Genomic DNA, 63,997 nt, shown 5'->3' on the forward strand with positions numbered 1-63,997 from the left:
TTTACATGTTTCACCCCAAAACAAATGTAACTTTTGTTACAAATTTGGGCATATAGCTTATCATTGTCTATTTAAGAAATATAGTCTATATAAATTGATTTGGGTTCCTGAAGAAATCATAAAGAATTCTATGCAAAATGATAAGTTAAGCCGATCGATTTTTGAGGCACCTAAGGTCAAATAAGTACCTAAAAATCATCCTTTTCTTTAGAAACGTTTACCATCACAAGCTAGGAGCAAGAGATGGTACCTTGATAGTGGATGCTCAAGGCGTATGACTAGAGATCTATCTCAATTCTCTAAGCTCACTAGTATAGACAAAGGATATGTCACCTTCAAAGACAACAACAAGGGTAATATCATTGGCAAAGGAATTATAGGTAACAAATCTAACTTCTTTATTAAAGATGTGTTGTTGGTTGATAGCTTAAAGCATAACCTTTTGAGCATTAGTCAATTGTGTGATAAAGATTATATCGTTAGATTTGAATATAATACTTGCATTATTAAAAAATCACACAAAAACACATCTATGATTACCTAAAAATAAAATAATATATACACTATCGACATTGATGATCTTTATAATGAAATATGCTTTTCGATTTTGAATGACAATACTTGGCTTTGGCATAGGAGATTAGGTCATGCTAGCATGAAACTAATCTCTTAAATCTCATCTAAAGAACTTATAAGAGGAATTCCTCGTATAAAATTCATTAAAAACAATGTATGTGATGCATGTCAACTAGGAAAACAAATAAAAGGTAGTTTCAAACCAAAGACCCAAAGAAGCACCTCTAGACCATTGCAATTGATCCATATAGACTTGTTTGGACCAATTGCTACATCAAGCCTAGGAGGTAGCAAATGTTGAATCTCATATTTTGATGATAAAATTACTTGATATGTGTTTATGATTTAATCTGCATTTTTAGTGATGCAGGATGCTTCGATCAGGATGAGATAATTAAAGCAGAAAAACTATGTTGGCCCGGAGGAACATGTCAAAAGATTGGACGTCAGGCTGGTGGATCGGTTGACGTATCGACGGAAGGCTTCGGACCGTAGATTCGGGCATCGGGCCAAGAAGAGCGGGTATTGCGCCAAGGATATAAGAGTTGCAGAGTCAACTGGTCGATTGAGTAATAGGCCACAAGAGAGGATGATGCGCCGAAGAATCGGACGAAGCATCGAGGGACCAATGACATGTCGGACAACCTGATTAATTGCTTATGAGTAATTGTCTAGATCAAAGTTTTGCTTTACTTGTGCAGGATTAACTATGATAGCTTGAAGATATAAAGCAAGTCTATCGGAGTCAAGTTTGATGGGTGTTTGAGAGTTCGAAGATTCATTGGAAGTGTTGTCGGAACCAACTAAGAAGAAATCGGGGACTTGCCAAAGTTTTCGGAAGTCCGCCGGAGAGATCGTCGGAGGTTCACGGAGATCACCGAGAAGGTTCGACTACTTGCCAAAGACTCATTAAACTCGCTACAAGACTGGGAGCCTACTGGGAGTCCACCGGAAGAAATCCGAGGGTGTATCAGAAGTCCGCCGGAAGTTCGTCAAAAAGCTTGCCGGAAAGAAACTCGACGTTGCCGGTTAAAAACTTGCTTAGGACTATATCTTAATTTCATAATTTATATGTAATTAGGGTTAAGATTAAGGGTTAATCCTATAACCCGGTTAGGGGCCAATTGGGCCCAAGTTCGGACTGGTTTGGGCCAAGTTTGGAGCCCAACCAGTGAGCTGAAATAGTCTAGGCGGTGCCACCGCTCAGTCAGCCCAATCAGTGAGCTAAAATAGTCTAGGCGATGGCACCGCCCAAAACTCGAGAGTTCCGGTGGTGGCACCGCCAGCAAACTACTGGATTAGGTAGTGGCATCGCCCAGCACCCGAGAGGTCCAACAGTGGCATCGCCAGCACACCCCCCCCTTAGTGCCGCTCCAATCCTAACAGCAAATACGTCTTTGTCATCGTGGATAACTATAGTAGATACACTTGGACTTATTTTTTAGCACACAAAAGTGATTGCTTTAGGCATTTTTCTAAGTTTTGTAAACTTATTCAAAATGAAAAAGATTTTATGATTTCATCAATTCGAAGTGATCACGGTAGTGAATTTTAAAATCATGATTTTCAAGAATTTTATAAATCTAATGAATACAACCATAATTTCGTTACTCCAAGAAATCCTCAACAAAATAGATTTGTAGAAAGAAAAAATAGAAACTTACAAGAAATGACTAGAACCATGTTAAACGAACATAACATACCCAAATATTTTTAGGCCGAAGCCGTAAATACGGCATGCTATGTCATGAATAGGGTTCTAGTAAGACCATTGCTTTCAAAAACTCTTTATGAGTTATAGAACAACAAAAAACCCAACGTTTCATATTTTAAAGTCTTCGGATGCAAATGTTTTATTTTGAATGAAAAAGATACCGTATGGAAGTTTGATGCAAAATCTGATGAAGGAATTTTTTTGATTATTCTTCTATTTCTAAGGCTTTTCGTATCTTTAACAAAAGATCTTTGGTTATAGAAGAGTCTATTCATATGGTTTTTAATGAAGTTTCTAAAACTAAGAAAAATGATTTTGATGATGATCTTAACTTTGACGCTTTAAAATTAAATGAAACCCCTTCTCCATCTAACAACCTCGATGCATCTTCTTTCGAAATATCATTACCCAAGGAATGGATGTATGTAGATGCTCGTCCTAAGGAGCTAATCGTAGGAGACACATCAAAAGGGGTTCAAACTCATTCTTCCCTTAAGAATTTTTGTGTAAACGTCGCTTTTCTCTCCTAAATTGAACCTAAATGTATTGACGAGGCCTTAGAAAGATGATTCATGGCTTATCACAATGCAAGAAGAGTTGAATCAATTTGAGAGAAATAAGGTGTGAAAGCTTATTCCGAGGCCAAATGACCATTTAGTTATTGGTACTAAATGGGTCTTTAGAAACAAGTAAGATGAATTTGGTATCGTGGTTAGAAACAAGGCTAGATTAGTGACCAAGGGTTTTAACTAAGAAGAATGTATCGATTATGAAGAAACCTTCGCTCTTGTGGCACGATTAGAAGTCATAAGGATGTTCCTTGCCTATGCTAGTAGTAATAATTTTAAGTTATTTCAAATGGATGTTAAAAGTGCTTTTCTTAATGGCTTTATTTCCGAAGAAGTTTATGTTGAACAACCTCCCAGATTTGAGAATGATAAGTTCCCCAATCATGTGTGTAAATTGACTAAAGCTCTCTATGGTTTAAAACAAACCCCAAAGGTTTGGTATTAGAAACTTAGCTCTTTTCTTATTCAAAATAATTTCTTTAAAGGCAAGGTCGACACTACATTGTTTATCAAAAATTTTGAAAATAATTTTTTTATTGTTTAAATTTATGTTGATGACATTATTTTTGACTTTACAAATGAATTCTTATATGAATCGTTTGCCAAAAGCATAAGTCTAGAGTTTGAAATGAGCCTAATAGGGGAACTAACCTTCTTTTTAGACTTACAAATCAAACAACTTAAGGATGATATTTTTATTAGTCAAACAAAATATGTATTAGACTTGCTAAAACAGTTTAATATAGATAGTTCAAAGGCTATCAATACTCCTATGAGCCCTTCCACTAAGCTGGACATTGACGAAAGTGGAGAAAGCTTTGATCAAAAAGCCTATAGGAGTATGATAGGTAGTTTGCTATACTTCACCGCAACTAAACCGGATATCATGTTTAGTATAGGACTTTGTGCTAAATTTTAATATAATCCCAAGCAATCTCATTTAAAAGCTGTCAAAAGGATTTTTAGATACCTAAAAGGAATCCTAAATTATGATTATGGTATCCAAAATCTAAAAATTTTGAATTGCTTGGTTATACCAATGTTGATTTTGTTGGGTGCCGAATAGATAGAAAAAGCACATCCAGAATGTGTCAATTTTTAGGACATGCACTTGTCTCTTGGTCCTCCAAGAAATAAAACTCTGTTACACTATTCACAACCGAAGTCGAATACATTACAACTAGTGCATGTTGTGCACAAGTTGCATAGATGAAAAATATATTAGAATATTATAAAATTTATCTTAAGAATATTTCTATAAAATGTGACAATACATGTGCAATATGTTTAACAAAAAATCATATTCAACACTCTAGAACTAAACACATTGACATTAAACATCACTTTATACGAGATCTTATTAATAATCATTATGTAATATTAGAGTTTAATGATACGAAACATCAATCGACCGATATATTTACAAAACCCTTAAATGAAGAACAATTTGATTTCAATATAAGGAAATTAGGGATGTTAAATTATCCGAATACATAAGTTTGTTGTATTTCTTTTCCGGACTTGGTGCCTTCTCTTAATGTATTTCATGAATGGAGCTTTCATGAATTTATTTTGGTTTTATCTTCCTTGATATCAAATTTATTTCATATCCTTGCTCCATCACTTAATGATGTTTGACATATGGAATTTATTGACAAATGTCATCTCTTATGGATTTTACTCTTATAAATCTTTAAATGAGAAATGGATTTGATTTATAAAGGCTTATTCATGGAATTTCCTTTATCCTTGATATGGTACTTCTTTCCCATGAATTCTTCTTTATTCTTCTCATGAAAGATGAATTTTATGAATTCCAATGGATATCTTGATCCTTGAAAGATGAATTTTCGTGTGAGATGATTACTTGCAAGAACGACGATTTGATTTCAAATGATATTTTGATTCAAATCATTTCATAAATTAGGTTCTTAATGGATTCCTTCCTTACCTTCCCTTCCTTGCTCTTCTTCACATAAAGTTTTTTATAACAAAGGGGGAGAAGTTGATGGAATCTATCTCTTTAGTATTGAGAACTTTTGAACGTTACCATGCAATGATGCAATATTGATTGGATAAATTAGTGTGAAACTTATATGAATTTTTAACACACTTGAATTATTGAATTATTCTCCTTTTTATTGATGACAAAGGGTGAGAAATAATATCAAAAAGTAGTAAATTGATGATAAATTTGCATTATAAATGTATGCAATGTATGTTATCGTAAATGCTTATCATAAACACTTATATGCTTTGTGAATGCTTGATAAATACCTTTCATTATGATAAGATATCTTGAGCTTAGTTTGCTATTTTACAATTGATATCTTGCTATGGAATGATGAATTGCTATCTTTGTCATCTTGCTATATTTCATATTTGAAATTCTTATCATACTTACAAATGATGAATGTCTATGATTAGACTTGAAAATGTATGTCATGCCTTGACATCATTTTCATTGATAAATACGTAGCATCGTATTATGAGAATATTAAATCATGATAGGAATCATAATATGCATGTTGATAAGTTTAAATGAACTTAACTTATCGGTTTGATACTTGAATTCAAAGGCCTTGAATTCAAGAATGTCTTTTTTTATGTATGGCATATAGATAGGGGGAGTTAAGGTTAACTCCGTCATCAATTGATTGTCATCATAAAAAAGGGAGAGATTGTTGAATCTCATATTTTGATGATGAAATCAATTATAAATTGTTTGATCTAATCTATATGTTGAGAAAAACGTGTAGGATTAACTATGATAGTAGTAAGACATAAAGCATGTGTTATGCAGAAGTCGAGATCGAGATCTCGTTGGGAGTTCAAGAGTTCGTCGGAAGTCCGGATGTTTGTCGGAAGTTCTACCGGAACTAACCGAGAGGTCCAAGAGCTTGCCAAAGAAGCTCATCGAAACTCGCTAGGAAGATCATCATAAAGTCTAGGAGCTTTGCCAAGAGTTCGTCGGAAGTTCACCGGAAGACCAATTGACATACCAGAACAAGAATGCTTTGTCAATTATCTTAATTATTATAGTTAGTCCGTAAATTGATTTAAGATTGGGAGGTAATCCCACTAATTTAACTAGGGGCAATTGGGCCCTTAATAGGGTTGAATTGGGTCGAATTGAATAGCTCATTCAGCCCCTAAATGTTGAATCTCGTATTTTGATGATGAAACTACTTGATATATGTTTATGATTTAATCTGCATTTTGAGTGACGCAGGATGCCTCGATCAGGATGAGACAATTAAAGCAGGAAAATCATGTTGTGCCGGAGGAACATGTTAGAAGATTGGACGTCGGGCCGGTGGATCGGTCGACGTATCGACAGAAGGCTTCGAGCCGTGGACTCGGGCATCGGGCCAAGAAGAGCGGGTATTGTGCCAAGGATATCGGAGTTGCGGAGCCAACTAGCCGATTGGGCAATAGGCCGCAGGAAAGGATGATGCGCCGAAGAATCGGACGAAGCGTCGAGGGACCAATGACATGCCGGACAACTTGGTTAATTGCTTAGGATTAATTGTCTCGATCAAAGTTTTGTTTTAAGTGTGCAGAATTAACTACGATGAAAGTAAGACATGCAGTAGGAGTTGCGCCGGAGTCAAGACAATGATCACGTTGGGAGTTCGAGTGTTCGACGGAAGTTCGGACAGTCGTCGAAGGTTCTGCGGGAACAAATCCGAGAAGTCCATAAGCTTGCCAAAGAAGCTCGTCGGAACTCGCCAAGTGGATCATCGCAAGTCCAGGAGTTTAACAGAAGTCCGCAGGAGCATCACCGAGGGTTCATCGGATGATCGACGGAAGTTCGCCGGAAGAAGCGATTGACGCACCGGAGCAAGTTGCAGTAAACGTCTTAGAAAATATTGTAGTTAGCACAATGATTAAGTTGGAAATGGGAGGTGATCCCATTAACTTAATCTTGGCGCAATTGGGCCCCTAAAAAACCCAAATTGGGCCGAATGGATCAACCCATTCGGACCTTGATTGCTGTAGGCGGTGCAACCGCCCCAGTCAGGAGGTGCAACCGCCTGATCCCAGAATTCCGGGAATTGACAGTTTTGAGCTCCAAATTTGAACTGGGTTGGGGCCTATAAATACCCCACCCATTCAGAACTGAAAGAGAACAACTTACACTCGAAATCTTGATCTTTTTCTGTGATTCTTAGAGCTCAAAATTGTTGTAAAGGCCAAAAGTTCTCCTCCCTCTGTTCTTCAAAGTTTTGAGTTGTAAAGAGAGGAGAGAAAATTTCTGTAAGGGTTGTCTCCTAAGCCCGTCAAAAGGAGTGAAACTGTAAAAGGGTGGTTGGCCTTCGCCTATTGAAGGAAGGCCTCTAGTTGACGTCGGTGACCTCGTCGGCGGAGGAAGCCAAAAGTGGAGTAGGTCAAGATTGACCGAACCACTCTAAATCTCGGTTTGCATTTATTTTGAGCATTTTATCTTTACTGCAAACCTCCTAAATAGCTACTGTCTTCTACGCTTTTACGAACGAGTTTCTAAGTTCAAAGTTTTCCGAATCTGCGTTTAGACGTAAATCAACTTTTTCGTACGATCATTACATTTCAGTTTACGTTTACGTTTTGATTTCAATCATAACTGCAAACTGCCTTCTGCGCATTTATAAAACGTATCTCAAAGTTCAGTATCCTCAAAATTGGCATTTAGACGTAAACCGGTTTTATCGTACGAACGTCGCATTTCAGTTTGCGCTTGCATTCTGATTTTCATCATAAACTGCAAACTGCTTTCGTAGATTTACTTTAACGTCATCTCACTTAATCTTAAGTTAAAGTAATCTTAGAATCAGCTTTTACATCGAAATCAATTTTATCAAATGAACGCAGCTTTTGATTTTAATAGTGAAAGATTTCCGCTGCACTAATTCACCCCCCCCCCCCCCCCCCCCTCTTAGTGCTCTTGATCCTAACAATTGGTATCAGAGCCCGGTATTTCTCATTTCGGATTTACACCCGAGAGAAATGGCTCTTCAAGTGAGCTTATCGGTTGTTCATCCACCGTTGTTTAACGGATTGGACTACACTTATTGGAAAACTCGAATGAGAGTTTTCTTGATTTCTATGAATCTGGATTTATGGAATATCATTGAAAACGGTTTTCAACTTCCCTCTAAACCGATGAACAAATGGTCGGATTTGGAGAAGAAGTATTTTTCTTTAAACGCAAAGGCTATGAATGCCTTATTTTACGCTTTGGACAAAAATGAGTTCAATCGGATTTCTACGTGCGAAACGACTTTTGACATTTGGCGAACACTTGAAATCACGCACGAGGGAACTAGTAGAGTCAAAGACTCGAAAGTTAACCTTTTATTGCATGATTTTGAGCTTTTTCGAATGTAACCAAGCTAGACTATAGGCGACATGTACACCCATTTCACGGATGTCGTCAATAGTTTAAGAGCTCTTGGAAAATGTTTTTCGGATTTTGAACTCGTAAACAAGATTTTGCGTTCTCTTTCTAAGAAGTGGGATTCAAAAGTAACTGCAATACAAGAAGCTAAAAACCTAAACAACTTACCACTTGAAGAACTAATTGGTTCGTTGATGACATATGAAATGGTGCACAATGCACATGATGAACATGTTGAACACAATCACCTTCCAAAGAACAGGAAGGATTTGGAACTCCGGACAAATGAATGCCACTTGAGCGATAACTCAAGTGATGAGGACAATGATGAACTTGAACTTCGAACACTAAATCTTAATAAGTTTATTAAACAAAAATCTAAAATAGACAATGAACTTGAACGAAGGAAGAGGCCAAAGAAGAGGAAGGCAACCAAGGATAAATCAAGAACTTCCAAAGGTGAAACGACGAATTGGGCTTTAACGGGCTTCGACTACAAGGTAAATAACTCAACTCTCTTGAATTATTTCGAAATTACATGATGCTCTTCATAATACATTTTCTTTTTAATATAGAATTAATTTTCTTGAAAATTACATGTTAAAAAAAAATGATGAAAATGCAAAATTTATGATCATGCTAGTAGTTTTGAAAATAATCATGAAAAATACATATTTTATGATAAACAAACAAAATGATTTTGATTGAAAATATGAAATCATGCTTGATGATATAATGATGTTTTGATACCATGATTTTATTCTATGCATGAGATTTTAAAAATCATGTTTATTGGTTTTATAATTATGGATGATGAATCTTGCGATTTTCGATTTTCACGGTAATGAAAGTGCCTTATTGACCTTTGTCATAATAAAACTTGCACTTTCGATTTTAAAACATGCTACATGTTTGGCATAGATGAAATAAAATCATATGAACTAAAACAACTAAAAAGAGAAAAGTATATTTCTTGAAAATTTATTTTTCTCTACCGTATTGACTTTTTCACTAAGAGATCAATAAAATTATCTATGCCATTTTGAATCTCTTGAAAGTAATGTTGAGATTTTGATGATGTGTTCTTATTGAAATTTATTGAAATGAATCGTGATTTCTTGGAATTATAACTTGAGAATTCTTTTTATAAATCAAAATAACTTACTGTGATTCTTTCTTTTTGCTATTTGAGTTATCTGAAAAGAATCATAATATGTCTCTTAATATTCATAATTTGTCTACATGATTCGTAAATCTCATTACCAACTCTTCTTGATATTCCTTATGTGATGATATGAATACATGAAATATTCATTAATTTATTTTGATGTATACAAATGAAAAGTTATGATCATGCATGGTAAGATATAATTTGACAAAATTGATACCATCATGATATGAAGCATTTATGATTTGCAATGATGCATGCAATACTTGAGCTTTTTAATTATGATGTGATGTATTACATACGATGTAAATCATGATTTAAAATGCTATGAGTTGTTACTAAAATGATGTATGTTGATTTAATGTCATGAATACTCTAAATGATGAATGTTTGGTATCATGATCAAAATATTGATAAATAGTTAAAAATTTAAGTATCATGTATGATATGCTCATAATATTGATTGATTTATTCAGTATCATACACGAATGAAATAGGTTTTTGAAATTGTGCATGTTCGAATTTGAAAATATAATGATGCACAAATAAGATTGAAACATTCCCTTGTCATGATTTAGAAATTAATGTAAAGGGTCTTCCCTTCTCTTTCCTAATGACATAGGGGGAGAAAGAGTTGCTAATGTGCATATCTCAAAGAGAAAATTGCTAGCTTTCGTGTCTTAAAATGTTGAAAATTTTTTGCTAGCTTGTATATTTTAAACTTACTATCGTACTATCATGATGATGAGCATGTCTTATCTTCATAATTGTATTTGAAAAACTATGGCAAAAATATGTCCGAATGATTGAACTTGTTAAAATTAATTTTCGGACTTTCTTGATTGAATGATCAAATCACTCGACTGCCATGATGAATTTACACAATTACATGCCCTAATAACAGGTTGAAAATTATGTGCTTTGGATACAAAAATTTCCATGATAATAAGCATATTTTGTCCTCATGATTGTATTTGAAAATCAATAGCACAGCCTTGTCCGAATGCATGAAAGTGTTAATTTCATTTTCAGATTCTCTTAATTATTGGCATCCTAACAATTGGATTTTCGAATTATCCTCTTCCAGACTTAATAAGCATATGTCATATCAAGTTTAATTCATATCATTAATTTTTGACATATGGAATCAATCAGCAAATACATCTCTTATACACTTATCATGTGAACAATATTTTGTTTTGAGAAATAGATTTGATGAAATGATTCCTGCTTATAAATTCCTTCTTGAAAAAGGAAGTCATTTTACGTACAAGGATTTGATACATATCTTGATATTTGTAAAAAATGAAGCGTGCTTTAATATCTTATCGATTTTAACTTTATTCGAGTAAGCTCAGAAATAGCTTTCCTCCGTCATGCAAAAAGAAAATAACAAATAAAATGGAAGAAGTTTTCAAAGCTATCTCCATGTCATGTTTTCCTTGAAATGTTTGAATATTTGGTATCTTATCACTTTTTGTTGAAAAATGACATGAACCTGCTTATGGCATCGCACTTATATTTAAAATTTACTTATATCGTTCTCCTTTTTGTTGACGACAAAGGGGGAGAAATATATGAATTGATGCTATGAACACTGATGCTATGATTGCCAAATTTGCATTATGCCATGTCTACATCATGTGTTAAGATGTCAAGAACTTGTATCGTAATTTTACGCGTTGATATCTTACCATGTGATGAAATGCTACAATTGATAAACACTTGAAATGTTTGCGTTATGATATCAAAAGCTTACATCGCAATTTTACATGTTGATATTTGATAATAGCAAACTTGCATGATGATAAAACTTGATATTATGTTTTTCATGCAATGAGTTTAACTAATATCACAAACGCTTGATTGTGGTACTCCTTTTTGTTGATGACAAAGGGGGAGAAGTATGATGTTATGCATAAGTTTATGCATAAGTTCATGATGACGTGTTGCAAGTATTCATGATGAATATTGCAATGACTTGAATTCAGTTTGAATTCAAGGTTTTATCAATATGGCATATTGATAGGGGGAGTTTGTTTAAACTCCGGGAGTTAAGTTTAACTCCGTCATCAAGTGGTTGTCATCATCAAAAAAGGGGAGATTGTTGAATCTCGTATTTTGATGATGAAACTACTTGATATATGTTTATGATTTAATCTGCGTTTTGAGTGACGCAAGATGCCTCGATCAGGATGAGACAATTAAAGCAGGAAAATCAATTTGTGCTGGAGGAACATGTCAGAAGATTGGACGTCGTGCCGGTGGATCGGTCGACGTATCGACAGAAGGCTTCGGGCCGTGGACTCGGGCATCGGGCCAAGAAGAGCGGGTATTGTGCCAAGGATATCGGAGTTGCGGAGCCAACTGGCCGATTGGGCAATAGGCCGCAGGAAAGGACGATGCGCCGAAGAATCGGACGAAGCGTCGAGGGACCAATGACATGCCGGACAACTTGGTTAATTGCTTAGGATTAATTGTCTCGATCAAAGTTTTGTTTTAAGTGTGCAGGATTAACTACAATGAAAGTAAGACATGCAATAGGAGTTGCGCCGGAGTCAAGACAATGATCACATTGGGAGTTCGAGAGTTCGCCGGAAGTTCGGACAGTCGTCGGAGGTTCTGTGGGAACAAATACGAGAAGTCCATAAGCTTGCCAAAGAAGCTCGTCGGAACTCGCCAAGTGGATCGTCGCAAGTCCAGGAGTTTGTCGGAAGTCCGCAGGAGCATCACCGAGGGTTCATCGGATGATCGACGGAAGTTCGCCGGAAGCTCGCCGGAAGAAGCGATTGACGCACAGGAGCAAGTTGTAGTAAACGTCTTAGAAAATATCGTAGTTAGCATAATGATTAAGTTGGAAATGGGAGGTGAACCCATTAACTTAATCTTGGGGCAATTGGGCTCCTAAAAAACCCAAATTGGGCCGAATGGATCAACCCATTCGGACCTTGATTGCTGTAGGCGGTGCAATCGCCCCAGTCAGGAGGTGCAACCGCCTGATCCCGGAATTCCGAGAATTGACAGTTTTGAGCTCCAAATTTGAACTAGGTTGGGGCCTATAAATACCCCACCCATTCAGAACTGAAAGAGAACAACGTACACTCGAAATCTTGATCTTTTTATGTGATTCTTAGAGCTCAAAATTGTTGTAAAGGCCAAAAGTTCTCCTCCCTCTGTTCTTCAAAGTTTTGAGTTGTAAAGAGAGGAGAGAAAATTTCTGTAAGGGTTGTCTCCTAAGCCCGTCAAAAGGAGTGAAACTGTAAAAGGATGGTTGGCCTTCGCCTATTGAAGGAAGGCCTCTAGTTGACGTCGGTGACCTCATCGGTGGAGGAAGCCAAAAGTGGAGTAGGTCAAGATTGACCGAACCACTCTAAATCTCAGTTTGCATTTACTTTGATCATTTTATCTTTACTGCAAACCTCCTAAATAGCTACTGTCTTCTACGCTTTTACGAACGAGTTTCTAAGTTCAGAGCTTTCCGAATCTGCGTTTAGACGTAAATCGGCTTTTTCGTACGATCATTACATTTCAGTTTACGTTTATGTTTTGATTTCAATCATAACTGCAAACTACCTTCTGCGCATTTATAAAACGTATCTCAAAGTTCAGTATCCTCAAAATTGGCATTTAGACGTAAACCGGTTTTATCGTACGAACGTCGCATTTCAGTTTGCGCTTGCATTCTAATTTTCATCATAAACTGCAAACTGCCTTCGTAGATTTACTTTAACGTCATCTTGCTTAATCTTAAGTTAAAGTAATCTTAGAATCGGCTTTTACATCGAAATCATTTTTATCAAACGAACGCAGCTTTCGATTTTAATAGTGAAAGATTTCCGCTGCACTAATTCACCCCCCCCCCCCCCTCTTAGTGCTCTTGATCCTAACACTAAAAACATGGCTGGCGATGGCACCACTTGGGAGACCCTGTCTCCCAGGTGGTCGGGCGATGGTACTGCCTAGATTGAGTGGTGGTTCTATTGGCAATCAATGCTGCCAACGATGGTACCGCCCTTGTCAAGCGGTGGTACCGCCAGAGCTCGGTCTCCGAGCTCTGTCAGGCGGTGGTACTACCCATTAATGGCGGTGGTACCCCCAGCATCCCGAAATCCAAGGATTAGAATTTTTTGGCTCTAACTTTTGAAGCTATTGGGGCCTATAAATAACCCACCATTTGGTAACAAAGTGCTATTATATGTGTGAAAAATTCTAAGTGTTTGGGGTGTGAAAAGCATTGTAAAAGTGAGAAGAGTTCTCCTCCTTCCTCTCTTAGCCTTGTAATCATCCAAGAAAGAGGAGTGAGACTTGTAAGGGTTGTCTCATAAACCCGGCAAATGGAGAAAGAGCTGTAAAAGATAGTTGGTCTTCGTCTATTGAAGAAAGGCCTCCTTTAGTGGACGCCGATGATCTCGACGGAGGAGGAATCCAAAGTGGACATATGTCTCATTGATCAAACCACTCTAAATTCTAGTTTACTTTTCCTTTTGTGTAATTTACTTTACTGCAAACCTCCTTGAGCTTCTTCCTATATTCTTACGAAAGTTTTAAGTTTAACATCTTTAAGAGACACGTTGTAGCTAAAACATGACTATGGATACATTAAGGCGAAGAGATGCAATATCTACAAAGCCTTCGAGGAGAGCATTGAAGAAGGAATAAATAAGTGAGGAGTATATCACAAACTCTTCGTAGCAAAGGTGTTCAATGTAATGTTCATGTTTTAAGTTTCATTCATCCCTTAGGCAACATGTAAGAGATTGACAATAAGCTTGGTAAACCTATTTTGATTGAGTTTTCTGATTATTTTTTTCTTTAAAGTACAACTTGTATATGGTCATCATATAGTGACAAAATTATTCAAAACAGTCTTTAGCTCACAAACTTCAAAGCTTTTGTGTAGAAACTTTTGCACTCAATGGACTAACTTGGATCCTTTATCATGTGATCTTTCAGAGATTTTATAAAGTTCGGCTGTGCCTATTAATTGTTTGATAAAATATCTTCTTATAAAATTTCGAGTTTACGCTTCAGTAAAGCAACATCAATAGTTTACTTGCACGTGCACATGTTTTCTAATATGTTTTCTCTCAAGAAATGTCATTGGGGACCTTAAGAGTTATAAAGAGACAATACATGGCTTAAATAAAACCAACTAGATATATTACATAAGATCTAATTGCATCCTAACATACTCTCAAGGAATTCAAGTGTTCTTTATTATGCCTAACAACTTTATTAACAATGATGTTTGTCGGCCATTTGCTTCGACTGATTCATTTTTCTCCTTATAATCATCTAACATGGTGAGATTGTAAGTTTTGACTAATCTTTAATAAGCAGGCATTGTTAGGGATGTCACATAGCTCAAACGATTACAACATAATATGCTAAAATACATCGAATGTGAAGCATATGGACAAAAGTTGAGCTTCCCAACTCGAGTAATTGTTCCGTTAAGCCTCTCGTGATCCCCACTCTAAACATCACCATAGTCCATGAGAAGAGGAAACCACCACATGAACTGTTAGATGATGACGATGAATGCATGCTTGCTAGTCCTCGAGCTCAACAAGCTGAGCCGCTCTTCTCTCGGCTGCCTTCTTCCGCACAAATATCCCCCATCGCATGGCCGCCTTGATCTTAAGCCACCCGACCACCGCCCTACCCGATGGACGGCTCCGTTCGTCATCGTCATCGTTGAAGTTGGAGCACAGCGAAGGCACGTACGGTGGGAAGCCATATCCATCCTCATGCAGACTCGTGGAAGCTCCAACAACACTTAAGTTGCGGAGTAAGTGCTGCATGTCCTCATTCTCCAGCATCTCGTGGCTTCTCAACCGGATCTCCTCCTCCGAGAGGAAGTCATCCTGTTGGCATGACCAGTCTTCGTATGGTTGGAATTCTATGCTCGGTTGATGTAGCGGTGGAGCGAGTGCAAGACCTGCACGATCGTCTCTTCTGAAATGGGACTGGTGAGAGGAGCTACTTGACTGGTTTTGGAAAGCAAAGGAAGTGCTTTGGATCGGCATTTGGGCATTTGAATCTGCATCTTGTGGAAGGTTAGAGTACCGAGTAGCTCGACTCCCATTATATCCTAAAGAAAAGAAAAGAGCAGTTGAGATACTAACTATTTGGAATCGGCTACATAAATCTGGATATACAAATAAAATGCCTGCTATAATTATATATCCAATAATGTTGAAATTACTTCAAACTAGTGCTCTTAAGCCAACTCCTAATTAATTATCTAAAACAAATAGTACTTGGAGAAATATAATGATTTCTCACCTTCGGCGGTATCAGCAAATGCTACTGGATGGTGCTGTAAGGGAACTGAAGACTGAGGGTGAAACTGAGAGATTTGCTGGTCATGCGAAGAAGGATGATTCAATGATGAAACAAATGGGGATTCTTGTTGCAAGGAAGCGGTTGCTTTCTTGCTTTTTGTGAAGTCCAAGAGGGTGTGACCGTCGTATGCTATGGCATGCATCCAATTGTCGTATGCCTTTTTGACCAATGTATCTGCAAAAACCTGCAATGGATGAAGGGAACACAATCATCTTCTCAACCTATATTGATCATTGGAGTTTCTACTAATGTACTGGGTATCCAGGTGCTGTGCACTTCTAGTAGGATCAAATGGAAGTAGCAGCTCAATTTATAGAATTCACATCCAACAGGTTATAGATCTGAAAATTTTGCTCTCTCTCTCTCTCCAGTTTTCACAAATCAAGTTTGTAATTTCCATACCTTAGTTGTAAGTGTAGACATGGATTCATTAGCTTGGAACAATGGAGATTTTAGAAATGCAGCTTTTCCCAACTTTATCTTCACTTGTTAATAACAAAGTTTGCTTTGGAATGGATGGAGGAGAACATGCAACTAATAAGATGTCAAGGCCAATGATGTCAATTCTATTTCAGCCTATCAACTTTTGTAGTTTTAACTCCTTTGTTGTCACAAACAGATTTTGCTTCAGTTTCACAAGAAAATTGTCAGGATTAGTAGCCTAATATCCTCCTTCATGATAATAACTACCAATGAATAACTGGATTACCGCGTGCCATGGTACGAAACAGCGAAAAAGAGTATAATAATAGAAATACTACTCACCTTCTGACTGTCATTAAGTCCTCCTGCTGAATAGAACTGCCCTCCAGCGATTAAGCCACAGAACTCAGAGATGTTGTTGAAAATAGCACCAACATCCCTCGCTTCATCTGAGTAGTATACATAGTACTTTCCACTTAAGACACAAGTCTTCGAATGCTCCACAAGGATATCCCACATCTTATTTGACATACCAGTTCCCAGGATCTAGAAGCACACAATGAATGAATGAGACAAAAGAATGAATAAAAAATTCTATCGGAAAACAATACATCAAAACTTACATTACGCAATCTTTGGGGATCTCTGACAACAAGCCTGAGGAAATCTTCGACTGTGTTAATTCCGTTGCTATTCAACCTCTTGTGGAATGATCCATCCTTGCCAATCTTTTCCAATCTCCAAACTTCATCCTTCAAGGCAGGTGGATAATGTTTCTTGTACACTAAAAAAAGATTGGAGGAGAAAAAATTATATATGAAATTGCGAGGGGAAAAAGACCAAATAATTAAAAATGTTAAGAAGACCTACATTCTCCTCTATGATCCTTAACCACGAAAGCTTCTGTCTTTGCTTCACGTATACGAATACCCTCACAATAGCCTGAGGCAATCTTCAAACCAAGTCTAAATTTTCTGCTTCGGATCCAACTAGAATTATCAGTAAAATTAAGCTCTCCGAGGCTACCAACACCATCTTTCAAAGAAACCTGTACGTCCCCTGTCAAAAGTGGTCTCTTTCCTTCACGCTCTTTAACTACATGGCTCTCAAAATCTTCTTCCGTCCAATTCTCATCATCTTCATCATTAAAATCACCCTCTAGAACTAAAACATCTAGCTTTGCAGATGCCACAGGTCCTGAGCTTACCACATGACCAGAATTTGCATCAAGTAATACAACATGAATTGCAGCTCCCTGTTCCCCTTCTACTTTTCCACCTGTAAAAAGAGGAAGCGATAGCCTCGTCCTGAAGTGCAACTGTAGGTTTCTTCCATCAGGTCCTTCTATTTGTTTTGGTGAACACCTGCATGATGCATAACCAGAAATACTTATTTCTAAAATATTAAATATGCTTATTTCAGAAAAAATTTACTGAATATACTGTTAGCTCATGTTATCATCATTTTTCTATCTCCTGTAGTATAAGCTACAACTAAGTAGACTAATTCCCATTGGTTGACAACATTAAACTAAAAGAAGAATGACACAGCTCATAATGGTTCACAAAGAATAGCAAATATAATAAAGAACTTACATAAGCTAGTTGTGTGATCCTGCAACATTATTTTTTAAAGATGCTGATTCCATACAAATAAAATATGATGCGCACACACAAATGAAAACACAATACATATATCAGTTTTGTATAGATATATAGTATCTGTAAATAAGATTCCATGTGCTTGTGTTGCTAAATCACCATGGAACTGGTATAGCAAATCCACCTAGGATTTCATATATTCTGATGAGCATTTCATCCTTTTGGCCTTTGGATCTTCCTCAATAGTAACAAAACAAATGTTATTGGGGCAGTTCCTGACATAATACTCTTACATGACACTCATATAAAACCTTTTTCTCTATGCTTTCCGGAGTCTGGCAGATTCTGGACTAGAAATTGTGGTCAAATTAGAGCTAACAACTCAAGTGGCAATCAATCATATTTTTTATCACTATTAAAAGTTCATAAATACTAATTCTCCAAGAAATAGAAGTTGAAGGCATAAGAGAGTTCTGTAGATAACTTGTACTTGAAATCTTAAAATAGGAAGAGAAAAAGTAAAGAAAATCTAACATTGTATCACAATTGTTGGTTTTTTAGTTCAAAAACAGCAGCAGGATGAAAATTGTTTTCAATTACCAAAGGTTCCATTTTATACTGTAGAGGATGACACAACAATAGCCAATTCTAGGAGCAAACAGCATTCATGTACATGATGGACAGTCTTCTACTCTCAGAAGCAACAGTGAGATGAGAGAACTAGTTGGAATTTGCAAAGGTTTAATCTGTAGTGTAGTCGATGATGTAACAATTTTATACCTTCCACCAATCCTGGCAGGACCCAACTTTGCTAAGGCTCGTTCCACTTCTTCACTGACCTATGTAAGCACAAAACAGAATAAGATTAGCAGTCAAAAAATGTACCTGTGTAAATGAATAAAACTGCAGAATTTGAGTCCCACAAAGAGAGAAGGTTCAAAAGATTCATGTTCCCTTAAATGCAGTTAATTAGTAATAACTACAAATTTACAATATAAAAGATAAAGCAATAGACAATAGGCAAAAGTAACATGATAAATTTTACATTTTCACAGGACATGTGCAAGCTGGATTCATATCTCACTCAGAAATTAAATTAATCATTTGGAATGCAAGTGAAAGAATACAAATAAAGAACATGAAATGTCTACGGTTCATAGATGAAACAAAAGAACCAAACAAGAAAACTAGTGGGCATACAGGAAGGCTGATGCTACAGATATGGTAAGGGCCGATGCTACATGACAATTTCCCAAATCAACCTTCATCCAAAGCAAAATAGCCCAGGACTGAAATTGCATTTCTAATTCATCCAAGAAATATATCAATCGAATGACATGTCATAAAAAGTTAAAAAATAGACAAAGGCAGCAAACTAGCATGGCCCATCTCATAGAAGACCATGAACTGAAATACGTATGCCACATTCTTTTCTGAGAAAAAAAAATAAAGACAAGTACTTAACTCCAGAAAGCTTAGCAAGTTTAATATCAACCAGATCCATAATTCCAAACCTCATTTCAGAGTTCACATGGGATACTAATATCACCTAATGGTATCATAGACAATGGAAAGAGAAAAGATAATGAAACGTAAGCATCATCACGCAGAAATCCCAGTAACTACAGCCCAGGAAAAGCTGTTGTGGTAGCTTAATATTTGCAATCATAAAATGCCCCACATATGCATGATTTCAAGAAAATCTGCTATGAAATAAGACATTTGTCTTACAACTCTACGAAGGATGGGCTCCAATGACGAACAGATTTTCTGCAGACTGTCCACTTTCAATGCCTCAACGATCACACTGCAAAGAATATTTACTCTGATTAGATATTTACTCATGCTAATCATAAGTAGGCACACATGCATTTATGAATATCTAATCTAAAGGAACTGGAATAAGTGAAACATAATTATCAAATAGTTGATGCCTCTAACTACTAATGTTTGCATAGGACATGTCTATGCAATGACACATGTCAAAGGGTAAAACCAGGTAAAATAAAAATCAAACGAATCTTCTTAAAAGGTCAGTGACAAGATTGAATCTGTTTCTTTTTCTTTCAGTGTTCTTAATCCTCAAGACTTCTCATTTGTCCAGGCATTTGTTTTTCTTATATTGGTTTACATATGAACAGGCATGCACACGCACGCGCGCACACACAGAGGGAGCAAAGTCATCCTGTCTTGTTTGTTAGAACAGGAATCAGAACATCATCTATTAAGGATATTTCAAGCTTCAGCCCCTTGCACCTGCTGTCAAGCTCAAGAGTTTTGCCCCTGTACAGAATTGGAGCTATTCGGGCATGACTAGCAGCAAATGATAAATAACTGGAACTTAACACATGAAATTATCTCTGTTCCAACTACAATGAGGAATAACTGAGAAAATACACACAAAACAATAGGGTAGTCTTCGGGAGAAGGGAAGAACTGTATCAGAAGGCAAGAATCTATAGAATAAAAACCTTTCCACCAAAATGACCCTACAAATCTATTCCAATAAGATGGAAAACGAACAGACCAAGCTAAGTCTTGCTTTATTTGTCATACGGCAATACCAGAAATCAGAATAGTTTAAAGAGGTAAGCTTTTCTAAGTTTCTATCTTTTAGTCCAAATTTCTTGGTTGCTTACCTCGCGAGGGCCGGAACCTTAGACCGCTTGGGCTCGGGTTGCAAGCCGTCCCTGTCCCTTGCTTCCAACCCCCGCTTCTCCCTCGGCAGCGTCCCCTGCCGCTCATACCTCCCGGGCCGCTGCATTCCGCGATCCAAATCCCAGATATCTCTCTATGGGCTGTGCAACAAATCCCAGAACCAAAATCCGATGATTCCGGAACAACATACAAGTCATGAAGAGCTACATGAAGTTACCATCTTCGGCACTGAAAACAAAAGACTGTTTGTCTTTCCGGACAAAACCTATCCAAAAATGGCGAAAGAGAACACTTGGTCGAAACCATGAAGAATCTAAAACCGCTGTAATGAGAGCTACAACAAACCTTCTCTCTCTCTCGTCGAGGTATCGCACGTAGTGGCAGCAGAAAGACAGAGAGAGAGAGAGAGAGAGACACACACACACACACACACACACAAATTTGTCGAAATGGTGTTATCGCTGAGAGAGAGAGCGAGAGACACACAAATCTGTCGAAAGAGAGAGAGAGAGACACACACACACACACACACACAAATTTGTCGAAATGGTGTTATCGCTGAGAGAGAGAGCGAGAGACACACAAATCTGTCGAAATGGTGTTATCGCTCGTGCCTTTTACCTTCTCTGTGTGCTCGCCCTTTTTTTATGACGGCTAAATAATAGAGTTCGGTGCCACCATACCAAGCAATATATACACCAGAGACGTTCCCTTAGGGACGCGTGCAACTACGTCCACTGCGTAGCATTGCTGTTTGCTGTGATAGATGAGGAGGGCCGGCAGCGCACTTAAAAAAGATTCGATATAGTGGAACCCTTTCCTTGAGATACCTGCCAGGACAATGGCAGCAGAAGTGGCCCCACCATTGCTCCTTCCAATGGTCATCCCGGTAGCAGTTGCGTTCGTATGCACGGCATCTTGCACCGTGCATAACTGTCGGTTCCCGCGCGTGTGGTTTCCGAGCGACTTCCAGGCTTCTTCTCGGAAAGAGGTGAGAGTTCTGTGAGGTAAAGTTACGGTTGGGTCCCACGCGTGGAGTTTCCAGGCGGGTTCCAGGCTTCTTCTAGGAAAGGGTAGAGCTGTGAGTTAAACGGAACTGGTAAATTGTGGCTCCTCCCCCTCATCCTTGCGCTCTTGCACTTCGTGTCGGCATGGCCTTTCTTTCTGGCGACTTATAAAGAAAGCTCACCACCAAGTTATGCCTGACGCAAAGCTTAAAGGCTCGGTTCATTTTACGCACAGAAGCAAACAAAGAATCCTGCAAAGTTGACTTTTTTTGTTTGGAATCGCCTGCACGTATCTATGTTTTAATCAATGACGAGAGTGGATTGCGTGATGCAGCTGACGCTTCGCTGCTCGAACAGCCTCCACGCCTTGTGTTGACTTAAAAGGACTAATGGATATAGATCAGATAGAAAACTAATTGAACATGGATTGTAAAACAAATTAACTCAAGTTTATATACTAAACAAAAACAGATGGTAAAACAAACTAAAATTGTAATAGATTATAGGAACAAACTAACGTCGCAAGAAAATATTGAAGCTGGGAGGATTAACAAATCAAACATTGTAATAAACTAAAACAAATTAATATTGCGAGAAACAAAATATTAGGAGGTAAAATCAATTGCATATAGATTGTAAAAAATATATATTAATGCATATTTACAAAAAAGAAAAATTCTAGAAGAAATCTAACAGATGCACATAATTTATAAAATAAATCAACCCATACAATTGCATATGGATTACAAAATGAAGTGACACAAGTTTGCACATGGATTAAACAAATCAATATTGTTATGGAACTAAATCAAATTAATTGCAAGAAATAAAGATCACTAGGAGGGATAAAGCATGTGGTTTTCTACATATGCTTTTTATATATCTTAATGATGATAAAAAATTCATATCCTAAATAGTTAGGGTTTAGGATTCTGTTATTGTTGTTATTGTAACAGAGAAAAAGCAAAACAAATCTACATATAGATAGTAGAATAACCATTATAAGAAAAAAAAAAAAAAAAAAGTAAAATGATGCTACAAGGAGAACAATTAATTGGACATAGATTATATTAAAAAAATCGTACCAATTGTATATAAATTATAAAATAAATAGTCAAAAGTTTTCATATAGATTATGACACAAGTCAATATTGTAATAAAGTTTAATTCAAACTAATTGCAAGAACAAAGAACACTAGGTTGGATCAACATATAGATTGTCGAATAGCCTTTACAAAAAAAAAAAAACTAACTAACTAACTAAAGCTAAAAGGGGAATAACCAATTGGACATGGACTATGAAAACAAATAAATTCATACTAATGTACATATTAATAATAAAATAAATTGACACAAGTTTGCATACAGATTATAAAACAAATCAACATTGCCCAAACATTATTGTAATAATTAATTAAAACAAATATTGTAGTAAAAAATAAATTAACACTAAGATAAACTAAAAAATTAATATTATTACATTAAAATAACGCTAGAAGGAGGGCTTGAACCTCCGACCTTGTGGTTAACAGCCACACGCTCTAACCAACTGAGCTATTCCAGCTATTGATATTTATAAAATCTTTTATTTATATCAAATATTTTTCATCAAGTTTCGAAGTACAAATCATTTTTATGAATAATTGGGTTTTTATGTATATGAAAGACTAATATTCTATTAGTCTATGGTTCAGAAAAATTGACTATCTGATGCATTATTGTAAATTTTCATTGACACAATGTGATGATACTATATCCTAAGATTAGAAGTGCTATCGTCGTTTATAAGATTTGGGCTTAGAAATACACGATAACACTAGTGAGATATTGATTCCTAAGTGAAAAAATGGTTAGTATACCTAAAAAGACATTCGGATCTTAGCATAGTTAACAAACCAAAGGAACGATAGGTGCACTATGGGTGCAGTAAGTGAAATCAAACTCAGAATACTGAAATAGGAAGGATCGATGGGATTAAATTTGGAGGTTACCTTTGGTTTCCGAAGAAAAGATGAAAAAGAGGAGGAACGCGACTACTCCACCTCGTACCAAGAGGAAAGTCGCAACCTTGCGGATAAGGATCGAAGAAAGAACACAAGAAGTAAATAGCAAGAAATTGAAACAGGAAGTCGGATGTGGTTAAAGGATATGATCGGTTTTGAGGATTACCTTCGAAAGGAGGAATCCGATGGAGCGGGGATACTTCTTCGCATTTACCCTCCCATGTATTGTGAAGTGGGAGAAGCTGATGGGAAATGGAACTGGCCGTGCTACCAGAATATTCCTCGTTAGAGCGGGTAGGAAATTATGATGAGGTGTATATACTCTAATGATCTGGGCGGGAATTATATCTGTGGTTCAGCATTTGGAATTCTTGAACTTGACGGTGAAGATTTTGAGATAGAACACACGGACGGTGCAGATGGTTGGATATTTCACATATGCTTGGACTCCTAGAGTATTCAAACCAAGCACACATGAGCTCAACGATTAAAGACGAATTGAAATAAATAGGTTCTTCCGAAGATATTCTAACCTAATCTCAAGTTCTGAGACAGGATGCACAAAAAAGCAAAACCTCGAATAAGATATTAGTTCAGCACAGTTAGTCCAGATGGGTAGCTTATACATTTTGTGCCAAAGCATCCGGTGATTTGCATTGGAAAGATCTTTACCCATTATCCTGAGTTTTAACGTTCTACTCATGCCAAAAAATAACAGCTGAAAGATTGTATTCTGGTAAGAATATAATGGCTAACATATGATCATGTTACATAGAAAACCATACGGGTTTCAGATTTCATGAACACTATAAGAAATAAGGCGATGGAAGGTGTTCTACTCTTCATTGGAAAGTGGCCGAAGAAGCTGTTCTACAAGAATATCAAAATTTAATTACATGTACAGATGAAACAAGACAAGGTTTACTGAACAAACCCATTTGGTTTAGCCCCATTCTTTTTGGAATGCTTATGTTCTTCAGCATCATAATGAGCGAATGCAGCATCCAAAGCCTGAAAGTTATGGAATCATCCAGAGAGAACAGTAGGCTTCAGTTTCTAACCAAAATGCAGAAAACCATATTGGATGGCAGTTAAATGAGAATTTGATATTAAAGAGAGCTATCATACCACTAGCTTACATCTCAGACAAAATTGCTCATAACACAAGATTTTGACATCAATATGTACAAAAATCAAACTGCTTAAGGACTAAACTATGGTGACTTTATCATCATTCACATGTTTGTTCACCTAAATAACTACACTATCATAGTTCCAAGTGCCTCAAATTTCATCCTAGATCGGCTTAACATATTCCCAGAATGTGTTTTGAATTATGAAATAAAACTTCTATTAGTGCCTGAGATAATGAGATTAATTTCATTGACCAAATGACCTAGACTTTGCAGTTGATCTTAAACTATCAGACAATCTGCCACAACTGTGCAATGATGCATATGATTGTCAAAATAATTAATCTATCAGACAAGGCTTTTCTTTGGAAGTTATTCCAGGCAAATATAAGAGATAAATGACTGATACAAACAGAGAAAAGATCAGGACACGTCACTTATAAAAGCTAAAGGTATGCCATACTTCTACCATGGCACCACGTCAGGCTATCATTGCAGAGAGATTCCTATCAGAGAAAATAATTGATTGTAGAAATTCAAGAGAGTTCTATTGAAGAAAATAAAAAACTCTTTTGAATTAAGCTGTGTCAAATAACTAAACGAGTTCCAGCAATTACACACACTCATGACATGACACAAAATGCTTGCACTTGGATACCTGTAGCATGGGCTGAACAAGGAGAGAGATCTGATGCCGGAAATCTGATTGCACATCCTTAATAGCCTGAAAAGCAAAATGCAGATATTCGTAACGATTTACTGTTACATGCATAGTGCTTTATACGAGACAGTACCACTCTACTCATGGTGCACAGAAAAGGGGCATTGGCTGATGACTCAGCACCCCTTCAAAACCCGGTTTTTTCTTATCATGTTGAACAAGTTCATTCCTTGAACAAGATGATTAACTTAACATAAAGGACCAAACATTAGGATTTGGTCACTAAAAGGTTTAGAAGTTTATGGAAATCCTTTAGCCTCAACCCTCACCACCGAATCTTTGGATACATCATCAGAAACATACCGTCGTCCAAAAAGTCAACCAGAGGAATAACACACTCGCACTGGAAGGATTCCCTTCCCCTTTTCCTTCTCCCTCTTCTTTTCATCTTATTTTATTTTCTTTTCCTTTTCGTTGGTACACTCACATCCGAGTGTTCTGTACCGTGACATGTTCCACCGAACAGGTGGTCCACACAAATGGCATGCTTGAATATATTAACTATTTGGAATTTCTCATGCTACAAGCAACATATTCTATGCCAATTAGCAGATATAATACACAAATGGCTTCTCTGGATAGAAAGATATTTGAAATTTCTCAACCTGCAAATATAAGCACATACCTTGAGCTTCTGATAGATATCTGTCATAGCACTCTTCAACCTGAGGACCTGTATCAAATATATGGTCATGGCCGAGAAAAATGTAAAGAAAATCAACGAATGAAGCAGGACATCAAAAAAGCAAAGTCATCATAACTAGACATCGCTATTCCTTTTGTGCATCTTAAAATATGTATCTAATACCTTACTAGAACACTTCTACAACTTCATCTAAAATCTGTTCATGCCAAAGGGAAGACCTACTACAGGTCCTTGCACCTGCCAAATCGCATTGCATCATAAATTTCACTGCTGGCCTCTTTATGGACCATGTTGCCAAATGGCAATACAGATTTCATTTCTAGGTTACCGGTATTAAGGTGATGCCCAGTCAATCAACATATTCAAAATTAAAAAGTATCAAGACAGTTGACAATCATAAGACTTAAATTGTTAGTTAAAATATCAATCCATTAACAACTTCAAGATACAAATAAGTGTCAACATAACTTTTAACAGAATAACTAAACGACAACCCTCATTTAGAGAGGATACTTCTGTTCTATCTATGCAATGCCAGATTTTCATAACTTGATCGAACTAACACTACTTGTAAACTCTGGCAAAGCAAAGTCTCAAAAAGTGTATCCTCCAAAACAGACAAGTGCCTAGGTTAGTTTTGCCAACATAAGCCACCAAGACAATATGACAACAAATTGAGAAGTCAAATAAAATTATAAGATGATAGGATGATTGAAAAGACCATGCTAAGAATACCAGCAATGATTATAACAGCCAAATATCACAGTTTGCAAGAGATATCAAGATGTGACAACTAATTTGCATAGAGCATATGATTATAATAGATTAAGAGAAGCAAAAAGACTTTGAAACAACAGAGTATAGTTTAGTTTCACTCTGAACAATTATCATGTAATTCTTATAACATTTCGACTAAGTGTCAACATAAATCTTCATATAAAATTATTTATGTATTGATTCTTTACAGTGATCATAAGAGTTAAACCTCATATTGCTTCGACAACACCATTATCACCTGTATTGCACACGCCAATTGTCATAAACTGCAGGTGTTCTATCCTTTGATAATGCTACTCTAGAGCTGAATGCAAGACATTTGCCCATGATGACATTACAAAAACATCTACCTAAACAATATCATGGTACAACATTTATGGATATATCATTTTTCTAAAATTTCTCACTAGTTCAAAATGTTAGACATTTGCTGTAAAGACTGGAACAATGGCAACTGAAATTAGTTTTGGGGACTTTAGTGTCAAGTTTGTGAACCTTCGTAGCATAAAATGAGGAATATTACCTTATTATATAGGTAACTAGTTGTAATTGGATATGATGACCAAAAATGACGAAGTAACTCCTGAATTGATGTCCAATGCTGAAACCAAAAAAGAAGTCTTAGAAGTCTCATCTAATATAAACAACAGGAGAAAGCCAGTTAAATCTTCAGATTTGACGCAGCCAGTTTGCAGCATAGAAAGTAATGCAATTTGTCCTACAGGATAAATGGCTGGCGCACCAGTACAATGCATGATGTATCAAGCTATAAAGAAACTTCCATTTGCTATCAGTCTTACAAAAGATGCTTATGTATATACCGAAGTTCCAAATCTCAAACTAATGCAAGCTGCTTAGGTATAAGGGAAACTCACAAGCATAATTTCATCTTTGGTCCTTTTAGGTAATCTATCAAGAACGCTCTCCTGAGGATTCTTCCCAAGATGATATCTGGTGCTTGAAATCTGTTGCGTAAGCCCACTCAGAACCTAGCTCATACCAGTTAATGAGTTAGGTTTTCCTGCTCCATACAATAATGATGATTTATGTACATGTAAATTGAATGATGCAAATTAAACCATTTCTTTTACAAAAAGAAACAATAATGTTAAATAGACATCGTGATCAGGAGAGTCATTCCATTGAACTCAAACTTCTGTAGAAACGTTCATCAGTGATACATGAACTAAAGTGGTCTTTAACTTGAGAATGCTATTTTGGCCAGAAGCAGTGAATCTGCTATGCATCAGAAATACAGGCATGCTTCGAACATGGGAAAATTTAATTTCTGTTAATAAGTAGATAAGAACCTCTCTTGCATGAGTAGTCAGATTTGGTTCATTGCATGATCCAAAAGATGCACTACAGATCCATAAAACATTCCAGATGATTCATGTATACAAAAGTCTGGTTCTATTCAATTTGGCTCATGAAAACTACTATATATAATAAATGCTCCCTTGGAAGCTAGAATGGAATAGTGTTTCTTATTAAAAGAATTCAGTCATTGCCAAGTTGGACACAGGGATTTGTAATTTCCACAATATCAGAACTCATATTATAGTAAAAGAATATAAACATGAACTTTGTCGTGCTCTATGCAATTTTCCTCAGTTTGTTGGATCTATGTTTTATTTCATACTTCTTTGTTTAATGGGAACATGCAACAACATACTGAAACAATACAAGTTATTATTAACATAACTCGTCTTAGTCTCCTGACATTTGTACTCTGACCACACAAGCCCAAGGTGAAGTGCAACTTTTTGAGGGCTGCAACACCAAATCTGAAGCACTGGTAAGTGCTAGCGAAGTATCAGTAATCTATCAGACCAGTATGGTACCAACGTGAAGGATGGCGCACTGATGTATAACATCCAAAAATAAATATTAACAAAGTAATGCCGACTAGTATCAAACCATATGGTCCAGAAATCCCTTATCAGACTGGTAAACACTGGCTGGTATGGTACACACCAACCAGCTTATGAAACTTTTGAGCATCAGTAATATTGGGAATATTGCTTGCTTTTTGAAATTACTCAATTTGGTTGACACAAATCAAACAGAGTAATTAGTCAAACACAATATTTTTAATAGCTCTAGATTGTGGGTAATCCGAACAAGATCAAGTACATAGAGAATCACTTTAGTTTCTGGCAGATTCCTTGAACACTACTAGTTGACTTTAATTTGAGCATCATAAATGGAAGAAAAAATTATCACCATATTTATAGACTACAAAGGAACATGTGTTAAAACTGCAAGTTAGATATTTAAATTTGGCATATGGACAAATTATATACCATTGCACAGCCTAATCCTCAAAGTGGAGTTAGCTTAGGTCCTCTTAATCATAATAATGCTATGGAAGTAGAAGAATCTAATAATACTAAAACAACCTTCTTAAAGCAACTAGCTGCTACTCATTAAATATAAGGTGTAAGCAGCAATGTACCATATAAAGTTGAAAATGTTGTTAAGATCAATTTGAATTGGCGCTAGACTTCTATAAAGAGAACCAAGAGAATTTTCCATATGGAGTAATCTTTAAAAATTAAACAAAATATCATATTTGTGCTTCAAAATTATTCATTATGTGGGTGGTCATACAATTCTTTGACTACTTGCATTCTTTAATTTGATCAAATTGTCTCTCACTTTTTCTGTCAGCACAGACTTTATCATATTAAGAGATCAACACTGCTAGTATCAATTTGGATATTATATACTTAGAATAAGATGAGGCATCTAATATAATAACCATATATCCTGTGTTATTTGCTGTGATCAAATTTTCTCCCACAACAGCTTTATAAAAGACACCTAAGTGCATAAGGGTCTCATAACTTGAAGAGAGTCTCCATAAAGAATATCTCTAGGGAGGGTTACTATACATAGCCACACACACCAAGCGAAGAGTTTCCGTAACTTGAACCCTAGTTACCTAAATTAAGGAGCAAGTTTACCATCACAATAAGGCCCCAGCCCTCCATAACAACCTTTATCATGTTAATAAATCAGCATTGCAAGTACCAATATCCATGGTTATACAGTTAGTATATGGTGATGTAACTTATACCTTAACCGTGCATGACAATATATAAAATTATAAATAGTTAAATATACACACTATCACTAGAAATAAGAAATCTACACAAAATTAATCTCCAAAATAATTCAAGCAATGCGCATAATCAGTAAATATTTCTTTCTTGTAGTTATTAGAATAACTAGAAACCCAAATCCTATGACAGTAATTGGAACCATCCAAATCCTGTGCATATTGATACACATTCCACAAGAAAACAAAATAAGACCTTTTTCTTACCAAGAGATAATTGTTTTCAGTTCAACCAATTCTTACCTCTATCTATCTTTTGATTTATTCTCATTCATATTTCAGCTTGCCAGATTAGATCAGGTTTTGAAGTCATGTATTAAGTTGAAATCACATCTTCAAGTCCAAGTTTACTTATAGATAGAAGTGGGAGTCCTAAAGACATTGTAAAATCATGTTAGGAGGGCTACGTGATTTTAGATAGAATTTTGTGGAATTCTGAGATTTACATATCATTGTAATTGTCCATATACATGGTATACTGTAAATCTACGTATTGGGGTTGGTTATTTCATTATTGCAAAAGATTTATTGTAATTTAGAAGTAAGTGTTCTTTTGTATTGCTCACTCTTTCATTCTTGGGAGGTCAATTCTCCACAAGCTGAAGAATACCCTAAATCATATGGTATCAAAGAATAACATATAGAAAACAAAAGAGATTAAATAACTCAAATTTGAACTTGTAATTGTTCCAATCTCTAAGCAAAACTATAGTCTTTTGTGACAATGACACAAAAATCCTTGGGAAATAAAAATAGAAAGTAGATCAAAAAATCTTAACAAAAAAGTTTGCCACAAGCCTTGGTGTTTTTAGTTCATAATCAACACAGGTAATAAAAAGCAACATCTGAAGAGCAAAGCCTCCACAGTCACTTTGAGCATGTGAAGATAATATGATATTCTAATTTCTGAAAACACTCAAGAATACAGGGGAAAACAGAGCGACAAAAGTCTTTCAGAAGTAACTTAAGATAATAAGCAAGCAATCACTCTCAGTGTAAAGAAATTTACCTTACAAGCAACTTCAGATTGAACAATTGGATTATGCAACCCTTGAGCTTTCACCTCAGAGATCTGATGCATTAGATAACTATAAGCCTCCTCAGAATTTAGGCTGTAATCGATTGTTTTGGAACCAGCACCAGTGCCGCCTAAAGCTTTAAGCGCATTGACTTGTTGAGAATCAAAATACTCCCGTGGATCCTAATACAAGAAAGATTATTACCTGCCATAACGAGATTTCATTTATTCACACAAGCAATAGACACCTTGATGCAAAGTGGTGCATATGGAAGGCTATGAGGAGCCTGAAGATCTTCAATCTCGGTCATACGTGAAACTCTTTCTTGTCGTTCTAGATTAGAATTCTCATCTAAAGTATCAGCAGATGACTCTGTTTGAAGCAATCATCAAACCAACATGAAAGTATGCTTAGTTTATTTGATTCAAGTATATGGATAAGTCATATTGGTGTGTAAACTATGTACAGAGAACATTGTTCTAACCTTGTTTGGACCTAGCAAGTGCTTCAGCTACAGCTCGCGTATCTCCCAATTCAATATCTGCATCCACAAAACCAGACATTGGAATTTTGATTATTACACCTAGAAGGGCCATATCCTCAATCAGCTAAGAAATGGTATCATGGGTATTCATAGTCTAGTAACCAAGGTTCTAACTACTAGTCATCCCATACCTTTTTACTTGATAACTTCAGTTAAGAAAAGGACCAAGATGTTGAATCAGGGGGTCTCACCAATACTACAATCATATCAACTTCCAGTACTTAAGGGCGAAAACAGCCAGCAATTGACTCATCCCACTTATTGAAACAGCTTTTTTTTTCCAATCACAGTTCATGACTCATGCAACGAAGACTGACCTCTGCTACTCACATTCTCGGTTTGGCAGTGCCATTGGGGTACAAAAGGGAGATCCAATGACACATACTCATCAAACATCACAGGCACAACAGTGAGTTTTTATATTTATAGTATATCATTTTTTATTTTCATTTATATTCATTTTCTGGGAGAAGTTATGCTGGTTTGCCATGAATGACCTAAATGACCAGAGAAATTAGTGACCGAAAAAAAAACCAAAACATGTACATTAGGTGACAAGAGAACTATAGACAAGAAAAAAACAAGAAATGTCAGGAAATGAGGGCATAAGTGAAACCTCAATTTTGTTAATGTTTCTCAACTCGAGCATTTAATGTAACTACAGTCACTGCAGCATTGTCACTATAGGAGTCTCATCCTACCTGAACATGATCAGTTTAGGTACCCTAATTCTAGCTAAGAAGTTCAGTATTACGCATGTACAGTACAGTACCAAGAGAAAATCCTTCTGATAGATGTAATATCAAAATATCATGAGACGATACTGCACCCTGAGTTAATAGAATAACCACAGGTGTAGACAGCGATCAGATCATCGGAAAGAGAAGCTCATAATTAAAATTATTTTAATAAATGCTAACAAGGCCTACTTCAGATATGTTCTCATGAGCTAAAGAAAATAGTTAGGGTGACAATATAGGCTTCACAGATTGCACCTACCTAGTGCCCTCCCTTCAAGAACAACAGCCGCATGACGATTAACATCTTGTGCAAGAGTCCTCCGAGCTAAATCATTCTCCGAATCTGCAGTCTCTTTGCTACCATCACGAAGAATTCCATGATCCTGAAAATTAACAAGAAAACTAAAATTCGGCAACCAAATAATTGATTTTATGTACTCGTACTTCTGAGAGGTACATCTAATTTCAGGGCATTAGTGTATAATTCTTATTTATCAAGTTTAACAATAATCTAGGGAACCATCAAATAGAATATAAAAAACAAGATTGATAAAGAATTTGGCCATGTTTCATTTTAACAAGAATTTAAATATTTTCTTCAAAAACGTTACTTTCCTAAAATGGAAAATGCAACATAACAGCACAAGGGAAACTTGTTCATAGAGTCATACAAAGATGGATAGGCAAAAATTATGTACGAAATGAGAACAAGCATAGTATCAACAAATGGAGAGTGCTTTCATAGATACAACATAAGCATATGGTCAGCTATATAATGGGGTAGCAATACTTGACATGACCTCCTAATTCCAACCTGAACATGAAACAAAATTAGTGGGTTAAGGTTATTCTTCTATGGGCCCCTGGCAAAAATGTGTTCGCATGGGAACCATAAAGAGTTGAAAACAATACCCTCTGCTACAAACATGTGCGCAACACATTAATTGTTCTTATCAAATGCCTGATGTTACGTATTGTTACTATAGAATAATAAGCTAAAAGTACATATAATATTATAAATTATTCTTAGTGTGAAGCAAGTGTAAAAAGCTACATGTTATTCAGTGGCCAAGTCACAATGAAAGTTTTTAAAGAAAAGGCACCACAACTGCAAAAAATACAAAACAAGAGAAGATATTGCAAATGAATTTTCTCAAGAATAATTGGGCATAGGATGAATTTAGCAAAGGGACCAAATTATGAGGGATGTCTACGTACAGGAAGATGGATGTAGTCATCACCTAAATCAGCTTCCATGTCCAAGGTTGGATCAACCCGTCTGATCTGCATCACAATCAAATGATTACTCCTAGAAGTAATCTACTAATAATCTATCGTTATTAACAAACTTATGCAGCTAGGAATCTGTCAGAGAAAACAAAATAATGGGGCTTGTGTCTAAAAGCAATCCAGCAAGCACCTTACGCCGAGCTTCATCAGCCAATATGTCATCATGCTTCAGAAAGACAGCAAGTTCTTCATCTTCAGCTGCCTCTGCTGCAGCGGCTACAGAATTTTTTGTCCTGTGGAGATATTCAGCTCTACAGTATTTTGTCCAGAAATCCTTTTCTGTCATCTGGAAATCCAGGAAAAAGAATTTAATGTTGAGAAAAAAGAAATTAAGTCAAAAAAACTGCTCATGCTTGCAATAAAAATTGACTTATGTGTTATTACATTAGTTGTAAAAAAGGATGTTAACAGTAAATAAAGCCTGACAAAACATATTGTCACCTTGCTTGGAACAAAATTCAAAAATGCCCGATGAACAGCAGGTTTTTCAGCGAAAATCTGTAAAATATACACAAACCAGAGTGAAATTGTCTAACAAGACAATGAAAAACTGATAGTCAAATTAAAATTACAGCTAAACTTTGTAATTTGTAAGATTGCTTCCATCACTCCTTCATCCACTCAATATCCTTTCCTATCACCCTTCCATTCTACAAAATATTAACAGTTCTAGATGCTCACTTCAGATGACTAGACATTGTCAGCAAGACCAAGTAACATCCTAAACATGCTTCTCCCTCTCTTTTTTTCTCTCTCTCTCTGTATTAAATTACTGAATTACATTCAGAAACTGCACATACCTGGTGAATAATCTCCGGCGTAAGGCTAAACGTGACCTTATTGGTCTGCCAAGATGTATGAACAAGGAAAAAATTAAAGGGTTTACATGTTTCAGCAGACAATATTCAAAAGGAAATGAGAACTCATAGGAGTTCTAAGAATAAAGCATAATTTTTAGCATTGACTATTAGCAGTTAATTAAGGACAGTAACAAATAAAAATATAACAGGTAAAACACAAGGTCCATGTTGTACCCGACCATCAGTTGATGGCCTTATATCTGCAAGCATAGCACTTTTAAACCCTGTCCGTTGCTTTAATGTTCTATCAGAATCATCATCTAGTAGATTCTGCATCCAAAACATGCCAACAAAAATTTTCATATCAGATGCAGAGATACAAAAAAAATCAGATGAACTCTTTAAAACTTCCATTATGGTTGATCAATTTATCCACCTTTCTTGTAGCCCAAAACTCAGATTCCGTCAGCACATTGCCAATGACGAGCTCCTTGTGCAGCTTTTGCAATTCACTGTAGAATGCACTCATTAGTCTACTATGAAGTCTGAACTAGGTGATATACATAAAGGAAGGAGAGAGGTGAAGAGAGAGGACTCCAACACCAGCAACCTATTAGTTCAATACCCATCCTTAACTATAGGAAGGTAGAACAGGTTGCTAAATAAGTACTGGTGATTGTGCTCAAGTCCCATTATTTTGCGAGCTACATACACTAATAACAGAAGGTCAAAATGACCAATCCCAAAAAGGAGAAATAACTAGTATCTATTAGAAGTTGGAGGAGACAATATAAAAGAGGATATAAAATTGTGTATATTGTTGATAAAATGACAGAGATGCAAGGCATCAGATTATTGTTACCTATCTTCCCGCAACAACTTCATTCTGTGTTCCATCTCTATAGTGCTAAGTTGTTCAAGTGATACAGCAGATTTCTCAGAGGCCGGTTCATCATTTTGCTTGGACACCAAAGCCTGGAACTTCCCTAGAACTTTCCCTGTTAAGGAGCAAGCAGTTATTTATGACACAGGTAAATTGAATAAAACCAACCAACAGAAATTTCCATGGATCCCACTGGTCAATACATTATAGATGCTCAGGTTTAGAGGTAGACGCATATATACATCACACTTGGACAAAGCTAGTTAATTGATCTCACTAGTCAATACAAGAAAAAGCCATTAGTCAAGCTATTTGAAGTAAGCTACATGGATATTTCCCCCACCTAACTCCACAGTTGGCTCCATATTTTACTATTGAATGCTCCAGGCATATCATGACATTGCTCATTGCTTCAGCCTACTACTTTCTTTCCTGCAGCAACTATACTTTTAACTGGCCCTCTCTTAACCAGGCAAGAATTTTTCAACATGTTTAACATATAATATTTTACTAATATTCAACAAAATGATGCTTCCTTCAAGTCCAAAGCAAGTACCAAAGCAATGTTATGGTACAAGTACCAAGGCAATTTTATTAACAATCTAATATCTTTCTACTATTAATATTGGCTTACAAGTACCAAAGCAGTTTTATGGTAATTCTTGATCATCTGCTTTCCTATATGTATAAAAGTATGCCAATTTAAGATATACAAGCATACATTGCATCTCAAACATGGACAAATGAAATATCTGAATTTATATGTCTGCAAAATCGAACAAGTGCATTGCCCAAACATCCAAAATGTTCATAAAGGCCTTGAATCCTTCCAATGTTATCGTATGATTGAAGTAACAGTTAAGTGGCAAAAATCCAATCCTCCACTAGAATTTCAACATACAACAATCTACAACATCTAAATTTGGCTTTGTTGTACCAGAACAGCAGACCATTCAAAAAGCAAGAGCATTATGTAGCCTATATAATCAGACTAAACTTTCTAATAACAAAGCCCATTCTGTCAATTGACTGCATGGGCATTGAGTCCCAATTGTTTGTTGTCTAATTTTATAGAATAAAGATCCTGTACTACCATTTAAATGAAATGACTGAGTCTTCAATCTTGATTTGATACTGTACATTTTAGTTCATATGGTCAAGTCATCCATATGCAGAGGAATGAATTCCAAATAACAAGATGACCATTCACTGGAAGGGGTAAAACCAAACTGCAAAATTTGGCCAAACTCGTTTATCTCACCTCTTCAGAAACATCCCTTGTTTCTAAAATTTGACATCATCATCATTCCTATTTGTAACCTGTAAATATCTTTCTTCCATCCTTCTCTGAAATCTCAGCCCTTCTTCTGATGACTAACTGGGTATACAAACATAACACAAGCTGTTCATATAAGGCGATACTCTATCAAGTTCCACTAAAAATCTCTAGAATACAACCCATAAAATCTTGACATGTTAATTAGAAATTAAAACGAAGCAATGGAACAACTTAATTACTTATACAAGGAAACATTATACAAAACAATTGTTGAAAAAACTGATGAACCTTAAAATGTGTCAAGATGGAGATTGGAATTTACCTACAAAATCTCGACAATCATTACGTTCAGTAAAATTATTAAACTCAAAAATGTAACCTCCCCCCTGAAACAAAATATAACCAAGTTAGTTTAAGCTTTCTGCTATTGAAATAAAATGTGAATCATAAGAAGCAATACAAATACACCATTTTAAAGTTTAAAGATGGTATATTGCTTGCATGATAAAATCAAAATTCCAGAAATTCTTATTCTGCCCAGATGAAGTATAATTTTGAATAACTGATTAAATGATAGTTAAAAATGAGTAATAACAACACCTTTTCAGAATCTTGTGTAAGATTTAATAATGCTTGCTTTGAACCATCTTTACTGAATTTATGACCTGAATATCACACAAGAAACCAAATTAGGACATATAATGCATGATACAGAGCCAAAATAAGAAACATGCCTTTGTCAATACTATATAACCAAGATTCTTAAACATAGCCTAAGAGCTTTACCAATTTACAGTTTACACAAGTCCAATTTGGCTACAGAATCATATGAAATCCTCAACCAAATAGAATATCAAAATGCTTGAAATAGCAAGTGTTCTGTGATCAGCCATCTTATCACTGAACTCTTTCTTGGAAGCTAAAATCACCTTTAGCTCTGTGACAAAATTATTAACATTCAAACAGAAAAAGCTGCAAAACCATTGCATGACATTGGGACTATGCTGATTATTACATTGGTCATTATGTAGAATGATAGATCTTCTTAACTACTCAGAAAACCATGGAGATCTTTTATAGCCTAACTTTCAGAAGTATAAAACATTTCAAACTCTTGATGTGTCTTTGACTCGTCTAAAGAAGATGAAACTTCAACAACCATAAGCTTTGTGTAGTTACACAATAATGTAAGAAATTCGTATTTAGCGGATACATAGGGAATTTTTTAAATGTTAACCTTCTGCGAATGTAGCAATCTCCTGTCTATAAAAAGAATCAGGTTTAAAATTGACAAATTACAAATGATAGTCTCAGCAAGAACCAACATCTATAACCAGCAAAGGATTGACCATCTTAACATATCTTTTTTTATTTTCAATCCCATTACAAGGTACATGTTATTTCCAATAAAGACTAGCATAACAATATAAGTTCTACTCCTAGTTTTGGACAAAATGAAACAAAGAAACATAGAAAATGTTGGGTTTTGATAAATAAAAATCAATCGACGCAATAAAAGGATAATCATGGTCTCTAAGAGCACACCTAACAACTGCAACATTATACAAAGAGTTGCTTCAAATGTTGTTTTTTTTTCTTAGAAGCTGCATTCGATACCATCCGTGAGTTTCACACTTTGGCCAGTCTTAAAGAAAGGTCCTTTGTTTTTATTTTATATTATTTATGGATGTATTTTCATTCATATATTTATTTAATATTTCAATGTTTTTTTCTTCTGTGTCCTAATTTTGTTATAGATAGCTTTAGGAGAGTCCTTAAACCACTAGAAATCATGCTTTGAGAGTTGTAGACATATTTTAAAATAGGATAAGATTCCAAAACCTCCACATTTAGAAATTATTCTCCCATAAGTTATATTAGTTTATTACAAGATTCTGAATACCATACCGTACCGATGTACCGATCAGTTATCGGCAAGGTTCGCCGTATCGTATCGTACCGACGTTTCGACCCGGGTTCGATATGGTACGGTACCGGTGTACCGGGCGATACATCAGGGCATACCGAGCGGTACACCCTGGTGTACCGAATAATTTTATATTTTTTTATACTGTAGCACTGTAGCACTATAGCACTATAACGGTACCGGACGGTCCGCGTATCGGTAACCTGTCGGACCGGTACGTACCACCCGGTACGGGCGGTACGCTTCGGTATGGCAGACCTTGGTTGTCGATATGGTACATACCGACATATGATACACTAAGATGTACATATGTACTACTTGTACCGGTCATCTATCGGACCGGTACGTACCACCCATACCAAGAGGTATGGTATGGTATTGCAAACCATGGTTTATTATATACATAAATATGACAAGGCTATATCATGAGATCATTTATCTTTCTTTTATTGCAACAAAATATACTAGAATAGTTACATTAATAATCTTCTGTCTTATTTATCATGACCGGCCTTTTTAACTCCTCAATATTTTTGTAAGTTAAACTAACATCTAGAAAGTTACTCATAAGTCAGACCCCAACACCTAAGAGTATCATAAGACTCAAAAACCCCTTCTTCCCTTATTTCCACAACATGGCAAGTAATTGTTCCAGCAAGTAATGCAAAAAAAGCTCCACCACAAGAACCTCAACTTGAACCTTAAAAGTTAAGGACTACCAGGCAGTCAACACTTTGTAATGGAAAATTTAATACCCATGATTGTTTTTTTCCAGAATTAACCTCAAAAGACTCTCCAGATTGTTTTGTCCTCTATGATTGTAGTAAATATTTTGAATAATACCCATAGAAAATTTAATGATGTGTGTCTTTCCCAATCCCGTCCCTAGGTTATACACAAGAATCATAAGCCAAGTTTATATGCCTAGACACTCTTTTTACAAATAAATACAGATTACAATAACAAGTCAAGTAATATCAAAAGTTCTATCATGACATCATGATTCACTGCAAAGGAAACAACATAGTATGAATGCCACCACCACTAGGCTCCAAAATATTGACTAGATCTTGAAGATTGTACCCTTATGACAATGTTCTCGTTATTTTCATACAACTCCTTATTGTGATAGAGGTTTAATTTGACTCCTCGTAGTTTGTTTACCTTGCTTAAATCAATATGAACAATATTTATGCAGCAACATATCTGGAATCTAAAAGATATGAAAACATATGGATGCGATGGCTCCTTTGATTGTAAGCTAGGACAAGATTATCCATATCATTGCATGCTCAGCTGTAGATTCATGTTCATTGAAAAGCACAGTTATATTAGTAAACCTTGGCTAAATGTCGACCTTTAACTTCATTGCACCATCCTGCTACTGCATTGGATAAATTAATAGATAATGATTTATTATGTTATTTGATAATAAACCTGGTACAATATTTTTCTGCACTATAAAATGAACAATTGCCTATTGGAAAAACCACTAACTGACTAAAAGAAGAACTTTTAGTTGCAACTATAATGATTATCTTAGTTGGTACTTGTTAACTACTAGTATAATAATCCGAAAAGCGAAACTGATGAAATCTTATTTCACAGTAATGGATTAGCATTAAGGTCATTGAATAATTCTTTCCACTATGATATCAAAAAGCAATCTTTTCAAAAAAGACAAAGAGAGGAAAAGTAGCCAGTACCTTTAATGTTTCTAAAGTCCACTCTAAGCTTCATCGCTGATCTAGGATCATGAGGAGTAAAAGTAAATACATCCTCCATCTGCATATCATTGAACAAGATTGATGATCAGCATTACCATTAAGGATAACTATTTCCTTTAAAAAAGCAATAACTGATTTTCTTAGATGGAATATAACTTGCATTCCCCAATAAGCTCGTGACTCTTCTTTAGTAAGATACATAGTTGTCTGACATAAGCAAAAACCTATCTGATAAATTATTGCTCAATATAATTGTGAAAATTAGTTCGTAATAGACAAATAGTGCGTAGATATAAACACTCAAGACAATAACAATCGTGGATCAGGCCCGCGAAAATGCCAATTCATCATTACAAGGGACAACTTGTTCTTCGCTAGGGTTAAGAATCACAAGAGATCTTCAGACACAAGGATCAAATTTTCATCCAAGAATGCGACACTAGTGAAAAAAAGGAGCAGCACATGGATAGGGCGCGTGCGCATCAAGAACCGAATGGAGAGAGCGAAGCAAATTACCATATTAAGCACGCCTGGAATCCCGGGCTCTTTCACCGTCGTCTTATACTTGGCCACCTTGCTGATCGCCGCCATTTCCCCGGAGAGAAATCGGGGCCTCGGTAACCAATCAGCGGCGGCGGACGAGGAAGTGCGAGGGGCGGTGCGATCGAAACGGGCGGCGGAGATTAGGGCAAAGGGCTGCGCCCCGCGCGATTGCGGCGTCCCTGATCGATCGAGAGAAGCCGAAGCGGATATGTAGGGTTTCGACCAGAGATTGGTGGGTGGATTTCCCGATTGAGGGAAGGGAATCTGTAGAGAGAGAGAGAGAGAGGGAGGGAGGAGCAGAGGAGATGGTCGCTCCGGTCTCACTGGCGAATAAATGGAATGTAGTCTGCTTAAATAGGCGTGCGGCCGATCGAAGGTTCCGAGTAGGGCGAAGGGTCTGCTGACCCGGTTCGAGGTCTCTCCGGTTCATTCTCGGCTCTCGATGGGTTTAACGATCATGTTACTCGAGCATGGTTATTCTACGTCCAGATCAATCATGACGACGCGGCTTTCTACTTGATTAAGATAATAAATACAGGGGAGATCTAACTTACTATTAAGACATAATATTAACTGCCCATATCAGAAATTCGATGACAATTTTAGTTTACATCCGTTGGTGTCGAGGGCGGATTAGATACGATGAATAATTCTAAAAATATATAACAATGACATATTCGATGAGAATGCCTCAATATCCATGGTGCAGATAATTCTCTTTAAATTATTACATATGGAATCTTTTTCATATGCTACGGTGTTAATCCATGAGAGTGCTTCGGGTATTACTCAAACGCGAGATATCACATGAACCGTTATTGTTGATATTATCATCGTGTCGATATTGTTGGTCATTTGTCTAATATATCCGGTATGTATTAGGAAAATATTATTGACATCTTGGTATGATTTTTCTAACTTGATCATTTTGATACTTAAGTTAATAATCAAACGTCTTGGAACATGAGTTTAAGTATTTAAGTAGTTCAAAAGGAGTTGGTCTCCCATTCTCTGTTTAGGATATATTTTTTTTATACTTTTTTATACTTTTGAATTAGCGGAAGAAAGTTTATAGTAACCTTTGATTACCTTTCTTGTCACGAAGGGAGAGAAAAAATTTATATTTATCTTATTATAATGAATGAGATGGAAGCTTTTGCAAGAGGGATTTGAAGCATGTCATTTGGTTTTTTCCATTGTTGGAGTGTTCGGGATCTCATCTACGGGTCGGGTTTTCCCAATTTAAGTGTCTTGGGTACGTTGGGCTCATGCCTCCATTATTGCGATTTTTCTTTGATATCGGTCGGGTTTTCTAGCTCACCCACCTTGAACACATTTAACCTATACATTTGCCATAACAGATTTATCTCGACACTGATCGAGTTTTCTAACTTATACATCTTAAGCACATTTGGCTAGTGTCTCAACCATAGTAGATTTATCTTAACCGTAGTAGATTTATCTTGATGTCGGTCGGATTTCCCGACTCACATGCCTCGAGCACATTTGGCTTATACTTTCACCGTGACGGATTTATCTCGACGCTAATCGGGTTTTTCGACTCACACACCTTAAGCACATTTGGCCTGTATCTCCATCATAATAGATTTATCTCGACGTCGATCGAGTTTCATGACTCACACACCTCAGGTACATTTAGCCTATGCCTTTATCATGACAAATTTATCTTCGTGTCAATCGAGTTTTTCAACTTATATACCTTAGGCACATTTAGCTTATGCTTTCACCATAGTAGATTTTGCAAGGAAATCAAGGGGTGACATCATATGCGCAGTGGAAGAACAAAAAATAAAAATCCCCAAATTTCTCAAAAATGTGCCCGTCGTCGTGCGAAGATTGGTGCGCAAAATCCATGAAAATAAAAACCACATGTGAGATAGTTGTGTTACCTAGGGAGATCGTATATTCTTGATTCTCTGTAGATCCGTAGGAGAGGATGAAGGAGGTCAAGCACCCTCCTCTCTAGCAGTGATCCACACAGTAGGGTTGCGACGATGCTCCTCGAATCGTTATCCAAATCTCCATACCTGTTATCTAAGGAGGAGAAGGAGAGAGGATAATAGAAGGTGGCAACTAAGAAGCCTCTAGCCTATGAGCTTTTGGTTCCTTCTTATTTATAGAGGTCCCTTCTCAACTTAACCCTAATTGATCCTACCTTATTGGGTACTAGATCTTTATCCAACTACCCAAGCCACTTAGATTAGTGGATTTCAATCCAATAATCTCTCATTGGCTCTTATTGGTTCTCATCCATAGGATCTAATAATTTAGGGCCTTATTGGATATCCAATAATACGGAGGTTCCAACGGATATCTTATATTCGAACATCTACTCGTTGCAATGCCTACCATATATGTGTGACCCTCTAGGCCCAATACCGAGCTGGTCATGAGTCATACTTGTCAAAACTCCTTCTGGCTCAATTAATTATTATCTTCATAATAATTCACTCGACTCATCGACTACGAACATACTAGACCACTACGTCGTAACTTTTAGACAATATAGGGGAATCTAATCCTTTAGATCTATTTGTCCTCAGTTATCATGTACCTATAGTTCCTCATCAATCTAATATATCAAAGACTATATACCGGGCATGGTGCTATCAGACTCATACGATTCTACTCAAGTCTCACTCTAATCGGATTCTCCCGAAGAACTCTTTCTATCTCAATCCGAATGACCCTGACCAGGGATTTGTTTGAGCAAGAACACATGAAATATTCTTTTTATAATACCAAGAGCGGATGATTCTCTATCGACACTCAATAGCCCTCGTAAGATTGATTGCTATTTTTCAATGACTGTTGTGCTAGATATGAAATTTTCAAACCTATAAGTCTGGTATCAAAGAGTGGAGTACTCATATAGGACATCGTTGGTATCTCAAGTCTAAGGACTAGGTACACCACTTAGATAACGGAATCACTATTTGACAATGAGGTATTATTAACCATCCAACATTCTGTGAGCAGATCAATCAGTGAACTCATTATCCAATGAGCACCTACACTGTAGCCCTAGTGTCCCCACATTAGCAGCTATGAGACCAGCTGCCTCCATCACATTGATGAGTATACAGTATATCAATATGTACGGTTATATTGATGTCTGTCTCAAGTAACTTATGACTAGAATTATTTAGGGTCTATGTTTAAAGGTGAATCAATCTCATTATCGTGATCTCATCACTATCTGATTCTTATTGCATAGATCCATGAACATCATAATATATATATATATATATATATATATATATATATATATATATATATATATATATATATATGCAACAAATAATATAAAGTGATAAAATATCAAATAATATAATAAGTAAAAAGAATGCATATCATGTCACATGTGTTATTACTAACATTCTTTCACTTGACCTAAAGCCAATCATCTATATGTCTGATCCTCATCATACCTTTATGATACTCAAAGACAATCTAAGATAATGGCTTTGTTAGTGGATCTACAATGTTATCTTCGGATGGAATTTTTTCCACTACTACATCTCATCGGGTCATGATCTCTCTGATCAAGTGGAACCTGCTCAGAATGTACTTAGACTTCTGATGAGACTTGGGTTCCTTCGCTTGAGCAATCGCCCTGTAGTTATCGCAATACAAGGGAATTGGCTCTTCATTGCCAAGCACGACTCTCAAATTTGTAATGAACTTCTTTATCCAAACTCTCTCATTTGTTGTCTTTGTTACATCAATATACTCCGTCTCTATGGTCGAGTTAGTAGTAGTATCTTGCTTGGAACTCTTCCAGCATACTGCTTCTTCATTCAGAGTAAACATATACCCTAAATTAGACTTGTTATCATCGATATTAGACTAAAAACTTGAGTTTGTATAACCTTCAACCCTGAGGCTACTATCTCCATATATCAGTAAAAGTTCATTAGTCATTCTCAAGTACTTAAGGATACACTTTATTTACTGCATTTAGTGCTCCAAGCCTAGATCTACTTAATACCTACTCATGACACTCAAAGCATACGTACGTTATATCAAGCATCGTACATAGCATGACATACATGATACACCCTTTCGCTGAGGCATAGGGTATCATATATATGTTCACCCTTTCTTTAGGAGTCTTTGGGGATATACTCATAGAAAATAATATCCTATGCCTCATCGGTTTGAGACATCTCTTAAAATTTTTTATGCCAAACCTTTTGACAATGGTGTCTATGTACTTGGACTAGGACAAGCCAAGCATCCTCTTGGATCTATCTCTATAGATCTGAATCTCTAAGATATAGGGTGCATCCCCTAAGTCCTTCATGAAGAAGTATCTAGATAACCAAACTTTTACTGTAGATAGTGTTCCAACATCATTTCCAATGATCATGATGTCATTCATATATAACACTAAGAAGATGATAGCACTCCCACTTACCTTCTTGTACACACAAGGCTCGTCTTCATTCTTAACAAAGTCATAAGATCTGATCGCCTCATCAAATCTTATGTTCCAACTTCGATAAGTTTGCTTCAGTCCATAAATGGAGATAAGCAACCTATACATCTTATTTGGGTAGTCCTTATATATAAATCCCTCGGGCTGTATCATATACACCTCCTCCTCGATGTTACCATTGAGGAACATAATTTTCACGTCCATCTGTCAGATCTCATAATCATAGTGTGCTACAATAGACAACAAAATTTGGATGAATTTTAGCAAGACTAAGGGTAATAAGCTTTCATCATAGCCAATATCTTGCCTTTAACGATACCCTTGGGTGCTTCAACTAGGTTTCAAACCTCCTTAAAGTACATGAAATCCATCTCAGAATCAATGGTTTCTTGCCACTTCCCGGAATTTATACTCGTAATAGCCTCCTCGTAGGTCTGAAGATCAATATCCTTAACATCCTTTCCTTTAATATATCCCACATATCTCTCAGGAGGATGAGATACTTTGTTAGACTTACGTAAAGTCGAAACTTGTGTGCTAGGTACCTAAACAGACTCAGGCTGTGGAGTGGTGCTTGAGCTAGGTTATCCAATCTCGCTCAACTCTATCATGCTTCCACTGTCTTCACCAAGAATGTGTTCCTTCTCAAGGAACACCGCTCTCTTAGCTACAAAGACCTTTTGCTCCTCGGCATTACAGAAATAATACCCACAAGTTTTCTTGGGGTATCACACGAACTTGCACTACTCCATCCTGGATTTCAACTAATCGGGGTTGTATCTTTTAACGTGGACAAGGCAATCCCAAATCTTGACAACCTTAAGATCGGACTTCTTCCCTTTCTATATCTCATATGGTGTAAACACCATCGACTTAGTTGGAACTATGTTTAGAATGTACGCTGCGGTCTCTATGGCGTATCCCTAGAACTCTATTTAGTTTTTATTTTAAATTTTTAAATATTGAATGCTTTATAGGTTAAAAATATTTATTAGTTCTTTAAATGTCAAAATTTTATTATTGTATTAAAATTTGTTGAAGTTTTTATAATGTTCTTTTATCCCTACTTAAGATTTTTATTTTTAGATTTAAATATATTAAAAATTACATGTTTTATGCATTAAATGTTGGGAAATCTTGGGGGCGACATCACATGCACAGCGAAAGAACAAGAAAACAAAATCCCCAATTCCCAAAAAGATGTTCGTCGTCGTGCGAAGATTGGTGCGCAAAATCCGCGAAACTTAAAACTGCGTATAGAGTAGATTGTGTTACCTAGGGAGATCGTATATCCCTATTTCCTTGCAGATCCTTAGGAGAGGGTGAAGGAAGTCAAGCGTCCTCCTCTCTAGCGGTGATCCACACAGCAGGGTTGTGACGACGCTCCTCAAAACTCCAGGCTTGCTCTGAGGTGGAGAGGGAGAGGGGAATAGGAAAGGCAAGCAAAGGCTCTAGCTTATGAGGCTCTGAATCTCTCCTATTTATAGAGGTCCCCTATCAAACCCTAATGGGTCCTCCCCTAGTGGGTATTGGATCTGCATCCAATAAGACAAGGACTCCGTCGGATATCTCATATTCAAACCTCTACTCATCGCAATGCCTACCATATGTGTGTGACCCTCTAGGCCCAATATCGAGCTGATCGTGAGTCATACCTGTCAGAACTCCTTCTAACTCAGTGAATTATTATCTCTGTAATAATTCACTTGACTCATCGACTACGGATATACTAGGCCACTACGCCGTAGTCCCCAAACGATACAGGGGAATCCAATCCATTGGACCTGTCTGTCCTCAGTTACCGTGTACCTATAGTCCCTCATCCATCTAATATCCCAGAGACCGTATATCGAGTATGGTGTTGTCAGACCCATACGGTTTCTACTCGAGTCTCGCTCTAATCGGATTCTCCCGGAGAACTCTTTCTCTCTCAACCCGAATGACCCTGGCTAGGGATTTGTCTGAGCAAGAACACATGGGATATTCCTCTCATGACGTCGAGAGTGGATGATCCTCTATCGACACTCAATAGCCCTCGTAAGGTCGACTACCACTCCCAATGACCAGTTGTACTAGATCTGGGACAACCAAACCTATAAGTCTGGTATCAAAGAGTGGAGCACTCATACAGGACATCCTTGGTGTCTCAAGTCTAAGGACCAGATACACCACTAGGACTACGGAATCGCTGTCTGACAATCAGGCATCATCAACCATCCAGCATTCCGTAAGCGGTTCAATCAGTGAACTCATTCTCCAATGAGCACCTATACTGTATCCCTAGTGTCCCTACACGAGCAGCTATGAAACCAGCTGTATCCATCATATGGACGGGTATACAACACACTAGTCTATCCGGTTATCACGATGTCCCTCTCGAGTAACCTATGACCGGGATTATTTAGGATATGTGTTTAAAGGTGAATCGATCTCATTATCGTGATCTCATCACGATCCGATTCCCATTGCACAAATCCAAGGACATCACAATATATATATATATATATATATATATATATATATATATATATATATATATATATATATATATATATATATATATATATATATATATATATATATATATATGCAATAGTTATAAAGTGATATACGCCAAAATATAATAAGCAAAAAGATTCTGTATCAAGTCACACGTGCCATCACTCATGTGATTGGCTTGCTGGGCACCTATGACTAGCATTAAATATATAATATTTTCTGGCATTACAACTTATTTTTAATCTTATTTGGATTATAATTTGTGTTAGATTAAAATATGTTATCTAAATTTTGATATTACATGCTTTACATGCTTTGTCAGTTTATTAGAGAGATCGTGACCCGAGGAGATGTAGTAGTGGAAAGAGTTACATCCGAAGATAACATTGGAGATCGACTGACAAAGCTGTTGTCTCAGATTATCTTTAAGCATCACAGTAGTTTGATGGGGATCAAACATATATGCGATTGACTTTAGCTCAAGTGGACGATTGCTAGTCATGTGTCCTGCAAGCCAATCACGTGAGTGATGACACATATGACTTGACACGTAGTCTTTTTGTTGGGAAATCATGGGGGCGACATCACATGCGCAGCGGAAGAACAAGAAAAACAAAATCCCCGATTCCCAAAAAGATGTTCGTCGTCGTGTGAAGATTGGTGCGTAAAAATCCGCGAAACATGAAACTGCGTATAGAGTAAATTGTGTTACCTAGGGAGATCGTATATCCCTGTTTCCTTGCAGATCCTTAGGAGAGGGTAAAGGAGGTCAAGCGTCCTCCTCTCTAGCGGTGATCCACACAGCAGGGTTGCGACGACGCTCCTCAAGACTCCAGGCCTGCTCTGAGGTGAAGAGGAAGAGGAGAATAGGAAAGGCAAGCAAAGGCTCTAGCCTATGAGGCTCTGAATCCCTCCTATTTATAGAGGTCCCCTGTCAAACCCTAATGGGTCCTCCCCTAGTGGGTATTGGATCTGCATCCAATAAGACAAGGGCTCCGTCGGATATCTCATATCCGAACCTCTACTCATCGCAATGTCTACCATATGTGTGTGACCCTCTAGGCCTAATATCGAGCTGGCCGTGAGTCATACCTGTCAGAACTCCTTCTAACTCAGTAAATTATTATCTCTGTAATAATTCACTTGACTTATCGACTACGGAAGTACTAGGCCACTACGCCGTAGTCCCCAGACGATACAGGAGAATCCAATCCATTGGACCTGTCTGTCCTCAGTTACCGTGTACCTATAGTCCCTCATCCATCTAATATCCCAGAGACCGTATATCGAGCATGGTGCTGTCAGACCCATACGGTTTCTACTCGAGTCTCGCTCTAATCGGATTCTCCCGGAGAACTCTTTCTCTCTCAACCCGAATGACCCTGGCCAAGGATTTGTCTGAGCAAGAACACATGGGATATTCCTCTCATGACGCCGAGAGTGGATGATCCTCTATCGACACTCAATAGCCCTCGTAAGGTCGACTACCACTCCCAATGACCAACTGTACTAGATCTGGGACAGCCAAACCTATAAGTCTGGTATCAAAGAGTGGAGCACTCATACAGGACATCCTTGGTGTCTCAAGTCTAAGGACCAGATACACCACTAGGACTACAGAATCGCTGTCTGACAATAAGGCATCATCAACCATCCAGCATTCCGTAAGCGGATCAATCAGTGAACTCATTCTCCAATGAGCACCTGTACTGTATCCCTAGTGTCCCTACACGAGCAGCTATGAGACCAACTACATCCATCATATGGACGGGTATACAGCACACCAGTCTATCCGGTTATCACAATGTCCCTCTCGAGTAACCTATGACCGGGATTATTTAGGATATGTGTTTAAAGGTGAATCGATCTCATTATCGTGATCTCATCACGATCCGATTCCCATTGCACAAATCCAAGGACATCACAATATATGTATGCATTTATGCAATAGTTATAAAGTGATATACGCCAAAATATAATAAGCAAAAAGATTCTGTATCAAGTCACACGTGCCATCACTCACGTGATTGGCTTGTTGGGCACCTATGACTAGCACTTTTTGCTTATTATATTTTGACATTTATCACTTTATATTACTTATTATATACACACACACACACACTATATATATATATATATATATATATATATATATATATATATATATATATATATATATATATATATATATATATATATATATATATATATATATATATATATATATATATATATATATATATATATATATATATATATATATATATATGATTCGTCTTTAAACATAAATCCTAAATAATCCCGGTCATAAGTTACTCGAGAGAGATATCGAGATAACCGGATAGACTGGTATGTTGTATATCCGTCCATATGATGGATGCAATTAGTCTCATATCTGCTCGTGTGGGGACACTAGGGATACAGTACAAGTGCTCATTGGAAAATGAGTTCACTGATTGATCCGCTTACGGAATGCTAGATGGTTGATGATGCCTTATTGTCAGACAGTGATTCCGTAGTCCTAGTGGTGTATTTGATCCTAGACTTGAATGTCAATATGTTGAGAAATCTAGGGGGATATCACATGCGCAGTGGAAGAATAAAAAATAAAATCTCAGAATTTTCACAGAAAAGGTTTCATCATCGTACAAAAATTAGTGCGCAAAAAAACCATGAAACCAAAAAACTACGCGTACAAGGGAGATTATGTTACCTAGAGAGATTGTATATTCTTAAAAACTTACATATATGTGGGAGAAGATAAAGGAGATCAACTGTCATTTTCTCTAGTGCTAATACACATGGTAGAGACTACAAAGACGCTTCTCAAATCATTGCACAATCTTCCTCATTGCGTGCACCACACAATAAAAAAGGGGCTGCCCCTTCTTGCTGTCCACATGCCTCAAATAGAGGTTGTAGGTTGAGCAAGAGAGAGAGAGAGGAGAATAGGAGGTGACAGCCCAAAAAGAACCTAGCCCATGACCCTTTGGTTCCCTTCTATCTATAGAGGCCCCTATTATCTTACCTTAATGATCCTATCATATTGGGTACTATCTAATTACCAAAGCCTCTTAGATTAGTGAGTCTCTATCCAATAATATCTTATTGGCTCTTATTAGATCTCATCTATAGGATTCAATAATTCAGGGGCTTATTGGATATCCAATAAGATAGAAGCTCCAACGGATATCTCATATCCGAACCTCTACTTATTACCATACCTACCATATGTGCGTGACCCTCTAGGCCAAATATCGAGCTGGCCATAAGTCATACCTGTCAGAACTTCTTCTAGCTTAATAAATTATTATCTCCATAATAATTCACTCAACTCATCGACTACTGACGTACTAGGCCACTATGGCGTAGTCTCTAAACGATACAAGGGAATCTAATCTATTGAATCTATTTGTCCTCAATTACTATATATTTATAGTATATCATCCATCTAAAAGTCCAAAGATCATATACAGGGCATGGTGCTGTCAGGTCCAAACAGTATCTACTCGAGTCTCACTCTAATCGAATTCTCTCGAAGAACTCTTTCTCTCTCAATCCAAATAACCCTGGCCATAAATTTACCTGAGCAAGAACATATAAGATATTTTTCTCATGACACCGAGAGCAGATAATCCTCTATCGATACTTAATAGGTATCGTAAGGTTGACTACTACTCTTGATGACCGATTGTACTAGATTTGAAACTTTCAGGCCTATAAGTCTGGTATCAAATAATGGAGTACTCATACATGACATCATTGGTATCTCAAGTCTAAGGACCATAAACACCATTGGGACGACGAAATCGCTATCTAACAATAAGATATCATTAACCATCCAACATTACGTGAGCGGATCAATCAGTGAACTCATTCTCCAATGAGCACCTGCACCGTATCCCTAGTATCCCCACATAAGCAGCTATGAGACTAACCATCTCTATCATATAGATGGGTATATAGTACACCAATCTGTCCGGTTATCTCAATGTCCCTCTCGAGTAACCTATAAATGAGATTATTTAGGGTCTGTGTTTAAAGGTGAATCGATCTCATTATCGTGATCTCATCACGATCCGATTCTCGTTGCACAGATCCATTGACATCACAATATATTTATGCAATAAGTAATATAAATTGATAAAATATCAAATAATATAATAAGCAAAAAGAGTGTGCCATGTCATCACTTACGTGATTAGCTTGTAGGGCACCTATGACTAGCATAGGCCTCAAGTCTTCTTGTCGAGCTGCACAGCTCAGGAGTGGGTCCACCTTAGTGGGCTTCGCTCGGCCGAGGTATAGGCCATGGATCTTCTTGCTAAGGTGCATGGCTCGGGAGCAGGTCTTCTGACCGAGATGCATGGCTCGGGAGTGGATATACCTTACTAGGTTCCATTCAGCCGAGGTGCAGACCTCGGGTCTCCTTGCCAAGGTGCATGACTCAGGAGCGGGTCCACCTTAGGGGGTTTTGCTCAGCCGAGGTGCAGGCCATAGATCTTCTTATTAAGGTGCACGACTTGGGAGCGGGTCTTCTTGCTAAAGTGCTTGGCTCGAGAGCGGGTTTGCTCGACCGAGGTACAAAACTCGGGAGCCGATTTTCTTAGCTGAGGTGAAAGCCTTGGGTCTTCTTACCGAGGTGCATGACTCAGGAGTGGGTTTGCTCGACCAAGGTGCAGGCCTCACATCTTCGAGGTCTTAGTCTTACAAGGGGGGCTTAAGTTTTTGAAGTTCCTTCTCTTGCCACTCGACCAGCTGAGTTCATAGTGTCAGATTGCCTATAAGCTAGTAAAATACAATGATACTTCTTCGATCGTTCAGCCGAGGCGACTTTGGGGCATATTCGATAGGTGGCACCTTCGTCCTTTTGCTTGGGGAGGTTTCGAAGAGCTAGGAACTCTATCCTATACGTATAATTTTTGGGCGCTAGGCATTGAAGGAGCAGTTTGCTGAAAGACCTACGGTAGAGCTAGCGGTTGATTTCACAGTACTAAGCTTGGGCATGTTTGAGTCGATGGGATGCGACCAAATTAGGCGGCAATATCCCTTCCCTTTTGTAGCAAAGGATCTCTTCCATCTAATTCGGCGTGGTTTCTGTTGTGGTGATATCTTAGGCTACAATAGTTTGGGATGCGAGTGTCTTAATCTTCGATGGGAGCTCCCATATTTCCCACGTTAAAGCCAGCTTGGCCAATGTGTCATCCTGTGTATTCTCCACCCGAGGAACCATTTGCTAGTCATAGGTGCCATGTAAGCCAATTACATGAGTGATGGCACATATGATATACTACGCAGTTTTTTTGCTTATTATTATTGATATTTTCTTACTTTATGTTGCCTATTACATATATTGTGATATTCATGGATCTGTGTAATGAGATTCGATTATGATGAAATCATGATAATGAGATCGATTCATCTTTAAATAAAAATCCTAAAAATCTTGGTCATAGGTTACTCGATAGAGACATCAAGATAACTGGATAGATTGGTATGTTGTATACCAATCCATACGATGGAGGTGACTATTCTTATAGTGAAAAGATCCTATAGTAGAAAAAGGAATGATCACTTCGAGGGGATCGGCCTCCTTGATCACTTCGATGGGATCGACCTCATAGGGTTTTGTCAAAAGACTAAATAATATTTCATTGTCTGCCGAAAAGAAATAGTTACATCACTATTTATAGAGTTCCACCTAGAGTCTACTAGGACTTGGACTCTTAATAATAAATAAATATTAAATAAACCTCTACCCAACTCTAATTGAACTAAACATATTCAATAAACATTATTCAAAAGCTTAGAAAATAAATGGATCCTAACACATAGCTGCTCATGTGGGGACACTAGGGATATAGTGTAGGTGCTCATTAAAGAATGAGTTCACTATTTCATCCACTCATAGAATGTTGGATGGTTGACGATAACTCATTGTCAGATAATGATTTTATTATCTCAATTGTATATATGATCCTTATACTTGAGACATTAAGGATGTCCTACATGAGTACTCCACTCTTTGATACCGGACTTATAGGTTTGAAAGTTTCAAATCTAGCACAACCGGTCATCAAGAGTGGCAGCCAATGTTATGAGGGCAATTGAGTGTCAATAGAGGATCATCCATTCTCGGTGTCATGAGAGGAATATCCTATATGTTCTTACTCGGGCAAATCCCTAGCCATGATAATTCAAATTGAGTGAAAAAGAATTCTTTGAGAGAATCTGATTAGACTAAGACCCGAGTAGATTCTGTATGTGCCTGACAGCACAATGCCCAGTATACAATCTTTGAGATATTAGATAGATGATGTACTATAGATATATGGTAACTAAGGATAGATAAGTCCAGTGGATTGGATTCTGTTGTATCGTCTAGGAACTACGGCGTAATAGCCTAGTATATCCGTAGTCGATGAGTCGAGTGAATTATTATAAAAGATAATAATTCATTGAGTCAAAAGGAGTTCTGATAGATATTTGGCCTAAAAGGTCATATATATATATGGTAGGTATTACGATGAGTAGAGGTTCAGATATGAGATATCCGTCGGAGCCCCTATTTTATTAGATATTCATTAAACCCTTGAATTATTGGATCTTATGGATAAGATTCAATAAGAGCCAATGAGAGATTATTGGGTAGAGATCTACTAATCCAAGATGCTTGGGTAGTTGAATGGCGAACCAATACCCGATATGGCAAGATCTATTAATGGGAATACGTGAAATGCCTGAAGGGGAATGCATGAAATGAGCCAATAGAGTCACCCCTTTTTTTATCACGTGGAATGTGTGAAGGGGAAGATCATGCAACGGTTTGAAGAGCATTTTAGTTGTATCTATTATCTAAATCTTGTGCAACTATCGTGAAAAGAAGCTTGTGTTTATCTATTTTGACTTTTTGTGCATATAGACGGATGAAAAATGATTTGGATCGCGTACGAGAATCACATGTCGATAGATTCCCTATCAAAAGCATTGAATAGATATCAAGCTACAAATGACATGACAATTAAGATATCTTCGTGTAACCCATCAAATTTGGATATATAAAGATAATTATCTTAATATAACTGCATTCTTTCTTCTAACAAAATGATATAAGATCATGAAAGATAGATTATAATCTCGACAAAATCTTCAGCACCCTCGAACATTAGCCTCACCCTTTCTTACGCGTTCTTAGCAACTGAAGACAACGTTCTTGGAAGGAAAACTGACAAAATGCTAACCATTTAGCTCAGACAACGTTCTCCGGGGGAGCGATCGAGGTCCGGATCTTCGTCGCGGGGGGAAGCCACGGCGAGATCTCTTCGGTCGACTGCTACGACCCCTCGGCGGACTGGTGGGCGCCAGCAGCTGGGATAGCACGGTGCTGAGGCGGCGAATGTACGTGACGGAGGGCTGGACCTGGCCGTTCGACTCGTCGCCGGGGCGGGGCGGCGTGTACCGTGCCGATCGGGACGCGTGGGAAGAGATGTGGGATGGATGGTCGGGGTCGATTGCGGCGGTGGGCGCGCAGCACTACGTGGTGTCGGGGTGCGGGGACGGGCTGGTGAGCGCGTACGACGAGGCAAGCAACCAGTGGAGAGAGGTAGCCGGCGGCGGGGCGGGGAAGATCTACGAGGTGGGAGGTTGGCTGGACGTCGGAGGAAGAGGAGAGGGTGGTGAAGAGGCCGCCTGCGTTCGCAGAACCTGGACGTCAATGGATCCAACTGGTCCGTCTCATTGCAGATGTTATGGAAGCTTTACTAAGAACACAAGTTTGGTGGAAGCAAAGTTTCGGTAAGGCCTCATAGAATGCAATCAGACAGTGTTGTATCTTAACCAACATTGATGTCATCATCTTTGTTCTATACTGAACTGAGGCTGAGGGAGCGGATGTAATAGAAACACTCATTTCTCTTCTATCTCAGATGCCAAAAATAGCTGAGAAGGAAGGATCTCAACCGGCAAGATGATGAATTATATTAACCATCTAAAAGTCTATTATTTTCCTACTTGAACATAGTGACGATTGTTTCGTTTCCTATTGTTGTTCAAGCACCATTACGGCTGCTTGTGATAGAAAAGTATTAGAACTGCAGCTTCAGTGAGTGTATCCTTCTTTTAGTACAGGAAATGAAAGCAACTCGTGCTTCCTTGGTGGAAACTAAACCGATATGGTTTAAGACTAATCTAACTCCCATTAATTTTGGCTGCAGCACAATAGGATAGCTTAGGTTTGATTTTAGTTAAGATGAGCTATAAATTTTTTTTTATTAATTTTTAAAATAAAAACTTAATGGTTTAAGTAAAGTATTTTGAGTGGTTTAAGCTCAATAAAATCAATAGATTAATTATCCATCGGATCGGATTTTGATAAATATGTATCAAGATTTAATTTAAACAAGGTGGATAGTCAAATATCTAATCAATTTCTTCCCTAAGTAAGTCTCTTTCCTAAGTTTATGTAAAAGAATCAAGTTGAATTCATTGATAATGAGAGTCAAACTGGTTCTCTTTTTGGACGAAAATGAGAAACAAATCTTGTTAAGGTGATGACTCGTGTCCTAATTAAGAATTTTGGGAGGCTTATGAGTTGGATGGAATTAGGATTAGCTTTACGACTGGGTCTTCTTCCCAGTTAAGAGAGTTCAAGAGTAACATCCGACAGACAATATGGTAGCAGCTAGAAGAGAACCAAGCAGGTCCTTGCAAACCTTGAAATGGGAGTCTCTTGTCCGCGGTTGTCTCCCTTCTTAGTCGACCAGTAAAGACAATTACGTGTTGGTAAAGAGGATTCACAGTCTCAATCTTCCATAAATGAGTTTACCACACTATTGAAAAGAAAGTTGATAAGATATCTATAATATTTTTCAATAACGTTTACAGTGTTTTTAGTTTATCAATAAAATATTATAAATATTATTAAAATATATTCTAAATAAATCAAATCAAAATACTATAACAGTTGAAAACTGATAAAAGAATGAACGATAAAATTTTGATGGAAAATTTTGAGGGTTTTTTTAGATATTTCATTGAATTTAAGATATTATTTTAAAAAATTAAAATATCTTTTAAAAATATTCAAAAAATAAGTATTTTCCTGAAATACCCCTTCAAGAAAAATATAGAAGAACAAAAGTACCGATCGCACTCGCAGCCAATCCGTGGCCACCCCTCGTGACGCGGATATCCAAAGGGATCACGTGTTATGTCCAAGTAGGTCCCGCGTCGCCCATCACGACCGCGTCCGATTCCCCCCGCCCATTAAGACCCCGGGCCCCATCACACCCCCCGCCGGATCGGCTGCAGGACACTCACAGTCGCCCGTGATGCAATCCTCGCTCATGATGGATCATCAACACGATAGGCTTAATTGAACCGCACACTTTGCAGCCGAGGCTGTAGCAGATCCCAAGACAAGCGGCGTGACGGCAGCCCAGTCGTCATACCGAGCGTGAAACCTGGCGTCGGAGGGACGGAGGGTCGGCTGTCCTCGACAATGGATTTATTAGTGGGACACGTGACAACGTCCAACTAATAATGAACAATATAATCACGTGGTACCGTGGTCACTCACAAACGGGTTTGCTCAACTTGACTACCAAAAGTCACCGGTCTCACGCACGGCTGTGGCTAATCTTGCTGTCTTCTCCGAACTACTTAGTTACTGCAGGATAAACTTGCTCCGTCAAGCACCCACGTGATACATACGCGACCAGCCGTAACATCTCAGACCAAAAGGTGTGGGTCCCATCTCACGGCTGGCATGGGCGATCCGCTAAGCTACACTCGGTTTGGTTCCGAAGTTTTCGTGGCTTCAGGGCTCGCCACGACGCCCTCCTCGCTCGTCACCAACCCGCTCTAATTCCTAAAATAACTTGAAATTAACTGGATTGGGCGTGATTTAAATCAACACAGAGGAGCAAAACGAGAGAAAGAGAGAGGAAGGAAGGAGATGGTGAGCGCGAAAGGTGGGTATTGGAGCGGGATCGGGGCGCGGCGGTGCGACTCGTGCAAGTCCGGGCCGGCCCTGGTCTTCTGCCGGGCGGACGAGGCGTACCTGTGCGGCGCGTGCGACGCGCGTGTGCACGGGACCGGGGCGCGACACGAGCGCGTGTGGGTGTGCGAGGTCTGCGAGCAGGCCCCGGCGAGCGTCACCTGCAAGGCCGACGCGGCCGCCCTCTGCGTCACCTGCGACGCCGACATCCACTCCGCCAACCCACTCGCCCTTCGCCACGAGCGTGCCCCCGTCGTCCCCTTCCTCGAGCCGCTCAGGCCCCGCTCTGCCGCCACTGGATTCCCCCTCGGAGTCGCGGCGGCTGACGAGGAGACCAGCGAGGCGCCGTCCTGGCTCCTCCCGATCCCTTGTGCTAAGGGCAAATCAATGGACCACTTCTTCTCCGACGTAGATCCGTACCTTAATCTGGAGTACGCCACCTCGATCGACGCGCGATTGCAGCAGACGGACGGCGTCGTCCCAGTCGACGCCAAAGATGCCAGTCGAGACGGCGGAGCGCCACCTCCGGGACCGTTCCTCCCGATCGATGGTACGTTCGAGCTCGACTTCGTCGGATCCAAGCCTTCATACAGCCCCTACACCGCTGACTCCCTCAGCCACAGTGTAAGCACGAACCCTAACCTAACTGTCGAGAACTAACTTACCATGGTTTACATGATCCGATTCCTCTATGACTATCGGAGCAGGTCTCGTCCTTGGAGTTCGGGGTGGTGCCAGACGGAAGCGGCGGTATAGCGAAGGGGGCGAAGGCGGACGCCACGGGTACGAACTATGGCGGCGGTGGAGGGAGGGCTGCGGACAGGGAGGCGAGGGTGATGAGGTACCGGGAGAAGAGAAAGAACCGGCGGTTCGAGAAGACCATCAGGTACGCATCCCGGAAAGCGTACGCCGAGACGAGGCCGCGGATCAAGGGAAGGTTCGTGAAGCGGTCGGAGATCGAGCCGGAGGAGGTCGTCCGGACGTACTCGCCGGCCGTTGTGGCGGCTCTCATGGCGGATCCCGGCTACGGCGTCGTGCCCTCCTTTTGAGGAATCTCCCCCCTCCATCTCGCCACCGTGTGTTAACTATCAATGCTTTTATGTAGGATTTTTTTCTTCTTCTTATTTTCCCCTAATTTGTATATTATTATTACTACTGTTGTTATTATTGTGCCGAGAAAAATTAGGCTCACTACGATGAGGAATAGAATAAAAGGTGATGCTTGCGCCTTTAAGATTGGGGTTGGGAAGTAAGATCACAAGATACCATTTGGGATGATGGGATGCCATATAATTATAGAAAATATGGCACAGTATTACCAAAGGTTCGGTTCATATGAAGGACACAGATGATTCCACCTTGGAACCTACTTGAGAGGTTCCATGTCTGAACTCTATAACATTCACATCAAAGTTATAGAGCTTTGTTTGGATTGCAAACATCAACAAGAATATATGCAATCCAGAGGATAAGTTCCTCCTGCTTGTGTGCTTTGCCTTTGTTGAATAGGCTTTGAACTGGCCATTGTACAGCTTACCTTTGAATATTTTGCCCATCCTAACTCTAGCCACCTATTGTCTGGTTTCAGATATGAATGTATCAGTATAAGGAAAATTCCATGAGAAAAGCCCATAATTAATGTAATAGCTTTCATATTTAGAAGGCAAAGATGCAGTTCAAATTGCTGACAGAATCCTTGTGTAGACATGCTATCATTCAGATAGAAGGCAAAATCATGATTTCTATCTGAAGTTTCTGAAATGGTACAAAAAGTTGATATATATATATATATATATATATATATATATATATATATATATATATATATATATATATATATTGGATAATGGTTTATTTGGTCATGTATATCTAAGATGAGCAGATAAGTAACTACATAAAATTTTGTTGGAATTAGAATCAGTATAAAATGCCAAAAAGTTGGGAGTATGTACATTCTCACCTGAATGGAGATTACTTGTTCCCACCAAAGCCTTCAGTCTTAGTCTTCGGTATAGCAAGAAAATTAGCATTCTTTTCCCATCAAATCCTCAGTGCAGTGAAACAAGAACAAAATTGCATTGCTATGCCTGCGAGTCCAAATGCTGGATGCACCAACAGTCCATCAAGAACACTGATTCAGTTGGACCACTCTTGTAGACGCTCTGAGTAGAATGCTTCATCTCTCTTTGTTGACAGAAAGAAAATGATCAAACCTAATCTGGATAAATATAACACTAACAAAATTTTTGAGCACAAAAGAAGCTGCTATCCCATTATAAACAGTAAGATTCCTCTGTTACTATACTAAAAAAAGTGATCAGAATGGAATGAGGTATATAGGCCAGGAACTTTAAATTTGAAAATTTGAAGCTTAACCTCCTGTGACGTAGGGAATCGGTTTCCTCGAGTGCTACCTCATCAGAAGACTTTCCAATGCTGGAACTAATCTGCTGCTTCCAACTTCACCTAGAGTAAAACATATGAGAATTTAGAATGTTTCAAGTAGAGTACTTGACAGCCTCGAAAGAGGGCCGTGGTTGCTACCTCATGACCTAGAGTCGAAAGTTCATCATCGAATAGCCTGAATTCAGAGTTAAGGCTGTGCGCCAGGAGCTCTGTACTAAGCCAACCGCTATTGCTGCTAATAACTATAATATCAAATACCGAAAGAGGTCTAAAAAAAGAGGTCCAAACCAAACAAAAACCAACAAAATTCAACTCCTAGAGAAACTGATTATTTTGTAATATTTTTATAACAAAATCCTTGAGCAGATTTAGGAAGGGAGAACAGCCAAAAAATATTCAGGCTAGCCTAGCGAGTGGAACCTCAGCCACTAGAAGAAGTTTCATGTTAATATCTCAGGGATGGCTCCCAACATGAATATTAGTAACTCAGTAAATATGAAACTAGAACTAAAACTGATCCCTTCTGAGCTTTTGTTGATCATCAAAAATGAAACTGACCTAACATCATATGGTATATATACAGGACATCTCATCACAATGAAACTATCCCTGCCTGGCATTAGGACATACATATGATAGAACATGATTTGATCAAGGAGGAACCTGTGAGCTGGTCCTGTTGCTATTGCCATCTGACAAAGCAAGCCTCCTCTTGGCAATCTTTGAACGATAACACCATGCTTCAAATGCTTCCGTAAGGTCTGGATAACGAGCATGCTCTGACCTCAACCATGCTGCCAATATTTCAGCTTGGCTCACAGATGGCAATGTGAGCAGAATTGAAATGAAAGCGGATTCCAATCCCTGCCAGATCTCACTGTCTATTTGAAGTGATGACCCTCCCTCACTATCCGAATTGGCTTGCTCCAACAAAGGCCTTGTCCTCTGCACAAATGGAAGCCAAACATTAACCAAACCAAGCCTCATTGCAGTTGCAACTATCACGTGTCCAAATCCAACTGCATCAAGAACCTTAGACGTCACTTCTATCACTTTCAATCTGGTCTCTGGCATGTGATCATCCTGATTCAATTTTTCAGTGACTCTAACTATGTTCAAAGATGCTTCCAACCAATAATGAACAAGATGCTTCATCATTTCCATCTTAGTTAAGATCTGGCAAACCCATGAAATGTCAGACAGGAAGGAGTGCATGTCACAGACCATAGTCATCTCAGAAACCATGTCTTGAGATGCATTTAAAAGAGATTCTATATGGTAATTGAATCTGCTCAGTAGATCTCTGACGCAATTCTTCACTTCTATTTTGATATCTTCATTGTCCAAGGTCAACAGTGGGGCATCATCATCCTCGGTGAGCATGTATTCAAGCTGATCTTGGGCAGAGGACTTCAGATCTCGCAAAGATGTTGAAGGTGATGATGTAGCAAAACGAATAGTGGATATGAAAACCCCAACCACTGAAATTGGACTGACGGGCTGGAGACGTGCAAGGATCTCCTCATATTGTGATCCAAGATGAGGTATGATCCTCAACATTTCTTCCTCCTCAGCCTCTTCCCAAGGAACGGACTCTAAGTAATCAATACAATCATGTGCCAGCTGATGGCAACCAAGGCGAACAGCAACCTGGAAGATACCAAGTGTATTTCTTACACCATACCTAGTTTGTGGTTCTGTCACATAAAGAAGCCGAAAGGCAATAACATGAAAATCAAACTCCAGTTCTTCACAGTAAACTTCCACACAGTACCGAGAATCAAGGATCTGACATGTTGGCCAGTCATCAGATAGACGTTCTGCAAAGTACTTGCTCTTCTCTATGAGAATCTCAGAGTGGCAGTAAAACCAATTGTCTCGCCCTTCATGGGTCCTTAGCCTTACAACAACATCGCTGGTAGTGCGATCTCCAAAACTATTGGGAGTCTTTGGTGTATGTTTAATTTTTAAACTCTGAAAAAGAAAATCATAAACAATGGGATAAGTTCAAAGTACAGTAACTAAACTATTTTTTGGTCTTCGAAGTTCACTCAATATAAGGGGATACATAACTAGCATAATGTATAAAAATTCAGTGATTGCTATAGAGAACAAGAACAGATTCACTGTTTCAAAGAGCCATCATCTTCGTTTGCATTTCTTTACATACTATAACAAAATCCTTTTCAAGTCACCTTGCAATCATTGAAACCAATTGGCTCCTCAATTGCATACATGCCAGAAGTCCAGTATAGTTGCAGCAAGATAAAAGATAATTCATCAAACTTGGTATGTGAAGAATTCCACTTTTATGGATCAATGATGCTCTCCATCTTTGTTTCTCATATTATGACTACAATAAATGCATTAACCTCACCTCGTTGGAAATGGTTCTTTCTCTATGCTACCTAACGCCATTACGAGCACCTAAGAGTAAACATACCTTAAGCATTGCCACCTAGACTCCTCATACATCACTTGCTCCTATAACCATGGGTAGAGGGCAATACTCATTTTAGCTAAGTAATAAACAAGATATTAATTGATGGGCAGCAAATTTCATGCTTTTCTTTTCATATTGTGGTTTCGTAATTAGAAAGTTATAAGCTGTAGTTGTATTAGTCGAAGATGAAGTTTCTTTTAATTTATTTTAGATTAAAAGAAATGAGAACCACTGGAATACTGAAGTTGCATACAGTTAATGAAAGGATAATTGCTCTGATGGGCATGAACCATGAATTTCCATAATCCCTATCTTTTATATCATGTAATTTACTATATTTTGTGTGGCACAACTTTTTCTTAAACTTTGGATTTGCCTCATCAGACCCATGTCTGCATGCCTTAAATCACCCTATCAGAAAAAGAGAAAAAAAAGACAATTTCTACACGGTATGGGCATAGACTTTAACCATTTCACTGCTGTTTAAAGACAATGGGAGTGTTAAACTCAATAAAGATAGTATCCGAAATGAATTAGATGTAAAAAATTGAGTTGCTTCATGGCAATTCAAGAACAGCTAGGTTTAACTAAAGCACCAATTTTGTCACTCTTTACAAGTGCCACAAATTTCCAAGATCATAGTGGCTAGCTGAAACGAAACAAAAAGATCCCAATTTGTCTTCACCATACCCTATTCAAAAACATCGAAATTCAACGAGAGATCAAACAAGCTTTGACAATGAACACAAGGCATTAGTCAAGATAGAGGAGGAGGAGGAGATGAGGACCGACTACCTGGAAGATGGGCGGGCGGGGAGGACCCGGGTCAGTACACCTCCCCGGGGACGGCGAACCTGGCGGCGTTGGGACCGCCGCCATGCGAGGCGCATTCTCCGATGGCGCGGCCAGACCGGGCGAAGCTGTGGTGTGGCACCGTCGGGTCCGACCAGAGCGGTGACGGCGAGAGGTGGGTTCGGTTGCCGAACCCACTCGAGGAGCCGGGCTTTCTCTCTGACAGTGTAGAGCACCAGCTAGATCTTATTAGCACTGTTTTGTTTTTGTTTTTTGTTTCTGTTTTTGTTTCCAGTACAACAGCCCATCTAACAATTAACTCATCGATCGATTTGGGCCTTCTAATGCTAATAATTAGTTTCCTTTTAATTAGTCGATGTGATTCCATTACTGAGATAAACACCCATTACAAGCCACGTGGCAGAAGTTAATCTAATTTTATGATCTCTTTAAAATTATTCTGATGCCGTGCTTCGTGATCCGTGAAGCCTTGATTCGTGAGGTCGATGCACGGCCTCGTCCTGGTGATTCCCGAGGGGGTATATGGATCCGTCGAAATAGTCGGCGTCCGTAAAGCCCAAGCACGGAGGAGACGACGCCAGGGTCAGCCGCGACACGTGTGCCGACGGCTCCCCACACGATCTCTTCTCCTGGCCAGTAACTCCTGCAACTGCGTGCAGGCGAGCGCCATTCATGGCGTCTTAATTTACTACAATGACGTGATCTCCTTCTATCTCACTGTGGTTTCTTCACGTAGGAAGAGAAGGATTTGAAGTACCGCAAGACCATTTCGGAGAACGA

General features: G+C 38.0%; 5 protein-coding genes and 1 non-coding gene across 10 annotated transcripts in view; 1 reads left to right on the forward strand and 5 right to left on the reverse strand.

Moving 5' to 3' along the window:
- Positions 1–14,708: 14,708 nt before the first annotated feature.
- LOC135585209 (calmodulin-binding protein 60 B-like) lies at positions 14,709–21,148 on the reverse strand. 4 transcript variants are annotated; one of them, XM_065137371.1, is made up of 9 exons: positions 21,056–21,148; positions 20,416–20,574; positions 19,508–19,583; positions 18,557–18,615; positions 17,046–17,539; positions 16,799–16,959; positions 16,518–16,721; positions 15,693–15,936; positions 14,709–15,498 (listed from the first exon to the last, which is right to left on the reverse strand). In XM_065137371.1, exons 2-9 carry the CDS (start codon positions 20,538–20,540, stop codon positions 14,957–14,959), a joined length of 1,905 nt encoding a protein of 634 aa, XP_064993443.1. In that variant the 5' UTR covers positions 20,541–20,574; positions 21,056–21,148; the 3' UTR covers positions 14,709–14,956. The 4 variants fall into 4 exon arrangements, with proteins under 4 accessions (XP_064993443.1, XP_064993442.1, XP_064993440.1 ...); XM_065137370.1 differs by having other exon boundaries at positions 20,780–21,098; XM_065137368.1 differs by having other exon boundaries at positions 20,652–21,098.
- A 1,783-nt stretch (positions 21,149–22,931) lies between these two features.
- On the reverse strand, positions 22,932–23,005 carry TRNAN-GUU (transfer RNA asparagine (anticodon GUU)). The gene has a single exon. It is a non-coding gene; the product is annotated as a tRNA-Asn (tRNA).
- Positions 23,006–24,260: 1,255 nt separating this feature from the next.
- LOC135629677 (general transcription and DNA repair factor IIH subunit TFB1-1-like) lies at positions 24,261–40,909 on the reverse strand. 2 transcript variants are annotated; one of them, XM_065137413.1, is made up of 20 exons: positions 40,571–40,909; positions 40,034–40,112; positions 37,001–37,065; positions 36,723–36,786; positions 35,101–35,236; positions 34,675–34,750; positions 34,473–34,568; positions 34,239–34,283; positions 33,880–33,936; positions 33,569–33,724; positions 33,367–33,432; positions 32,408–32,531; positions 31,349–31,405; positions 31,112–31,236; positions 30,855–31,046; positions 27,597–27,710; positions 27,245–27,322; positions 25,924–25,971; positions 25,236–25,301; positions 24,261–24,455 (listed from the first exon to the last, which is right to left on the reverse strand). In XM_065137413.1, exons 1-20 carry the CDS (start codon positions 40,643–40,645, stop codon positions 24,366–24,368), a joined length of 1,809 nt encoding a protein of 602 aa, XP_064993485.1. In that variant the 5' UTR covers positions 40,646–40,909; the 3' UTR covers positions 24,261–24,365. The 2 variants fall into 2 exon arrangements, 1 of the variants encoding a protein (XP_064993485.1); XR_010493303.1 differs by lacking the exons at positions 24,261–24,455; positions 25,236–25,301; positions 25,924–25,971 and having other exon boundaries at positions 27,287–27,322; positions 27,597–27,742.
- Positions 40,910–57,464: 16,555 nt separating this feature from the next.
- On the forward strand, positions 57,465–58,789 carry LOC135629473 (zinc finger protein CONSTANS-LIKE 3-like). The gene is made up of 2 exons (XM_065136888.1): positions 57,465–58,179; positions 58,263–58,789. Exons 1-2 carry the CDS (start codon positions 57,514–57,516, stop codon positions 58,602–58,604), a joined length of 1,008 nt encoding a protein of 335 aa, XP_064992960.1. The 5' UTR covers positions 57,465–57,513; the 3' UTR covers positions 58,605–58,789.
- A 1,601-nt stretch (positions 58,790–60,390) lies between these two features.
- Positions 60,391–63,417, reverse strand: LOC135629472 (BTB/POZ domain-containing protein At3g05675-like). The gene is made up of 2 exons (XM_065136887.1): positions 63,200–63,417; positions 60,391–61,935 (listed from the first exon to the last, which is right to left on the reverse strand). Exons 1-2 carry the CDS (start codon positions 63,281–63,283, stop codon positions 60,613–60,615), a joined length of 1,407 nt encoding a protein of 468 aa, XP_064992959.1. The 5' UTR covers positions 63,284–63,417; the 3' UTR covers positions 60,391–60,612.
- Positions 63,418–63,541: 124 nt separating this feature from the next.
- The window catches only part of LOC135629474 (protein GLUTAMINE DUMPER 2-like), a 1,072-nt gene continuing 616 nt past the window's right edge, over positions 63,542–63,997 (reverse strand). The window contains exon 1 of the mRNA XM_065136889.1: positions 63,542–63,997. This exon is cut by the window's right edge and continues 616 nt beyond it. The gene's annotated coding sequence lies outside the window, so the exon portion shown is untranslated.

This window comes from Musa acuminata, chromosome BXJ3-1 (genome assembly GCF_036884655.1).
Source record: "Musa acuminata AAA Group cultivar baxijiao chromosome BXJ3-1, Cavendish_Baxijiao_AAA, whole genome shotgun sequence".
Classification (NCBI taxonomy): domain Eukaryota; kingdom Viridiplantae; phylum Streptophyta; class Magnoliopsida; order Zingiberales; family Musaceae; genus Musa; species Musa acuminata.

What these genes read in the sequence shown, in the direction of transcription:
- LOC135585209 (XM_065137371.1), bottom strand. Translation starts at nt 20,540, where the DNA reads ATGCAGCGGCCCGGGAGGTATGAGCGGCAGGGGACGCTGCCGAGGGAG. An exon ending in TAAGGATCATAGAGGAGAAT is followed by an intron (nt 16,960 to 17,045) that starts GTAGGTCTTCTT and finishes ATCTTTTTTTAG; the next exon opens with TGTACAAGAAACATTATCCA. An exon ending in ATTTGCTGATACCGCCGAAG is followed by an intron (nt 15,499 to 15,692) that starts GTGAGAAATCAT and finishes TCTTTTCTTTAG; the next exon opens with GATATAATGGGAGTCGAGCT.
- LOC135629473 (XM_065136888.1), top strand. Translation starts at nt 57,514, where the DNA reads ATGGTGAGCGCGAAAGGTGGGTATTGGAGCGGGATCGGGGCGCGGCGG. An exon ending in CTGACTCCCTCAGCCACAGT is followed by an intron (nt 58,180 to 58,262) that starts GTAAGCACGAAC and finishes CTATCGGAGCAG; the next exon opens with GTCTCGTCCTTGGAGTTCGG.
- LOC135629472 (XM_065136887.1), bottom strand. Translation starts at nt 63,283, where the DNA reads ATGGCGGCGGTCCCAACGCCGCCAGGTTCGCCGTCCCCGGGGAGGTGT. An exon ending in CCCGCCCGCCCATCTTCCAG is followed by an intron (nt 61,936 to 63,199) that starts GTAGTCGGTCCT and finishes TTTCTTTTTCAG; the next exon opens with AGTTTAAAAATTAAACATAC.
- LOC135629677 (XM_065137413.1), bottom strand. Translation starts at nt 40,645, where the DNA reads ATGGCGGCGATCAGCAAGGTGGCCAAGTATAAGACGACGGTGAAAGAG. An exon ending in AGTTTTGGGCTACAAGAAAG is followed by an intron (nt 34,569 to 34,674) that starts GTGGATAAATTG and finishes TTTTGGATGCAG; the next exon opens with AATCTACTAGATGATGATTC. An exon ending in TCTTGAAGGGAGGGCACTAG is followed by an intron (nt 31,406 to 32,407) that starts GTAGGTGCAATC and finishes TTGTGGATGCAG; the next exon opens with ATATTGAATTGGGAGATACG.